Source organism: Oryzias latipes, chromosome 12 (genome assembly GCF_053564925.1).
Source record: "Oryzias latipes strain Hd-rR chromosome 12, Olatipes_Hd-rR_3.1".
Classification (NCBI taxonomy): domain Eukaryota; kingdom Metazoa; phylum Chordata; class Actinopteri; order Beloniformes; family Adrianichthyidae; genus Oryzias; species Oryzias latipes.
In genome coordinates, this window is record NC_136248.1 from 20,409,546 (window position 1) to 20,479,649 (window position 70,104).

Here is a 70,104-nt window from a genome sequence, read left to right on the forward strand (position 1 = left end):
TCAATATAAAAAATATTACATGTGCCAAAACAATACATTGAACTCCTAGTTTTGGGTAGGAGCTCATCACTTGCTTCCATCATTATGGATGGAACCACTCTATTTTTTGCAGCATTACTTCCCTTTTGAGTTATGAACAGTTAAAGTTCTGTGAGACTGAGAGATGCATTTTGATCAAAAATTTGAGATACCACCACTGTCAGTTTGTTATAAATTATTGCACTTGAGATTATTGTGTCATTGCATGAAATATTTTTTATCACAGTGTCAAACAAGCTGGAGCTCCCATTTGACCTATGTGATGCACTTTTGAGAAATCTTTTTTTATTTGTTTAAATCCAACTACTCCCATGAATTGTGCAAAAGATCACTTAAGTTTTGAAGACCACCAAATAACAAAACAGGTTCACAATTATTTGGAGAGCCTAGGTTATATAACTGCAAAATAAGTCCAAATTGGTAACCTCCCACCACCATGCTTGTCAGTATAAGTGTTTGATCTCAAATGCTGTGCTTTTGTGCTTTTACTACGTGTTCCTCAGTGAATAATAGCAATAACCTTGGTCTTTTCACAATGTAACAACAACATTAGAACATTTAAGGGAACCTCACCTATGACTAAAATGACAATTGTCTTTGATGTTTTCTGCTTTGCAAAAATTGTCAGCGTAGAATGATGGAGTCTTTATTATTATGAAATGGCTCCATAATTGCTCCTGGATTGATGGGCAGCAGTAATTGCTTCTCTAAGCTAATTCTTGATGTATTCCCTTCTTGGCACCACTTTCTCACACCTGGATTCCTCTGGTGGGCAAACTGCCAAAACTAGTGCTTTTATCGCAGTGCTCAAAGGCACAGATGATCAATAATTATCATGTGCATTTGATTAGCAGCACCTGGCTCCTACTTACTCACTTAATTCTAATGGAAAAGGTATGGGAGGGTTGTGTTGTTTCATACTGTTGGTTTTTTTTTTCACCCTGTGACTAAAGAACAAGAAACTGCTATTTTTTGTTCATCTAGGTTGATTTTATTTCTTTTCAAGACCTTCTAAGGTCAAGATTCAAAAATGCCTCTGTACAGATAAATAAAAGGATTGTGGCTATTACAAACAGGCTCACAGAGTCAACCTTAGATGCTGATTCTTGTTATAGCTGAGAAAAAGCATCAGATGGGAATGAATGGTATGGCAAGCGATGTGTGAAAGATATGAATCAGATGGATGAGCAATGGCTTAGCCTTGTGGTTATTGATCCCTTTGCTCCAGGAATGATCCAGAGCTCATTTGGAGACTTTTGTCCCCCTCCTTTTGTTCAATACATCCTTAGAGGCCTTTGAAAAGACTTGTGCACAGTTTGACACACTTGGTGTGGAGCTGAGATGCTATCAGTTTGAATAAATCTATTTCAATATACAGAGCGCTTCCACTCATCAGGCCCCCACTGACCTGATGTGGGGTGAGGAGAAAAGATGCATTACTGTTCTGAATAAAGATAACATATTTCTCCAGACAGTTTGCTCAGGCGTGTTCAGCTTGGAGTGGATAAGCATGTGTGTGTATTTCAATGAGCGTGCATTATTTATAGTTCCTTAATTTAGTCTCCTTTATCTTGAGACACGACAATTCATTTGTGTTCGTTGTAGGGGACACCAGTTTGAGACCTCATAATCAAATACCTTTTATGAAAGCTCTTTAAGCCTTACTGTAAATTGAAGGGGACATCCTGTGCGTCTAAAGAAAATCTCTGTTGTATGGGTGGGACATCTGCAGCTTTTCTCAGAATGACAGGCATCTTGTTGCATGCGTTATTTTTTTATATACTCATGTTATGATGTTAAATACATATATAATACAAATTACATCAATCACTTGATCTTAAGATGTAACAGCCTCCACTTCAGATTTACTTTTTTTTAAGATGACTTCCAATATTTACTTTATTATTAAAAACTGTTTATTGGAGGAATCTGTTTTCCCCTTTTTTTCATAACTGTTTGTTTAGCAATAAAAGAAAAATGTTGTAACAAAAAAATCTAAATGTAATGTTGCCAGTAAACAAAAAAAAAGATTGATGCATTTGATTCCACCTGAAAGCTAGGAATTTTCTCTGAAAGTCAATATTAATTTATTTATAGAAATGTAAGCATTCATTTGATTTGAAAAAGAACAAAAACAAATGGACACAACAGATTTAGCATTTTGCCTAAAGATTAAAAGGGCCGGCTACGGTGGCCGTTTTGGTTCAGTTGTTCTGCTCCGAGGAGAGATTGCATTCAGACTGAAGAAACTGAAGAAACAAGAGCACCTCCAAAGAAGCGTTCAAGAAGGATTCCTGTCCCGGACCAGGGTCTGCTTGAGTGGATTCAGACTAAAAGGTTGTTCCGGATTATCTGAGAAAACGAACTCTAGGTAATTTAAAGCAAACCAAATGTATCCAGTCTGAATGCACCCTTAATGTTTATCCAGCAGGTATTCTTGGCGTGGAGTGAATATTAGCTGGACTCTGTTTTTTTTTTTAACTAAATAAACTTTCTTAAAGTGGTTGACAAGGACAAAAATGTGTGTGTACACAGAAAGTTTAACAGCCTCAATCACACACAATCATCACTACACAACAGTTAAAAAGAAGCAAAATACCTAATTTTAAGGAAGAAAGACACAGGAATGCAGTTATTCTGACAAGGACACTGGAGTTTAAAATACGAAAAAAAATAGCATATTTTAAAAATTAGATAAGCACACAAATCAATCCATCCATTAATCAAGAAATTAAAAATCCATTTTAAAATGCATTTGAAGTACATATAGTTAAGAATTTAAGAAAATAGTTAAGGAAAGAAATTAAAAAGGATAAAAACGTGTGAATGTCAACAAACAGAAGCACAAACTTAAATGTTTAATTATCATATAAGAATATATTTTATTTATAATAACAATTTTTATGACTTGAAACCCCAATTTAACACATAAAACAATAATTCAATCTCTTCCACGTTTTTTTTTTACATTAAAACATATTTGAATAGAATCATTGTAAATCTGAAACTCGTGTTCTGAAATAGTTTGAAATGAAGCCTGGAGAATTTCTCTAAACTTCTTTTTAAAGTGACATGGGAAGGGCCCCTAATTACACCTGAGAAGTCAGGAAAATGTACACACCTTAAGACTTCTGCAATCTGTTGTCTGTATTGTGAGCGTACAGCACTAAAACCCGTCTTTGATTTGGATTATTCATCTGACTCCTAACTTTTAAGCAGACCTGCGCCTGAACATATGAGGGCTCTGGGAACATCATTATAAAGTAAATTCAATTCAATAAAAATAAGAAGCCCAGATTGTTATAACATTCAAGAACATCAACCAAAGCAAATTGATCTTAAAGTTCACTGGGAGCCAGTGCAGACCCAAAACAGGATGTAGTGTGCTCTGTCCTGGCTGCTGAATTTGTCATCAAATTGAAGTGGATTTCTACATTTTATAAAGCAGGGGTGTCAAACTCATTTTCACTGAGGGCCACATCAGCATAGTGGTTGTCCTCAAAGGGCCAGATATAACTTATACATATAATTAAATGTAATGAAAAATATATGTAACTACTCCTTAATGTTAAATAAACTCATTTATTTATTTATTATAACTTTTTAAAGTGACAATTACAGTTGCATAGAAAACACATGTTTTCTTGTTACTCTAGCATAAATCCTTTTAAATTTGATTCTGTCAGGTTAGGTTATATGGACAGTGTTTAGGAATAATTTATAGTTGCCCACTCTGATATTTCAAGTCCAATTCCCCCTAGTTCTGAATAAATACACACCAATTTTTAGCCAGGTTTTTTTTTTAACTTTTATGCTCTCGCGGGCCACATAAAATGTTATGGCGGGCCTTGAGTTTGATACATGTGTTATAAAGGATAGAAAAGGAGTGTTGCAATAATTTATTATTGATATTATAAAAATAATGAATCAATATATCTCCACTAGCTCATGAGAGATCATCTATTTATCTATTTTCCTTGTTAGCAGGATTGGCTTTCTGACTCGTCATCAGTTTGGAGCCGGTGTACATCCTGGACAACTCACCTACTGAAGTGTCACACAGATAGTAAACAACACGAACTCAGTCATGAGGGAATTGTGGAACCACTGCACCAACAATAGATTATTGTCAACTGTGGGAGGAAAACTTTTTACACTGACAAAATACACATAAATGGTTAAATACCACACAAAAAAGTTACAAAAACAGCAGAGTTCAGGTCTTCCTAGCATTGAGGTGAAGCTGCTGACCAACACAGCAAAATATAACCTTAAAACATGTTTATAAATATTATATGATAGAGGAAAAATCTATTTTAGGAGAGGAAAATGTTAATGGTGACTCTATGTTGACTTAGAACAGCTTCTTCCCCCTGAGCAGAACTTCACATCTTTCATATGTGTCAAATGATTTGATTTCTTGAAGAGGTTGGTTACAATTTTCTTAAAACGTAATTGTGACCCGGGTGGGATAAATACAAGTTAGTTTTTCTCTCGCGTCTGCTGCGTGATGACGTCCCTACACTGCGTGCGTTGGTGCGTCACACGGTCATGTGACTTGGCACGTACAATCAGAAACCATTAAAGACAGCTGTGGGAAGGTTGCCGGAAGTAGCGAGTGGGGAATTCTCGGGTGTTTTTTCTGGAGGTCCGTTAGTTATTTCTGTCGTCATTGCACAATAAATATTTCTGAAACTAACGCAACTAGTGTCGGAATATAAGAGCTGACTCCTGGTGCCGACTTGTCCGGAGACAAGCGTGAAGTAAAGATAAAGACCACAGAACTGGTCGAGTGAGCTAGCGCTTAGTTTTAGTTTAGGATTCATAGAACCCTAGATTAGTTTAGTTTAGCTGTCCCATTACTTTGCATGGAGCGATCAGCATTGTGTTTTAAGCGGACCGCTCCATGTTACTAACTTATTGAAAATGTAACTTGCAGTCATGACTGTCATGTTTTTACATTTTGATGCACTTTTATGGTCCTCATGATGTTTGGAACTATTGATAAATTGATAGATCATGTCAATGTGTATCAGCATTATGTACTTTAATGGATAGTTGAACTGATTAATGAATAACTTTATATTATTACTCATTTTGATCATGAACCAATTTTGCTTATTCATTATTGTACAATATGGAAGTTTACACTGTTAATTATAACGCGATTAGCTTTATTAGTGATATTAGGTATGGATTATCCTTATGTGCACATAGAACTTGGACCTATTATTTCTATTTAGGTCAGGTGTTTTGGATGGTGAGCCCAGGACCCAGAACCAAAGCCTGAACTCTGGACAACTAGTCTGCAGCCGTTCTATCTGTGAATTCCACCTGCTCTGGTCGGGCTGGAAGGGGGCTTCTTGCAGCAACCCACTTTTCTCTTCTCCAGTTCCCTCACTACTCAGTCACTCGCCCTTTCACACATCCACTCACACAATTCCCCTCCTACACTCCGGATTACCCTCTGTTGGACACCTTGGCCGTTACGATTGACTATGAAGTCTTGAGAGTGAACTGTTGTGTTGAGCCTTGATGAACTGAATTATCTTGAGCATAAAAAGATGTGAATCATCTTTTGTTGTAAATAATTATTGTATGGCCATTCTATGTGTGTAGATGTATTTTTTTCTTTGTTTTCCAATATATGGTACCATCAAATGCATTCCTGTTTCAGTCTCTTTCTTCATTTCTAGAGTCGAACCAGAGGTCTTCTGATCTAGCCCGGTGCCTGTGTGTCTACTAAAAACCCACTCTGTGTTTAAGTCATTGTTGCACGTATAGGTTACAGTTATGATCAGCACTACGCTGTACGGTGATCAGTGTGTTGGTGATCACCGTCCAAAGCGGTGATCACCAACACTTTCATTTTATACAAACAAATGCATAACATTTATCTTTGCAAAAGTTCAGATTTTGTTTTGCAAAATTCCAAGATGCAGCCACTGGCTCTAGGATGAATAATGAAATGGGCGGCACCCACATGGACCAGAAGCCGTTGCCTCAGAGATTGAGTCGTCTTACTTCCGGGTAGGGAAATGAGCTTGCAAATACAACTCATATGCGATATTAAAAAAAACGTTCTTTAGTGTACCAAAGGTAGTATAAATGATCATATTTACGGATATAGTTTACTCTTGTCAAATCTTAAGAAAAGCATGATATAGGCCCTTTAATCTCAACTATAAATGTGTAAGTAACAGACAGAAAAAGACTTCATGTGAATTAAAACTGAATGACAGCTTTTTATTTTTTGGGTTTGATCATAACTGTTTTGGGGTTTTTTTTCACGTTAATATTTTGATGTTCTATTCATATAGTGTCTGCATTTGTAATGTATCTCCCTAGAGACATGTAAATCATTTTGTACTGTCAATGTTAGCATGAGAAATGCTATATAAATAAAACATTTGATTGATGGATTGATTTACTGCAGAAGTTGGCAGTGTTTGAAACATTCAAGTTTTTCATTGTGTCATTGTTGCAGAATGAAAAGCAGCACAATTTTAAGCACCAGGTGTTTGTTAAAGAGGGATATATATATATATATACAATTTTGTTTTTTTTATACCTCTAATTTCCTTTTTTTATTTTGTTCTTACCATCCATCTTTTTTTTACATTCTTGTTTCTGGTACTTCCCATCATTGTACAATAAATGTTATCTATACTTTATATTTTCAAATAAACATTTTATTTTATTTTTTTATGAATTATATATTCTATAAAGGTTTAACAGATTTACACAAGTCATATAAGTTAGAATTTTTTAAGCTAGAACTTGTTCCTGTTTGTTGCTGTGTTAAAGTCTGAGAAATCATTTAATATGGCAAACTGCCTATGTAGGCACAAGGGGGCCCAAGTGTGGGTCTCCCCAGCCTGGATAAAATATAGTATTGTGTCAGGAAGGGCATCTGGCATAATTATAAATCTCTGCCAAACCAGTTGTGTGACTCAGTAGAAGCTCATTCGCTGTGGCGACCCCTGACGGGATATACAGAAAGGTGAAAGACAACAACCAAAGCATAATAGTAATACAAATTTCTGAATTTAAAGAATAGGTTTACTATGGGGAGGAATCCGTGCCAATACTGAGCAGTCATCACCATCAAGCAACAAGATTCTGTCATACAAATCCGTGGTTCTCCAAAGCAACATCAGAACACTTTCCAACAGAAGTAGCTTCCACCTCCATAGGAACAGAGACATATCAACAAAACCCAGCAGTGCTGTTGAGTGTCTGGGCTCATTTTTAGATGGACTGAGGCAAAGTGGAAAACTGCTCTGTGGTCTGACAAATCAATATTTACCATTCTTTCTGAAAATAGCTAATGCTCGGACACCTCCCCCCAAGCCTAAAGAGTAGAAGGATTATTCTACTGTTATCAGTGTACACTTGAAAGGATCTGCGATGTACAAGTGCACATAGCCTTACTACTTTGCTTTTGAAAGCCACATTAATGTTAAACACAAGTGGTGCTAGAGTAAATTCTGCCATCCGTCACATTTGTTGGGAAAGGTTTTTTCCATTTTAATAATACAATGTACAAAAATGTTTACATTTGCAGTAGCTTGTTTTTTTCACAGTCAATGGATGTGTCACTACATTATGAAATCAGGACATGTTAAAAGAGACATTTAGCTGTAGAGTAGAGTGCCTGAACGAGCAAAATTAAATGGAAAAAGCCCTTTACTGGGGTTGACAGTTTACAGTTTTCATGGAAAAATGTTGTATGTTGCAAATACTCCAAGTTATTGTGTGTTCTACATCTTAATGGTTTGGTTTATTTGTTAGTTAGACAACAACTTAACTGACTTTCCTGATTCTAAGGGTAAGTAACTTGCATAAGTAATACCAATAATGGTTGAACAAAATTAACACTTGTGTTTGGTACAATTTACTTAAGCTCTATCCAATAGGAGTTAGGCAACAAATGTGGTCAAGTAACCAGGTGTATATCATGCCTTTGATTTCTGGGTTGAAGCCTCTTTAAGACAAAAGTTACTGGAATCATGTGAGTTCACCAAATGACCACTAGATAATTTGTTAATCCTGCATTTCTTGTTTTTCCTTATATGAAAATATGTGATTTTATAACAAAAATGTACACATATCAAGCATAATTGTATTAGATTAGATTATGTGGTGAAATAAACCGATTTACATCGTTTTCATTTTTAAATAAGCTTCAATCTGGAAGTTGATGGGTTTTTGTTCGGTTCTGTCAGATGTTTCAAATAAAATTTCTAAATTACATTTTTTACCAGTTAAAATTTAATATTGAATTAGGTTTATTTTGAAAAGTTCTTTGGAAAAAAAATAATTTCTTTACATACATATCTGACACTTATATTAGGGAAATAGAAGCAAAAAAAAAACAAAAAAAACACTACTATCAATTCCAAATGAACATTTTGTGAAGGATGATGAGCATCTATGGGTGTAAACTGCTCACACCCAGATTTCTTCTCAGAACAATTGGTAGCCTCTCAGTATCTTCATTACTGATTGATGGATTACTGCGTGCTGACTTAACACACCCCTAGAAGCAAATTCTCTCCCTAAAATCATACGGGAGTCTCGCCTCTCTTTGTGGGTCCAATACTGCTCTGGCATTTCCTAGAGCGCAGAGAGTCTGGCTGAGAAGAATAGATGGTGTGCATTATAATGAACATGGGCTGACATTGCCTCATCCATCATTCCACCCAGGAAAATTATAGCAGTGCTAGGGGGGAGAGGGAAAAAGAGAGACTTTAAATCAGAGATTGTCTACAGGTCTAACTCCTCCTAGACTGTCACCTTGTTGTTCTTGTTTTAAGTGCTCAGTCTAGATCTGCTTTCCTTCTGTTTGTCTCACGGTCAAATTATTGCATAAAACACTCACTTCTCAAGAGCTTCACCTTGATTAATATGTAATCTACCACTCCAATGAAAATCATGTTTGTGATGTTTTTAACATCTATTTGTGGCATTTTGCTGATGATGGAGGACATATGTAAAGAAAATTAAGCACAAAATACCATTTTTGAGTATTTCTTTATTCAAATCTTTGAGAGTCAGGAGCAGACGAAAAAAGGCAGATGGAAACAGCTTGTAGGTGTGATGAAGAAGATGCTACGGCAAGTCACAAGCTCCCTGCTCTGCTCCATTCTGATTCATCCACTTGCAGACAAATACATCTATGTGCTTTGACGTATGCCATTGAATTGCATGATCCTTTTTCTTTTCCTATTTTTGCATAAATTGCAAAAAAAAGGTCAAATTTGTCCAGCAAAAAATGCCGTAATTAAAGGTGAACAATTTAAAAATAAAGTTTTAAAGACGGTTTTGGACATTTTTTACTCTTTATTAAAAAAAAAAGATCAGTTATTGCAGTAGAAAAACCAGTGACTTCTCCTGGTTCAAAGTTCAGCGAGGAGACTTAAGCAATCCACTGAGTTGGTGTGACAGGCAATCATATCAATAATTTATTTGTAAATACTACTTCAAAGGAATTGTTGAAAATTATCATAATTATCAATTTACTGGCTTATGCATCTCTAAATGCTAGTGTATGCATGTCGCTCATGCTTTACTGTAAATGACTTTCCTAATGAGCAAACAGTGTCTTCCCAAGATGACTCAAGAGATGGGAAATTAGATGCTATCTCACTACAACAGAGCATCGCAGTGGTACGGTCTGATTTCGGAATTATGTCATACTTGCTGATACACAGATTATACTTGCACAGCGAGGCTCCAGTGCCGCTGACAAAGACGGCGACCGTGCATAATGTGATTAGTAAGTGAAGTGCTAGATTGTAAACAGAATGTAGAGATTAAGTTACATTGCAAATATTGGTTTACAGTCGTTCAGCCAGGAGGCAGCCTGTAGGTATTAATCTGTTCCAGCAAGCATCCTCTGTGGTGACTGCAGAAACCAAGGGGTTTGTAGTGTTTTAACCTGTGCAGACAAAGCCATGTCGGGCCACTTTCAAGTGGAACGATCACCACAGAGAGTTGGCTTTCAAGTGACCACCCAGCATTTCCACTTGGCTGCTCCCTCTGATGCTACCTGAACAGGTTTCAGCAGAAGCCTTCAAGGTGCTCATACATAATGCATAGCAGAAGGTATGCTCAGTTTTCATGTCCTCCTCATCGGTTTCACGAGTAGGGATGGCTGCGCCAGCACACAACACTGTACATGCAATGAACAGTGTTTCATCAGCAATTTGTTTCTCTTTTTTTAATTACAATTTTTTTTTCACATGAACACCTACATTTAAGCCTAACTTGACCTCCATATTTGTTTTCCTAAAAGTGTGTTCAGCCATCATTTTGTAGTTTTATTGTTGTATAATAAATCACAAACAGGACAATATCAATAATTAATGTGTTAATGTCACAGAGTGCAGGCTTTGATCAGATCAACGTAACAGCTTATCCAGCAAGAATCCTCCGTGCTCTTTGTCTTCACATTTCTGTGATATCTATTAGTTTAACACTCAGTGACACTGCTCTGGCCTTGCCCTTCATTTTTTATCTTGTCTTCTCGCATTTCTTTTGTGGCGTGATTTGATGTGCCATGATTGTCTTTTGTTTCTCCTTTTCTTCTTCTATTTTTTATTTGCTCTCGGCATAAAATCATTCATGAAAATCAATCCAAACACACTCCCTCCTCTTTTTGTGGTACAAAACGTAGCCTTTTGCTGACCTCAATAAATTCACCAGTATGTTAAACATTTCAGTTAGTGCCCTTAAAGTGGCCTTTCCACAAACATTGTCCTTCGCCAAAGGGGGCACTTAGAGCTGCCTGTGTGCTGGTGTGTGTTTGTGTGTGTGCGTGCATGTCTGCGTTGAGAGGAAGCTGTGTGGTATCCACTACTGTGACGTAATAAAATTATGGCCCATTAGCGGTAACTAATGACTGTGTGTGTTCATTTCAGTCTATGGTATTTTAAAGACCCCATTCTGTCTCAGTCTTTCTGTTTATTTAGGGGTCAAATAGACTTTTTCTTGTATGCATAATCATCAAAAAACATCTCTATTATTTTGAGCAATTTCTGAAAACTTTTTTAGTCTAATTGTGTTAGTCTAGCTATCTTTTGAAAAAAATCTCAGCATTTGCTTTGTGAACCAGCATCAAAGTTTATTCAAATATTTCAGGCTCCCTGTGATTTTAGACTCTTGGGAGCAGGAGGATCAAGCTTCCTCGGATCAGACAGCATCTGAGCGATTGCAGCTGTGTTGTAAATGCAAACTTCCTAGAAAAATAACTAAATGTTTAACCTTGTCTTTCTTATGCAAAGACTGTGTCTTTGTGGAAATGTCTCTTGCAGATAAGTTCAAATATAGTTTAATAATGAATAGTTTTGAATGTTTTATAAGAAAACCAAACCCATTTGTGTAGCTCAATGAAAAGCAGATAGCAGGCCGGATAGGGAACGCATAGAGAAAATCCCACAAATGGGTAAACAAGTATTGTAATGAGCCTTTGTGTATAAGAAGAATGACAAGACTCTTATTTACTCTGCATTAGGAGTTATCAGCATCTGTGGTTAATTTGGTTGCCACGTCGCTGAAAAGACCAACATCTGTTGACGTACTTGTGAATTAATAGAATTTTTCTAACTTTTGTTAAAACCACTTAGCTTAATTATGTTTGTTTGGGCATATGGAGATAGAGCAGTCAACCTCTGATTAGAAAGTTGCAGGTTTAGTTCCCACCCGCTCGCACACCCATGTGCTGAAGTGTCCTTGGGAAGACACTAAACCTCACTCTCCTGGTGGTCTGGCTTGCACCTTGCATGGCAGCTCTGCTACCATCAGTGTGTAAATGTAGGAATTGTTCAACATTTTGGGTATTAATGAAGGTAAAAAAAAAAGTTCTATAGGGCTTTTTCTGTCAAGATGTGTTTCAAATGTTCTTGTACACCACGAAGGAAGAGCAGTTTAAAAGCTTAAAGATCCCAAAACATGTTAAGTGTGTGTTTTTGTCTGTCCGTCCACATCTGTCTATTTTCTGAACCCACTTTAATCATTCAAAGAGATGCTGGAGCCTATCCAGGCTGAACAGAGACAAACAATCACACACACTAACTTTAATACCTAAAGGACAATTTATAGTCACTAAATAATATATGAAGCATGTTTTTGGACATGGGAGAAAGCAGGAGAAGACCCACGCAAGCTTGGGAAGAACTCCACACAGAAAAGACCCAGCCGGGATTTGAACCTTTCATATTCTCCAAGATGTTGTCATCCATGAACAACATGGTTCTTGTTGGAGGTGGTGGCTTTCCTATTGTGCTAGTGATACATGTAATACAGTTTTATACTTCTTTTTCATTTTGCCTGCAGGATTTGTGGGTTTAATAATACTTAAGAGATTATTTCTGTCTCGTTGAATCCATTCAACAGGTGTACCGGTAGTACCGATAGTTTTTGTACTGAGAATTTAAAAGAAAAAAAACATCAGTTTCTTTTTCGTAAAACTTATAATTTCATAGCTGTACCTATCCATCTATTTTTAACTATAGGGTCCGTGTCCCAAAATGTATCACCTGGAGCATTGTCTTTTTTTTTGGGGGGGGGGGGGGGGGGGGGGGGGCAAAGTAAGATCCCTTTAGGCAGGGTTGTGCATTTCTTCTACTAAAATTTATTCAAAGTTTAATGTTTATTTGCCAGGAAAAGAAGTGTTCATATTTATGTACCATAAAATGGGAAACTCAAAAAGTGCAGATAATATTATCAATGCTATTTTTGAAGAGCAAACATGCTGGCTTTGTAAATCTGGAAAAAAAGAAACGACTTGTTTCATCTAAACATTTAACAATTGGGGAAAAAAATATTCTTCCCCTCACTTTTTGGCTCAGTATCTTGTAGGTTCAGCATGGGGGGCTAAAACCTAATGTGTGTGAGTGCACAAATGCTTCAGTCTTGAATTCAGTCTCAACATCCTTTTTACTGCTTTACCTCCAGTTTACCTGCAGTTTTTTTAAGCACCCTGCATTGCTGTTAGCTCCCTGGCAACAGCTGTTATCTGAGGCTGATTAGTTCCTCATTTGTATTCTCTAAAAATCACTCACTTTTATCCAGTGAAGCACCTGTAAGCTTATGTTTGCTCAGTTGATGCCTTTTAACAGCACAAGAGCTTTTAGTTTCAGCAAGATTCGCGTCTCAAAAGTAAAGTTGTCGCTCAGTTCTGCAGTCATTACTGACTGTTCACAAAGAAAATTAAGCAGATGGCAACTCTATAAATATGAAACCACATGGTTACATAAAACACACTATCAGCTTTTTAAATCAACAAGCGCTCTTGTTAAAAGCTAAGATCGTCTGCTGCTCGCTGAAATGATCTAAAGAAAAAGAATAGGACAAGACATGATGGCTTTCTCTGTGTCTGCTGCATATTTTAATAGAATGGAATAATGCACTAGAGCTCAAACAGGCCTCGAGTATGAAAGAGCAAATATAACCTTGGAACCAAACACATTAAAGCACAAAGACAGATGAATACCAATGCTGTTTGCAGCTGTCTGAAATAATGCGTTAGATGTATTCACATTTATTTTTGGTGCTGACAATATTCAATAATTTAAAAGAAATAACCTTTTTTTTCTTCTTCTAAAGGCTTTATCTGCATTTAACATGTAAAATTATTTATCAGGTCTTGCAATTTGGTCAATGAAGTCTCAGATGCCTGTACATGCTGGTAAATTTAGGGTCACTTGTGTTCTACAAAAATCTGCTTAGATTATGCAGATCAAAGGTTTGGTGATTTATATTAAAGTCATCATGCTAATGCTGTACGTTTAATGACACTATGTGTTTCCTCTCAAAAGAACTTTTGTAGTTTAAGTAGTTTGTTCAGGAAATACTTTTTCCTCCCAATACATCCTTCTTTTTCTAAATGCACACATACGGAGTTAACGCACTGGACCAAAAGAAATAGAAAGTGCAGCATTTAGATTTAATTTTTTTAAGTTTCCTAAGATTGCATGATTCAAACTTTAGAGTAGTCGGTTCCTTTGAAGAATGGCACCTCTTAAATGAAGGACTTGTCTGCAGAGTTTGGCATTAGAAGAATCCGGCTGTGAAGCAGTAGAATTAAAACCTTGTCATGCAGTCTCACAGTCTAGATCCTGGTATTAATCATCACATAATCTGCAATAAACACTAAAAAACTATAATTCGTCAAGACAATCCTGGATGTTTTGTCATGATTGAAAGCTGGTTATCCTATTTAACTGTTTGAATACAAGTGGGGGTGCACATACGTAATTGAAAGGCAGTGTGTTTCCAAGGCAAAAAAAAAAAAGGGGGACAGGCAGACAATTGAGAAAAGGGGGGCGTGGGGGGTCTTTGACCACTTGTGGCCTTCACAACACAGGCACAAATCATAGAGGGACACGGCAATTGGAGTGACAGATGAACAATGCTCCCATTTTCCAACCCCCTGTGAACAGGCCCATCCATCACAACAGGGGAGATTAATTCAATTCATCAGCTTTTTGTCTCCCTGGGCCCCCTAATACCACCTGATATTGCTCACACAGGACTTATAAATGTTTTTGAATTTGATCTGGGCTTGCTCGCTTGACACCGCCTAAAACATTGCACCTATTACCAACAGGACAGCTGCTGCCGCTTTGAGTGTAACATGGAATTTAGTCAAATGATTTTCAAATTAAGCCAGAACATTTAAAAAAAAAAGTTAACTGTAGAATTTCAAAGTTATTTAGACCAGGGATGTCAAGACTTTTTGCGAAGAAAAAAAATATAGCATCTCACATCTGGTAGTCCCTCTTCATATTGAACTTACTGAAAACCACCCATCTCTTGGGATATTAGGCAGATAGTTTTTTCATATTTTCTTGGAGAAAAGAAAAAGCCAATTTTCACTTATCCTGGCAGCGATGCCCCTCTGCCAACGCTCATTTACAATTGACCTTTTAGTAATCTAGAAAGCCTCACTGGGTTCCATGACAGCATTGTCACACGCTTGAGGCTTAAAACGCAATTAAGCTGAGCACAATTAAGAAATCATACACTTTAGAAGATGCAGTGTGCTGCATATTGATTTTGCTGGAGGGTCATTGAAAACTTAGCGCAGGCTGCATTTGGCCCACGGGCCGTACTTTGGACATGCCCGATTTAGACAATGCATTTAGAGGGAGAAGTATGGGGACCAAGTCAAGTCAATACCTTCTGAGATCAATAGAGACCCATGCAACTTTTTTTGGAACCAACTGCCTTAGGTTAGAATCCTAAGGTGTATGCATAAAGCAGCAGCATTTCCATGTGAAGGAAATCAAATAGGATAGGTTCAAGTCACTCAAACCAGACTTTCCTCACTTCGTTTTGTGAACCAAAATGTCAAATTTTCTGAAGTTTTAGGTCTACAACCAATTTCCTTCATTTCCCCCTGTCCTGTATTTAAAGTGAACTGCCAACCAGGAAAATATGAACACAAGTGATGACATCTAGTGACCATATTCTAAACTACAAGAGCCTCAAATCTTTAAGTTCTTGTAAAATAGGGGTATATAACCTTTAGACTCGGGGGGGGGGGGGGGGGGGGGGGGGGGGGGGGGGGTTAGATTACAGTGCAGGAATTTCACTGACAAAAGTCAATCCACTCCATAAATCAGGTGGCCTTAGACTCTTGCTCCGCTTTCTGTAAGTAACACAAGTGTTCTTTTTTATTGGACGAGTTTAAAAAAGGAAAAGATAATAATTCACTAGAATATAAAAAGATTGCCATTTTATAGATTTATTGATATTCATGTGTACGTCTTCTGGGGCTGGTAGTGAATCCTGCCCCCTCTCCAGACACACAGGTAGTAGGCTGTAGCCAGAGATCCCACCACGGACATCAACAGGATGACAGTCACCAGGACAATTTTCCACACTTTTGAGTCATGAACTTCTGTAGAATCTAGCCGAAAAGAAACAAATCAAGTGCCAATAAATTGTCTTGGGGTGCTTATGTTGCAGACATGTCAAAAGTCACTCACCTTGTCCCATCAGAAGAGGAGACTCTTCAGTGGTGAGCAAATTCTGGCCCTCAACTGTTGGGAAAGGAACCTCTTCTAAAGAGTTGTCATTGGACACATTTTGTTCCAGAGGAAAGCCTTCATCTGTATCGTAATACTGTGTGTTTTCATCCATGACCCAGTGGCCTTTCCCATACCGAGGAATGCCTATGAAGCCAAAAACAATTAACAGATCAAACTTCACCTAGCAGTCCAAACACATAAAAGCATTAATGTTATCTTCATCTCACCAGTTTGACCCACTGACATGGCAACATATACCAAAAACACCAAATAAAACACAAACATGATTGCATAGAACAGAGGTAGCTTAGTCTTTGCTTTTTATGTGGGGTCTTGATGAGTACAAGTAGGATCAGCTGAGCTTTACCTCAATCAGGACTGATTAGAGCAGTAAGATCTTTAGGTTTATTGGCTAAGATTGAAATTTTGAATTTGTCTAACAAGATGTCTCTGTAAATTTTGTACATTAACTTCATATTTTAGAATAGTGATTTTTTTTCTTGTGAATATTTGTATTGCAATTTAAACTCACTGAATTATATTGGTTGAAGTTAGAAGGAATTCGTTGTGTATTTAATTGTGTTTAAAGTAAAACGTCCTAAATTACATTAGTTGGAGGTGTAGTTAGATTTGCAGAAATACATGAAGTTAAAGAAGTTTTTTAATGGCAGTGCATAAAGTCAGAAGTTTGAGAAAATCTGGTTTGAGTGAATTGAGCTTTTCTTAACATGTGAGTCTTCTCATGTAAACAGTAATGGAGCTGAGTTAGTAAATTTTCTAAAAGGAAGCTAAAAACATTTTAGCTTAGCCATTAAACCAATAACTGTTTTTATTTATTTTTAATAATTATCTATGAGATTATATTTAAAATGCTGCTACATTTGTTGTTTAAAAAGGAAAAAAGGGCATTTATTTTAACTAAACATTTTTAGATTCCGTGCCACAAAAACAAACTCAACAGAGCATTCAGTTTTAAAAAGGCTTTTATTCAGCACCTTTTCAATGACAGAAAAAGTTAAAACAAAAAAAATATAACAGAAAGTCTTTGTTGAAATAATCTATAAACTGGCACAAAACATGAAAAATGACCTTCAAAGTGTTTCACAGTGGCGTCAGTTACTGCACATGAATTTGTCTTTTTCTTTTAGCAATACTGCAAACCTTTTGCTACAAACAGAATTTTTCATAGGGGTCAGACCTACAATGTTGAGCTCATTTAGCATTTTTCAGAAGCCGACTGGACTTTTTACATGAACACAATATCTGATGTCCTTGTTAAATTAAATGTGTGCATAGATATTGAATTGACCTTTTCAAAAAAAAGTTCACCACTAAAGTCAGTGTGCATTAACAAAAAGATGTAAATTCAATGTCAACCTAAAAGACACCTTTGTTATGACTATAAGCCACAACATATATGTAATATATATTTGTTCTTTTGTCACTTAATTTTCTTTTATATTTCCAATTGTTTACATTGCATTAATGTGAACAATACATTGCAGTAAAGCATTCACTGATCCCATAAAGTCAATAAAATCGTCTAAACTCTTGTAAACTAAAGCACCCTTATGTATGATGCAAAAAGTGCATAAAATGTTGTTTCCCAAAATAAAGAAGTTATTTCCCTGTTCAAACCAATACAAAATGGTATTTAAAAATGAAAAATTAAAGCTTTTAAAGGCAAGTGACTAAATAGAGAACTGTTTTTTTTTTTTTGCATGCAGTTACAGTAACATTAGTGAACATGGCTAATAAAAACACAGAGTTCTGCTCCAGGTAACAACCGTGACCGCTAGACATGAAGCGGTGCTCCCAACTCCAGACATCCAGCTGTGGCCTGAAAGGATCCCAGCAGCAGCAGCAGCTCTTCCTTTCACCGTACAGTACGGTACAGTGAAGTGCAGTTTGGTGCAACTGTGACAAAACAAATTCAATTTTTGCCTCAAAAAATCATTCTTATTCTTTTTGGGGAAAAAATTAAATAAAGATTTTTTTTAAATAAAAGTTGTCATCAAAATAAAGAAATAGCAACTGCTGGTATCTTTTTTTCCTGTTAAAAAGTGTGACACTCTCTGAGACATGTCTATGTTTGTGTTGTCACGACTGGTTAGACTCAGAAAAGCTCGATTAAAGCTCAGTGTGAGGCACTGCAGGAAAACCTGTCATTATCAGCTGTGCTGCTTACAGTGGAAGACAAAAACAACTGCATCATACTGTACTATAAATGTAAGAGCAGAACATCACCAAACCAAAACATACATCAGGATAGTTAAACCAGGACGAAGGGGCGGAGCTTCTCTGGGTCAACCATGACATCGTCATTTTAATCTCTTTTTGATGAGGAAACTCATTTCAGTAAACGAGAAAATACAGCGCCCCCGGGTGGATCTTCTGTACAGAAGAATTCCCCTTTAAATACTTATGCGTTGAGAAAAAATATTTCTAATTTGGAATATAAAATATAGTTGTAGACATTATTAAGTATGCGCAGAATCTCGCTCTATGGTGTTGCAGGTTTACAGACTGCGCTGGTTTCACTCCAAATGGGGACAGTCTGCACTGCATGACTGTTAGTCATGCTTCTTCCCCTCATTGTAGACCTTCCTTAGGCTGGAGTCCAGCAGGAAATCCACTGACCTAAAAAAACACAGAGGATGCAAATGTTAGACAAATATAGAGCTAAATAAAGTTGTATTTGAAAAAATAATTTTTTTTAAACCTGGCATCAGACTCAGATTTTCCTGGAGACATAGTAAACTGCTTCAAATTACGTTTGTTTGATAATTTCTCCAAATATTTGAGGTCTATGTTTTATAAACCATAAACATGCTTTTTTGAGATAATATCAATTACTGGCCTTTTCTTTGATCCAATAACAAATTTCTCTTCTTGTGGTTTACAAAGCTTTGCTAAAGAAGAAAAAAAGGTATGTAGCCACAAATGTTTTCAGAAAAGCAGATATTGGCATGCAAATTTAAAGCAATCAGTTTTCATATAGTTCTATTTTTGTGTTTGATAGAACTGTGTCCCAGTCTTCTCTTTCAAACAAAAAAGACCCCAGACATCCAGGTCATTTTTTTTTTACTCTAACATGTTCATTTCACCTGAAGCATCTCTAATAGCAGGTTTTGGTTTTGTATAAACTAATAAAGCAGCTTTTGAAACAGTCCCCTAAAACATGTAATTAACAGATCAATAAAACTTAAAAAAGGAGTAAACTGAACTCTATAAAAGTGGATTTCCTAATCCTGAAATAGTGGTAGGAAGACTGGCTTTTATGCTCCAAGAAAGAAAAGCATTTAAGACACCATCCCTCATTGTACAGGTTAGGACATTATTAGACTAATAAAAAGTCGGAGTGGTTTCAGGTCCTTGTAAAACTTTTTGTCCTTTGCTGGGGTGTCTCTGTATTGTTCTTTTTTCCCACTACCTCAATTGAACCACCTTGAATGAATGAGAGTCTACACTGAAACAATTCACAGATGTGATTTCTAAATTCTTCTACCCTGTTTGGTTATGAATATTAATAATTTGCAACTTTAAGACATAATGTTGACTGTATTCATTTATTTTAAACTGAAAAATCATCTCATTTAAATTCTGCATAATTACACTTTAACAATAACCAGAAGTCCAGCTGAACAGACGCATCACCTGGTTGATTTTTCAGGATAAACATCTATGGTCAAACTGGTGGCCTTGTACTCAATAGTGTTGATGGTTCAAGTCCAGGGACTAACAGGATTAAACCTGGGTGGGATAACTCTTGTTACCCCCACTGTGGCCTTTGAGGAAGGCCCTTGACCCAATATGCTCTAATGAAGCTACTCATCTGTGGTAGTACTGGGCAGATCCAGGTATGAATGACAAACTGGATGAAGGTGAGTGTGTCCATGAAGAGAGTTATACCAACCTGTCGATTGGGGTAATAATGAAAGGGATTGTGGAGAGTCCTATGGCCGTTGTGGTCCACTTCCGAGCTGGTAAGGGCCATCTTGTGCTTTTTCCCAACAGGTACAGAGAAGCCGCACAGACGCGGTTAATGGTGAAGCCGGGGATGATCACAGAGGCCAGCGCCTGCCACACAAAAGTGTCCACAACTGCAACAGCTACTCGGGTCGTCTTCCCTGGGTTGTCCCCATGTGCCTGGAGGAACAAAAAAATAAAACATTTTTACATTTATGGCACTAATAATACCAAACAAAACATGTTCATAATTTGGAAATACGCTGTAAGTGAAATTTAAAAAAAAGTTTCAGTTAAGTTTACAAACAAAGAGATCTACTGGCTTTTAGTTATTTTATCAAATCATTATTATGAATACTAGATAATGCAATGATCTTACAATAGCTGCTTTCTTCCCTTTATCCACAGCATCAGCAGTGACGTACGCAGTGGCCACAGCATAGCTGCCCCATACAAAACTCACTGGCACCAGAGCACGGAAGGCTTCCCCAACTTCATTGGCATATCCTGGAGAAAGGCAAACACAGTCTCCAACTTTGACTCCTTTAAACGCAATGATTCAAATGATAACTCAAGGATTTTCCATTCTGTTTCAGTGCATTAAAGAATCAGAAGCTATTTTTCAGCTTCATCCCTTACGATGTCTTCATAGAAAACAAAGCAACATTTGGAAAATTGTCCACTATTAGCTCCAAGAGAGCGAGATGACTTTAATGTCCTTGATCCCTTAATAAGAATTCCCCTGTGCTGTTTCTCCACTGAGCACGTGCAGCCCGGGTAAAATTAACTCCAGTCACACAGGGAGCACTGTTTTTGCTTCAATGACAACAGAAGCATCAGAGCGTGCCGGAATCAAATTCTGCTGCCAGTGCATGAATCTATCACGGCTTCTGCTGCTGGCAAAACAGAAGCCTCCGCTCAGACTCTGCAGAAAGAATTATTACACATACTTTGAGATCATCCTGATGAGTCTTTTTAGCTTTTCCTAAAAGCAACCCTTCTCCGCGTAAACAGTGCAATCACACAGAAAAATAGAATGCTGTTACATTTATCTTTTAGCACTTAAATACTTGGTGGCTGACAATTTTACTTGAAAATACACAGTTAACTATTGAATAGGATTTTATGCCTTACTGTCATAAGCTACAAGGTTATTTCAACGTTTTTTTGAAAAACAGTCAGCAGATTAGCTGCACTTCTAGCATGTTATTTACACACAGAAAATGAAAGCTCCAAGGATGTTGTGAATTTATTTTATTTTTTTTAGCTTGCTTTGCATTTTTCTGAGCGCACAAACAACACAAGATGTATTTGTGTTGGCAAAATCTGTATGTTTTTTGCATTGAAATTGCCCACTTTTATATAAGTTCATAACAAGGACATGGAAAAACATGGACTTTCCATCCTCTTTCAACTTTTTTTTCAATTCAAATCTAAATATTTCCTTAAAAAATTAAAGGCGTAATCTCAGTTGGTTCACCAATCTATACAAAAATGAAACTTTAAAACATTGCTTATTATTTGAAAAAAAGATCACATTTCTTTTTGTTCATCGGATGGATTTGTGATGAGCTCCATGTTTCGGCTTCTTGAACACCAGGGACTATTTCAGAAGTGTACTATGCCAAGAATGATGTCCAGACTCTCTGCAGCTGGTGTTCGCATTTCACATGAACTTTACATGCAGTAAAAACCTTCTCCCAAAGTGCATTCCTATCACAGGCAAAAGACAAGACAATGTTCTCACACAACTAAAAAGAACGATTACCAACAAGAATGTCCAATTTTGCCTTTCACTTTAACACTTAAAAGTCTGTTCAAACAGGTTCTTAGCTCACACCATCTTGTATCGTTTTAAAAATGGCTCTCTATTTGCATGTTGGAGCTTTAGCTAGAGCAACCTAAGGATCTAGAGCTCTTTTATTCCTCAATTGTGACCCTCTGGCTTTGGAAAAAAAAATGCTAACTATGTTAAATCGATAATGGGTTTGTGACTTTGGTTCATTTGTTTCAGTTAATTAAGCTTTGTCATTTATGTCTAATTACTGATTTATGTCGGATTGATGAGCAAAAATGATGGTAAAAGGTTTAATTAACTCTCTGAGTGATTCATTATTAAAATATTTTTAAAACACATTATGATCGATCCTCTGCTGCACAACACTGTTGCCGTTCAGAGACAAAGCTCTTAAACTATACATTTACATTTATATCAAGTTTGTTTGTTTTTAATCGAACTTTACACCAATATTGTTATGTTTATAGTTGACAGTCAAAGGAGAAAAGGGATACCAGTCATAATGATAGAAAATTAAACATTTTTGACACTCTTGCATTTTTTATTTAAAGTAAATATGCTGCAGACGAAGGATCTTATTTGATACAGGATGTGTTTTATTTTGAAAGGAACGTGTATTTGCTGCTGTCAAAAAGAAAGTTAAAACTGTTACACATAGGAAAATACACAACACTGTTATAATTCAGTTATTGTTAAAATTGAAAACAAAAAGTTATAAACAAATGGTTCAATAGTAACAACATAAATAAAGTGTATTTTTTAATGATATGAGGGGGTCTTTGCGGCTCACACTTGGTTCTGGTCAGTAAGAAACTGGAACAAAAGGTTGCAGACCCCTGAGCTGGAATCTGCAGATCACACAACAACCTGTGTTTATCATTGGTATATTTTAAGGAAATATCCCAAGACCCATTTATGAATGATAATGGGACAATTATTACCATAAGTTATGAAGTTTTGTCTGAGAGTTCCAACCCATATAATCTGAAACTTATCAAAATAAAGCTAAGTGGCTAGAGTTGTTAAAATTTCACATTTTATGTTTTTGTTGTTGTATGTCAGTTTGTTTTGTGCCATTAGATCTTAGTTTAAAAAGGCAGAACACATGAGAACTTTACAATGTATTTGTGCAAAGTTGATACAACCAGCAGGAGGTCCAACTGCAGGCAAATGTCTTGTATTTCTATGTGAACAACCCCAAATAATAGCAGATAATCGTCCACATAAGGGATCAGAAATGGGAGATAAAACAAAAGATTATGAGTTGGTGATTGGGATAAACAGATTTAGATGACAGAACATAGTTACTGTTCCCACGTGCCAGTAATAAAGGGCAGGAGGCACGAGCCCTCAGAGGCAGCTTCACTAATGCCCTTCAGATCAGACACTCACTGCGCATGCTCACAGCCCCTCTCGTGTCATAAACTCTCAAATATTTGTGGATCTGGTAAATAAAATGAGTTTAAATTAATTCCAAATGGTGTGAAGAAATAAGGCCCCGCTAATGTTTAATTCTGAGAACGAGTCTGCCGATAAATAATTCTTTACGGCTGTGTGTGTATGAGTCACTGCCTCAACTTGTTCAACAACTAGGAACTTGCAAGGACAAACTTACGTCAGAACACTTATGTGGCCTGAAGCTGTGGATGCAATATATTTTATTCTATTTCTGGATGGAATTTTCCTTTAAATGTCAAGTTAGCTTCCATGTGTAATTTACACAGCGGTTTACAGAGCATTATGAAACTCATGCTAACGTCTTTTAGCTAGCTACCAGTATCATGGCAGTTTAGGGGAACTCCGCTTTGTACCTCAACACACGACAACTTCAAGGTAAACTTACCAAGGAAACGAACCCACGTGTCACGGTAAATATCGACAGCTTTAGCTGTGTCTCCACTGGAATCCATAGTTCTCTTTACTGCATCCTCCGATGTTCCGGACAGAGAGGTTGTTTTGGGGCGTGGTCTTCATCCCATGATTTAAGTGGTTCGTGAAAGACTACATTTTGATCTTGCTATAAAGTATATAATTTCCTTTTTGATGTTCTTGTTAAAATATATACTATTTCAGAATTATATATTTTCTCTGGATTTTCAAGGGATACTCAAGAAAGATGTGCAGGACTAAATCACTGCACTTGATTCTACCGTGTACTGTAGCATAAACAATAATAATATGATGTACAAGACGTATTTGCATATTAAATGTTGTCATGCATTCAGCATAGCAGTAATTCATTCAAATATACACAGAGTGTGTCAAAAGATAATAACCCCTGTTGTAAAAGTAAAATATGTCCAACACAAGAGGCTTTCAGATCTTATCTGTTTGCTCAGATGTTGGACAGGACAAGTGTAAAAAAAAGAAGGGAAAAAAGTGGAACAGTAATACCACCACTATTTATACTGTGTTATTACGTTCTCTCAAAATAAAAATCCCACGTTGAATATTTTCGGACATTATTCTTATTATTATTGTCAAATCGTTAATTTGAAGATCGCGTTATGTCCAATGAAAAAAAATACGTTACCATGATTGACACCTGAACTGACCAATCGGACAGAGCCAAACAAAAACGGCTACACCAAACAGGAACACTCGTTTCCATTTGTGAATCGCGGGAGGATTTTTGTACTACGATGGCCACCGTTGACAGCAGCAATCGTTCCTGCGACTCCAGCTTTCTCCACAGAGGGAATAGAATGTCTTTTAAATTGTTTGTTATGTTCATATTGCTTTTGTTTACAGTAGAAAAGGGTTTTTCTGACGATGACCACGAAATGGAGGAGTTTCTTAAGCGGGAGTATTCCCTCTCCAAGCCCTATCAAGGTACACCGTCCGTACAGGAACAGTCAGTGCTGCATGCTGGGGCAGAAAGATGCTTCCAGAAGGGTGGTGGTCTTAGCACATCTGTACTGGATTTTTAACCTTAATGAATTATCCCGTCGTTGGTATTTTTCTTAAAGCTTACTGTTTTGGTTTTTTTCGTAGAGTCGGCATACATGAAGCCTGTATATGACAGATGTCTTTTAATCCTCTGATGTTCATCTATGTATTTATTTTTCACTTGTCCACGGTGTCTTTATTCGCTAACTTAGCAGAACTGAAGTGACGTCAGGTCTAAAGTGCTGAGAGATTGCTGAGAGATCTTTTCTCAAAGCAAAGGTATCATTTGTCCTTTTTTGCAGGTGTGGGATCTTCAAGCTCCTCCCACTGGGAACTGATGGGGGATGCCATGGTAACAACAGACTATATTCGACTCACACCCGACAGTCAGAGCCGGCAGGGGGCAGTGTGGAGCCGAATAGTGAGTAGACAGTGGCAGCAGACTAAATCACAGCTGTCAGAGCTCAGTGTTTACATGGGCAAATACAGATTTTTTTGTTATTTAAGATTATATGTTTGTTATCATTTTAAATGTATATTTAAATGTGACCCAGTATATACCTAATTCTAATATTTCTGTTAGCTGTAAGTAAAGCAGTGAAAACATTGAACAGACAGAAACCAGCTAACAACAAAAACACCTGCTAGGATTTAAATCATGACCCTCCTGCTATGAAGTGACAGTTCACCAAACCACCATGCATCTTCTAAAGTTCTTCCAAAAAAAAGGTACGGTACTTCAATTATATTTGCATCAAAGATAAAAATCATTTTGATGTATACAAAATACCCAAGTCCTCCAGAAAAACGTTTAACTTTTGAATCAAATTAGAAAGTCATGGAGTGCTGCTTCCATGATTTGTAGAACACTCCTTGCTTAGGATGAAAAAATACAATGAAAACCAACAATAACAACTCTAAGATACTAATGGATATATAAAAGTTTCCTTTAGTTTCTTTCTGAATGGTGCTTCCTATGTACATATTATTATTGGTAACTCAATGGAGAGCCATTGTAAAGAGTGATGCAGTCAATCTCTTATTGTGAACTGTGTTCCATGTCAGGGGGAATAACGTTTAGCTGAAAAATCAGTTTGGAGGAGGTTTTGACGGCAAACTTTTTCTTTTAAACTGTGATATTTTATATATAATATTAGATAGCTTTGTTGTTTACCACCACTGAGATTTTTGTTTAATAAAAAAAAATCAGTCTAAACAATTAGACCAATAATGTCAAACTTCACATTTACTTAGACTTGTCTTTTCTTTTTTTTTGCCAAAGCAAGCAGCAGCTTGTTAAAATGTATGGAACCCACTGGCTTTAGTTTCAAGAATAATTTATGTCAAGCTCCTTGCTTAGACTTATCACTTATTACAAATTTAACAGCGACTGATAAAGAAAAATGCCATTCTAAGTGCTGTTCCATTAAAAAAGGAAAATAATCAGTTTTCAATTGATTCTGAAAATAGTTTTTTTTCATATTTCCATGACTTTTCTTTTGTGCTGAAACACAAATTGTCATCATTATCCTATTCTTCTATCTTGATAATCGATTTTTGAGATTATGCATGTATTTCAGGAGGAATCTTAAAAAAATGTGTTTCAAACATTGTTACAGCAAAAAAAACGTATTTAAAAACATATATAACTTTGTTGTTAATATAATAACGTAAATCAGCAACAAACATACTTTAAGTGTATATTTTAGGAGGAAAAAATGAAGCAAAATCTAAAGTTATGCTATCTGAGGTTTCCTTTTGTTTATTTACTTTGGAAAATTCTGGTTCAAAATCTGCAATCATATACTAACAACAAGCCACTAAATCTAGTTTACGCCTTTTAACTGTTTTAATTGGATGTCAGTCAATACAATCTTAAATTTAAATCTGCCAGCATGTACAAAAGAAATAAATGTCATCAAATGGAAGTAAATTCAAAGTGCAAAGTTTTACAAAACAGACAGAGATAAACAGTAAATGTACATAATGATTAAAAAATGCATTTGTTTTGATATGTCGTATGATTAAATATTGTTTATACGGTGTACCTAAAATTTATACCCCTTAGGGACAGCCTTTGTCACTTTAACCCTTGTGCTATTTAGATGACCCCACCCTTACTTTGACGTCTTATTCCTACCATGACAAAGGTGGATAAAGGTGGAAAGATTTCATGTAATCCATGGACACCAGTGAAGATCACAAATCATTGAAGAAAAAAGGTTCAGAGCACTGTCTAGTGGGTCTAGATGACCCAACTCCCAATGCTAAAGTGCCTAGGATAGCACAAGGGTTACAAAATAAAAGAAGAATCCTAATAAAAGCACACATTGTGATTATTTAGAAAAGAACCAGGTTAAGAAAGTGTGACGTTTATACAACAGTTCCTGCCAAATCTTACCTTTCTGTGTCTGTAGCCATGCAACCTGAAGGACTGGGAGATGCAGGTGCACTTTAAGATTCACGGGCAAGGAAAGAAGAACCTGAATGGTGACGGGCTGGCCATATGGTTCACAAAGGAACGCATGCAGAAAGGTTCATAAAAAAAAGAAGGAAAAAAAAGAACACATGGTCTTAAAAAGCTTAATATTTCATTTATGTTATCAACTCTATCTTTACCCAAATTTCCAGGGCCTGTATTTGGAAATATGGACAACTTCACCGGTTTGGGGGTCTTTGTGGACACGTATCCCAATGAGGAGAAACACATTGAGGTATGTGACAGTAGACCACAGACAGTGTGTGAGGGCAAAGCCGTGGAAAAGGGCAGCAAACTGAAAGGGTTTTTTGCAGAATTGTGTAAAGAAGATGCAATTGTGTTCTTTTGTGCAACCATTTGGAGACAGGCGCAGAAGAAGAGATACACGCCACGCACTCAGGTAACCAGGCTGTCTGCTTAAACCCATAATATCATAAAAAAGCATGACTGTCGTGGCTGCATGATGTGCTGTGTGTTTTGTAGTAAAATACAGAAAAAAAAAAATTAAAAAGTCATTTTCATATTTTTTAACCCCTTGATGCCTATTGATGCATTCTTTGCATGGCTGGAAATAAATTTAAACATCAAGGAGTTTAATCTCTTTTATTTTTGAAATATATGTCCATATATAAGTCTTGAAACTTCATAAAAGCTATTGCATTGAGTTGAGTTGTTTAAATGTGGAAGCATGGAAATGTGTATGATATAGTTATAAAACTAGAATGCATTGATTGATGTAAATATCATTTCTCATCCCAGATGTTAAAACTAAGAAAAGTTAAACGTTTTTATCAATATTTACAAAATTCATTGAAATTGGCACCGTTGGGATGGAGGTAAGCCTCCACTGACATCCCATCATCCCTTTGTTTGCACTCTCTCCTGCTAGCTTATAACCCCTCACAGCCCCAAGCTAACAATAACGGTGCAACAACAATGACGAGCAATATCGGAGCTATCCAGCCGCACAGTTTTGAGACAGATTTTTTTCGTCTGCTGCTCATTCACAATGATTTAAATCCAGAAATACTCAGAAATGCAGTTTTAATCTCAATTTACTTGATATATTTCTTCCATCATCAGAAAAATGCCTCTAGAACATGTTAAAAACACCAAATAATCAATTATCATTTGAGTAGGTCGTTAAAGCACTTTAGAAACTTGGTCTCTCAAATGCAACTAGACACTGTTTTGCAGCAGATGATAAGTGTTTAAAAAATTCTGAATTGTGTAATTTTAGCCTGTGAACCAATGCACTCATTGATTTGCCACGTATATGTATTCTACAGATATTGGTCAAAAAGGTCATTGCCAAGCTGGCTTTCATCTGTTTTTAGACCCTTTAAATTTTGTGGAGGTTAACAAAGCAGTTTTCCTAAGTAACCTCCTCAGTTTGCTTGACTGGAAATCACAAGGTCATGTTACTCACAAAAAATGTGAGAGTAACCTACATATCAAGCTTTTTGTTTAGTTTTTGATCTCCACTTTCCCTCCTCTTTCCATAAGAGGATCTTCCCCTTCGTCCTGGCCATGGTAGGGAACGGCAGCATCAGCTACAACCATGAGCGGGACGGTCGGCCCACAGAGCTCGGCGGCTGCAACGCCATGGTGCGCAACCTCAAGCACGACAGCTTCCTCTTCATCAGATACATCCGCCGCAGGCTGACGGTGAGACTTGGGATTTTGCACATCTGGCTGTGAAAACCGCAGACGTCCTGAATGTCTGTTTGGTCAAATGTGTCTGCTGATCAGGTCATGATCGACATCGACGGCCAGCACGAGTGGAGGGACTGCCTGGACATTCCCGGGGTGCGTCTGCCTCAGGGTTATTATTTTGGAGCGACAGCAATCACCGGAGATCTCTCAGGTAAAACAACAAGCACAACGATTTGACAGCATTTCTGAAGTTCTGCCCCTATTTCCATCCCTCTGTAAAAAAAAAAAGAAACCAACGGTATATTTGATTATTAAATAGGAAAATTGATTTATTTAAATATCTGTTCATATTTAGCTATTATTTTTATTTACACATATGAAAAGGACCTTTTATTAGACCAGCAAGAATACGCAACATTTAATGCAGTGCATTAAAAAGAAACCAAGAGTGGAGTTTTTTTGTCACTTAGCCTGTTTGACAAAACAGGCAGTGCTTGTCAACACAAGCAGGAGACATGGAAATTCTGGGTTATGTAAAGCCTTAACTATTTTGTTATGCAAGTGTTTTTTTTTTCTTTGTTTATGAAAAATGCTTTGGAATAATGTAACCTGTATGCAGTGAGTTGAGCATGATTAAATCTTTAGATAGATCCACATGCAGCAATGCTGCGTTTATTTCTTTTTTATTATTTTTGACACTGATTATACTTTTGAATCATTTTTTTATTGGTCAAAATTCTGTTACGTACAGCCTCCATGCCTAAAATGTAAACTTGCTTTTTTTAAATTATAAATAAGTGTGAGGTATATCTCCCTAGGGAATCATGATGTAACTGTCTGCAGTCGCCCTCTAAAGAAAGAAAAAACAAGTGTTAGGGTTACAAAAGGTCATTTACATGAACAAATCTTTGAATTTTTGAGGTTTCATTGTATGATATCATGACAATCAAACTAAGGATTCTCATTATTTAAAAAAAACAGATACATATAGTAGATGGTCAAGAACAATAATCTCTTTTAAGTCATTTCTTGTAGACTTCTTGAGGCAAAAATGGGTTTTCTATCGGTTTTTACATAAAAGTTCATTGGTTTATTTATGAAGGTTTCACCTTTCTTCAGTTTAAATTGCACAGTTTGGGAAGACTGCATTTTATAACCAATAAGTTGCTTGAAACTAAATCGATTGGGTGTATTTTTCAGAAAAATGCTGCTGCAATCACTAGTCTAAACCATTGACTGTTTGTGAGAACTGGAGTGAGTGTGATGTCACCCATCGAAAAATGGGTGACATCACACTCATTTCTGGTTCCAACAAAATGAGGTCAATTCGGTCGGCTTTTGTTCTTCTTCTTTTTTTTCAAAATACGGACGCCACCCACGCTGGAGCCGGACGCTCAGGAAAATCTGTCAATCAAACGTTTTGATTGTTCGTGAGTTTATAACTCAAATAACTTGCGCTACAAAAAAAGATAGGGTAAACAAGAATATGTTAGAAAAAAAGGTAGCAGAGCAAGAAAGGATATTCTGACAAATATTCTGACTGAGTAATAGCTGTTCATTTCTCAATAAAAGTCTGTGGGATTTTGGCTTTTTGAGACCAGGGAGTACTTCCTGTTTGGAATGGGGGTCACTCAGTCCAGTTCTCACGTACAGTCAATGGTCTACTGTAGATTAAGCATCACTGTTAAGCTTCCTACGGGTGTATTCGTTCATCTACAGGAACCAAGTCTTTATTCTGTCGTTCTCAAATGTTCTGAATCACCGTTTAGGTTGTTTACAGCCTAATTTGATCTCCAATCATGTGATTAAAAAACAAATTCAATAAATTCCAGATATTATGGAATGACCTGGGTAATATTAAGACTTTCAAAAAGCTTCAAATTGATTTTACTAGTGTTGGAGAAAAGCTTTGTTTTTGAGAAAATGTCCATAAACCTTGAAATCATTGACACTTTGATCTTCTTAGGTTCTTGTTTTGTTCACACGCACGATTGCTTCTTATTGGCTAGAATATCCTAAAAGTTTAGGTTCCTGCTCCTATGTTCTCCTAATCCTACATTCTGATCCCATTGATAGATAACCATGACATCATTTCCTTGAAACTCTACCAACTGACTGTAATACGGAGTCGAAAGGAAGAGGAGGAAGAGGAGGAGGAGGAAATAACCATACCCAGCGTAGATAACCTGGACCTGCTGAGATGTAAGGCCCATCAGAGGGTTTTCCTTTCTCCTTTTAGCATTTTTACTGTAACTCCGGTTGAGAAACCTCCTCCTTTTCTTGATCTCCTTTTCCAGTGGGCCAGAATGAAGAAGGGATGAGCGGAATAGCCATCTTTTTCGCCGTGTTGTTCTCCTTGCTGGGCTGCATCTTCCTCGTGGTCATCGGCCTGGTGGTCTACAGCCACTGGAACGAGAGCCGACGCAAGCGTTTCTACTGACGGACGAAAGAAAAGCGGCGGCGATCACGGTGACTGCTTTGGACACCGCAGCAGACGGGGAGCGTTACTCGACAGGAAAGAGGTGCACGCGTCCGTACAGCTGCTCCTGGTTCCACATCTGGTTCTCAGACTCTGCCTATCTCACCAGCTCAGCCTTACCATCTCCACTTCTGGACCCGTCACACTGCACAGATGCAGCATCCTGCTCCACTTCTAATCTTTGTCTTGAGGTTCACTGCATTTGATTTGTGTGGAGGTTCCCCTTTGTTTTCTGGACTGTAGATTCATTTTAATGACTTTGTTGAATGTGTGTTGTGATTTATTTATTGTCCTTTATTTTATTGCCCCTCTGCCCAGCCTGCTGTGGGAAGTGCTAAACAAACAAAACTGCCATTTCTAAAATGCGGAGAATGTTGAATGGAAGAGTGGATCCACACACTGTCAGTTCAACAAGTGGCTCCTGCATGGGGGGACTTTTTTCTAATCAACTCAGTTAGGTGGACGTGTTTATTTTGTCATTTTCATTTAAAATATGTATTTTTTATTTTATTTGTCATTAGGGCTGCACGATATGAGGAAAACTTGCGATATGCGATATTAGTGATCAATATTGCGATAACGATAAATTTGCGGTAAATAAACAAATAGAAAAATAAACAAAAACATCATTCCCATTTCATTGCAACAGTTTAAAAATTATACTCCAAATGACCCTCATCGACATGGGGGACAAACGTCAGGGTGGCTAACCCTGGTCCTCAAGAGCCTCAACCCTGTCTGTTTTCCAATTCTCCCTAGACTGCTCGATAATGATAACCAAAATCAGGTGTGTTCAGTCAATCAGGATGTGAAATCACTTGAGTCAGCCAATCAACAGCAGGCTGGTTAAGGAGAGCTGGAAAACAGGCAGGGTTGAGGCTCTTCAGGACCAGGGTTAACATAATAGGCCTCCATCTGATTGGTCAACAATGGGAAGGCGTCCATCTGATTGGTCAAAGCATAAAGGGATTTATTTGATTCGTTAAATGCTTCAAGCTGCTAGAAGATTGTTTTAACACATTTTGGGTTTGCGATTTGTTGCGATATTCGCAGTCTTTTGCGATATGCGTATTGCAGAGCTGGATATTGCGATAACGATAAATTTGCGGTATATTGTGCAGGCCTATTTGTCATGTAGGATAAAAGAAACATAACATCTGTGATCAAATCCTAATGTCTCCCTGGGGTTTAGGGGCACTAAGACAAACTTGATGAGCTTGTAACTTCTCCTGCATTATAGTTGGCGTTCTCAACAATTTGCCTTCTAGTCTGTATATGGAAGGGATTTTCTTAAGATTGACCCAATAGAAACAAATATGCATGGCTAATGCTACCGAAGTAAAAATAAAAAAAATTCATTTGATGACACATACGTTTGGGAAAACATTTGGCTTTGGGGATTTTTGCTACTGTGCTGCTGTTACTTCTTGTTTTTGTTATAAATTTGATCCATAGTAATTTTTTTTTAAATTCTTAAGTGTCATGTTACCCTCAGTTCTCAGTAAACCACTTGTCTGGATTGCTGGCACATCACTCTGGTACCTTTACTGTAGAGCCATTGAAAGTCCAGAATGGACCATGTCCTCCACTAAAATCTTTTTCTCCTGATTGCAGTGTTTTTTTTTTAAAATGCTCCTTCAATGGCCTCCTACCTTCACACACTAAGGGGGGCATGGCTTTGCTGCTTGACCTAAGGACTCTTTAAGACGAGAATAAGATAGACAGGAATTGAAACGCCAACTCTTATAGGAGACAATCGCTTCACCCATGAGTCCCAAGCACCAGTAGAGCTAGATGCCATTTCAAACGTTTATTGCTATAGCACCAAAATAACAAAATATATGTCGGATTTGCAAATTATTCAAAGATTTTTGTTGGTGTTGAATGGTTAAAGGTTGTGTTTAAGTCAAAGCAGAAGAGCAAGAGAGAAGCCGAAACGGATCAAAACTCTCCCATTCTTCATATATTGTCATTGCAAACAATATTAAATGTGTTGTCATTTAGACAACACTAAATGAAGAAGAGGGGTTGGACAGTGGAACAGTGGTTAGCGCTCTTGCCTCACAGCAAGAAGGCCCCTGGTTCAAGTCCCAACTGGGGGACCTAAAAACAGAACAATAGGGGACCTTTCTGTGTGGAGTTTGCATGTTCTCCCCGTGCATGCATGGGTTTTCTCCGGGGGCTCCGGCTTCCTCCCACCGCCCAAAAACATGCTTCATAGGTTAATTGGTCACTCCAAATCATCCATAGGTGTGAAAGTGAGTGTGAATGGGTGTGTGACAGACTGGCGACCTGTTCAAGGTGTCCCCTGCCCTCGCCCATAAGTGGCCGGGATAGGCTCCAGCAGCCCCATGACCCCAAAAGGGACAAAAATTGGTTTAAAGGAGGATTTAAAAAATAAATGAAGAAGAAGGTGCAGCTCTGCAAAGCAGATCCAGATTTTTCCGAAAAATGAAAAGTTTCAGTTTAATTTTACAGCTTCACTCTAAAATAGGAACATCTATTTTGTTTGCAATATTACCTCAGTAAAGGAAGTCATTAATCGAAATTAAAAAATCTAAATTTTAAGACTGCGCTTAACCCTTGTGCTATCCTAGGCACTTTAACGTTGGGAGTTGGGTCATCTAGACCCACTAGACAGTGCGCTGAACCTTTTTTCTTCAATGATTTGTGATCTTCACTGGTGTCCATGGATTACATGAAATCTTTCCACCTTTATCCACCTTTGTCATGGTAGGGAGAACACGTCAATGTAAGGGTGGGGTCATCTAAGATAGCACAAGGGTTAAAGGAAAATGCAGAACAGAGAAGTGAAACTGGGAATCACAAATAGATGCTTCTTTTTTCTTCAAAAAAAAAATTCAACATCCCAGCTCTTGCTTGAATTTTTTTTTGTCAACTCCTTTTTAATGATAAGTTAGTTCCACTGGCTTTTTTTATTTTTATTTAATAACAGCATTACAGTTTTAGTGTTTTTTGTATTGGGGCAGTGGGATTTAATTTCGGATTCTTTTGTGGTGGGTGTTTTGGGTGGGTGGTCATACATGTTTTGTGCCTGAACTTCTATCCTTCCATAAAAGTGGTCTATGTATGTGAGACCAAGTTTGTTTCTGTGCATCCATTAGCGGGCATTGTGGGGGTTTGGGATTTTGCTTACCGACTCTGTCAAAACCTAGGATTTGAACCACAAGAAAGTGGAAAGCAGCCGCTGAGGAACAGCCACCCCTTCAAAAATGTGCAACAAACTAACCATATTTACTTTCCAGTCTTCTGTATTTTAGATTTTTTTTGCACTATTTGAAAAAGTTATCAATTAAAAAAATAACTTACAAATATATTTTTTTGTTTGTAAAACTGCGTCTTATATTTCAAAGCAGAGCCTTACAAACCATTTCTCAACCTGTGGATGTCAGACTGAATGGATCAGCTCAGACTTCTCTTTGTGTTTGAACACTACCATGACTTTTGTTTGGCTGTATTTGTTTTTAATACAAATATTACCTCTGCTTCTATGCTGAATACGCCATATATCCTGTGTAGTGAACAAGTTTGTCCAGTTCTGATGCAAAGTTTGCAAAGACGTCCATATTTGCTCCTGCCAGCTCACTTTATACATTGACCCCATTACACTGTATATTGTTCTGTATGGTATCTGTCTGTCTGATGCTGGTTTTAATGTAGGAAACATGGGTTTATTTTCCAGCAATCAATTTCTTTTTCTAATTTATTAAAGTTTTTGGACCTTTTAGGTGTAAAATCTGACTCATTTTTTAATTAAAGGCTCAATCTTTTTTTTTTTTTTTCTCTGTTATTTATTTTTCACAAAACGTAAAGAAAACAAAGGTTGATTTTAAATAATAAGTACAGGAATGCCTGGAAAACTTTTGTAAGTAAACAAAACCAAAAAAACATTTGTAGGGTTTTATGTTTGTTTTGTATTTATCACCAAAACTTGACCTCTGGCACTTTTTTATATCCCAGTTTTTTTCCAGTTTCTAGCATTGTTTACTTTTGACATTTTAGTGCTCAGGCACCATGTGAGTCTTTGTGACAAGTTTTATGAAGAGAGTGTTTGCAAAAAAAAAAAAAAAAAAAAGGACTAGACAAACACTAAACAAAGTGAAAAACATTCCCAACATCCTTATGCGTGGAGTCCATTTAATGTAAACCTCAGTTTATTATTTGTGAATTACAGAGCCTTTATTCTGAAAGGATAGAGGAATATTCTCCAAAGTGAATATAATAAAAAAGTTAGACAGTTATGTTAAAAAAACAAAAAGCAGAAGAGGCAGCATCAGTTTGTGCATAAAAATGCGTGCAAATGTGGAACCTTCATATGATAAATTAAGAGGAAAAATTCTTGATTTTCTTTCAGTATAAATAGTGACAGATGGAGGAGCGTGTTTGCCTGTCTTAAAACTTTTTTAAATATTCATTTTTGAAATGAGGTTATGTTGTTAGATGAAACCTTCTTTATTCCTGCTTTGCTTGAGAGCATTGACGTTTGCAGGCCTCTTGTTTACCAGCAGCTCTCCTGACGTCTTTTCACAGCATTTCAATCAAAAGCTGGACTTTGACTGAATCTCGTTCCGTTTTTTTGCGTCAGACATTCTGATGGACGGCTGTGCTTTACGTCGTCGTCCTGTGTCACTGATGGACTACTATTTGACAGACGGAAGCTGCGTGTGGCTGCAGAAGGCTGAAACATCAGAGTTTAGTACCAAAACTCTGTGACTGATTTTAGAAAAATGGTTCCACCTCTACTTATTTGTCTCGTCTATCCAAATAGAAATATTTTTGTTTGAACTTGGCTGGTGCAAATATCCAGCGAGGTTGTTTTTGCTGGCCGTCTTTGGTCAATAACTTTCTGTTTGACCTTGAGTTTTTCAAAGAATCCCAGCTGCCGTGAGTGTTTTCCAGCCTACGTGTAAATCTCGCTTCTTCTATCAAACTGAAATTGACCTTCAAACCCTTCTAGTAAAAAAATAAATAAATAAAATCACATTCTTGCCATGTTGTCAGTTTTTTCAACATATTGAAATTACTCCCTTGAAGCAGTTTTACCTCATTTCAAATATATATTTTACTTTGAGGTACATTTCTTGTATTTCTTTACGCAATAACCTACTTTTATAGTAAGAATTACCTATTTTATGAATGAAAGTTCCACCTTTGATCCATTTAAATCGATCATTTTGAAGTTGATTGTCTCAACCAAATAAAATTTGTTTTGTTTGTTTAAAAAAGGAATTCTTCAGTCAAATCATGCTGAGTCATTAATTCAATTCAATTTGTATTCTTGAGAATCAAACGGGTTCAGTATTTTGTACCAGTCACAGCTGAAAACACCCCAAAAACTTGAGTGAACTTTAAAAAAAAAAAAAAAAGGACACAAGAACCGACAGTCATGTCATTGTGGTAGCATTTTAAGTATATATATATTTTTTACAAACTCTCTTAAACAAATATGTATTACACAGACCGACCAAAGTAAATTACAGTACAGTGCAGTGCCATGAGTACTGAGAGTTCTATTGCTTGCGCTGGGGCCCACAGACAGGACAGAGAAAGGGGTCGCAGCAGGTTTTCTGTGTTGTTTTTTTTGCATAGCCTGGTAGAGAACAGTTTACAGAGATGTGTGATGCAGACAGAACGGTGACACAAACTGCTTTGGCGCTCTGGAGACACGTGGCGGTAACGGTAACCCTGAGAATGTAAAACCAAACGGACCGTAGTGACAACAAACCGCACGCGTGGAGTGGTACAGTCGCAGCCAAGCGTGAGAACGCCACACGTTAGGCGATTCAGTCGACGGTCGGGCCTGCATGAGGTGGAAGCCACCGCGTTTTCGTTACCAAGGATTCCCGGTGCAGCTGAGCAAAACAAACAAGCCTCTGGTTTGTGTTGCTAAGCCACGCGCGGGTGGAGGAGGCGGATTTGTGGTCAACAAAGAGGCGTCACATCCACACATGCAGCGGGTGAAGCTCTGATTGCATCACGCACCTCTGTGGAGGTTCACAAACAAGTAGGCAAAGTTAAAGCCTAGAAAACACACACACACACACACACACACAGAGTCATGTACAATCAGCTGACAGAGAAATGTGAACTGCACCACAACATTCAGAGATCCGACTCCCATCCCGCTGCACACATTCGTGTTAGGAAGTGGATTTCTACAAATGTGGTTTAAGGATGAATTGACATCTGCCAAACAATTCAAGATAGCCCTTACTCTCAGTAAACATGTGAAAAACCAGGAGGCATAGCTTAGTTTGGTTATCATGATTTTATGGACCCCCCCAGTTCAAAATGCACAAAATCCCCCTGATCTTTCCCTCCCCACAAAGTTTTTCCTCCAACTTTGCAAATAGGCAAAGGTGCACCTTAGCATTAAAGGTCAATTCTGTTTGTGTTCTTGTCCTCAAAAGCCCCCAAAACTGAATATAATTCACAATAAATCCATTAAAACAAGTTTTTTTTTCAAATTGTTTTTTCTCATGCTTTTAACTCTACAATCTAACTGCAGCCAGATATGTAGAAACAAAATCCGTAATGAGCACAACGCAAAAATCTGGCAAAAAATAAAAAAATAATAACCCATCAGTGCCACAGCTAACTAGACGCACAGTATTTTCAACTTCTCAGTAACAAAACCAACCCAAGGTGAAAGCTGTGAGGAAACATCCGACAGCGTCGGTCCACAGGCTTTTCTTTTTTTTAAGTTTACATACCACATCCTTTATTCACAAAAAAGCTAATTCCCAAGATCAGATGCTATCTAAAGACGCAAAGCCTCTCCTACTCTGGCTTTAAGAACCATGCTCACGACTACACAAACTTTACAATTCCAAGGAGAAGACAAGCACCCAACTACTCTAATAAGGCAGGATCACCACAGACAGAGGCTCAGATTTACTCCGCGCCTCAACGATCGAGACATCCGCTCTACAGAAATGCAACAAGGCTGCTTGACAAACGCAGTCAGGAGGGGGGAAAAAAAATGATGTTACTTCTGCTAACACGTGTGCAGCCATGCTCACAGTGGAACCGCTCCTCTGGAAAGGTCATTGTTGAGTTAGCATGGCTTCACGTTCAAGCACCTGCCAGCGCCCACACAGGCGGGCTTGCTTTTCCGCCTCCAGCTGTTGCCCGTTTTCTGCCGTTTCTTTTCATGGTCGTCTCTGCTACATGCGAGCCACATCAGACGGCACTGTTCATGTTCCCGAAAGCAAAACGTTTGCATCGAACAAAAACTAGAAAAGCATCGAATCCATGGGAGTCTTTTAACAGATTTCAGTGCAGATCAGTACAAAAAGTTTCAGAATAACCTGAATGTAGTCTGGGATAAAGCAATAAAATAAAATGTACAATTGTTTTCAGCCCAGTGTGGCCACAAACTGCTTATTCAGGCTGTGGCGTTTTGAAAAAGTTTGCTGACAAGATCGTATCGAGATGGTGAGAACAGCTAATGAGAAGCAGATGTGACCTGAGTCTTTACACTGTGCTCGTTTTGGCAAACACAGAGCAGACAAAAAAAATCAAGAGAATGAGGAGAATTGCTCAAAACTCGACCTAAAAAGTACATCAACCGACCGCTCAGTCTGTGTCAGCTTATTAACAAAGATTTCTTTTGTGAGTTACCATTCTGAAGCAAAGATTATCTATTGATTTGAGTGCCTTCTGGGAGCTAAAGTGGCCTGAATGTGATCAGAGTCAATCACTGATCTGACGGAAAGAAGCTGCAGAGCAGAGTTTGCAATCATCTCGACTTGCTAACGCACCTCTGCTGTCAGTGGAAAATACCACCGCACCCCCCCCCCCTCTCTCTCTTTTAAACGCATACTGCCAAGTACTAGACAGAACAACAGACCCAAGACTACACTGGCAACCTAGCTACCAGCACTGCATACCAAAATATCCTGGCTTACACGCTCCTAAAAACAAATCCCAGCTATATCCAGACACAAAAAAAAGGGGTCGACCTCTGTCCGTTTCCTGACCTCAAACGGAGCCCCGCGCTGAGCAGCCGATGGGGTGAAAGCAGGTGGTGAAACAGTCCCCCCCCCCAAAAAAAATGCTACTCTATATAAACAAAATTATGGAGGGGGAAAAAACAGAGCATCTACCGTAATTGTTCGTTTCCCTTTATTCTTTCAGCACAAAAACAAACTGTCCACAACGCACACACAGTCCTGCACAAACGTTTGCTGCAAATAATGGTGACCCGTGTGGCATTCACTGACGAACATCTGGTTAAAAGAGGAAAACCCAAAGAGCACGTACATCCTTCAATATTAGCACGCAAACTACATTGTGAGCGATCAGATTCCTGTTAACGTTTGTTCACGGACAAACCAAAAAGAGCCACCTTAGGGCGCTTCTATTCAAGAGGAAATCCTAGGTTGCTCTGTTCCTCTACTGTTTCCTGCAGTCAGGGACTGGAGAGGGTGGTTGCATGCATGCCATTAATAAATCACTGAAGTGCTGAGCACCTCTTAGATCATGCTAATTAACGGACACTCAGCTGTTGTGATGTCAACGTGGATGTCGGGTTGGAGTGACATTTAAACATCAAACAACAGTCTGATCTCTGCTCTGCTTGAGTGTCCCCACCCAAATCCTACAATCTTCAAAATAATAATAATAATAAATGATAAATGCTGGTTGCTGTGACCTCAGAGCTGACGTCAGTGCAGCTGCGCCCTCGACTCCTCGGAAAGGAAAAGGAGCGTTATTACTTTTAGCTTTGTCCCATACCACGCTGCTTTAACTGCCTCGTTTTAGGGAGGTCGCTCGTGGCAGGGGCGCGGGGAGATGTGCTGCTGACTGTGTTGGCATGTCTATGCGTGACCCCCTCCCCTCCTGCAGGAGGTTAGATGCCAACTGGCAGGGATGAGCAGAAATGTTTTGAACCTATGAAGGTGGCAGGGCAGAAAAGGAAAGGTGGCAGCAGTGCTGAAGGAGACAGCAAGGAGAACGGTGAGTTTTGGTTTAAGTCACAATCAACTGCTGTCTTCTCACACCCATAGCTGTGTTTAAAAAAAAAGAGAATAACAGCAGGTGTTTGTTGTTTCTCCCATTGAGAAGAGAAAGAAGGAGGAGAAGCCTCAACAGCGCTGTAACAGACCGGTTATCATCGTCATCCTTTAAATGGCAAATGTCTGTGTTTGTTCAAAGAACAGACAGAGCCTGTGGCGACAATAATGGCAACGGTTACCATCCTGTGGGATGCAGGAGGCTGCACTTGTTGGCGAGTTAGTTGGGCTGAGGATCACACCATGTGGTCTCCAGAGCCGGTTTGGCTGGGCATGTCCGAGTTGCCCTCCTTCGGTCCCAAAGGTTCCTGCTGAGAGGCGGAGCAGCAGTCTCTGTTGGACATGTTGCATGTCCGGTGCTCAGCGCCGCTCTCCTCTTCCAGCCCCGAGCCCTCGCAGACATCCAGCTGGCAAACACACACCTCAATCCCCGAGTCGCCGGTGACATGCCTGCGGCGAGTGACAAGCTCCTCGTCCTCCTCTGCATTCCCTTCTGCCTGACGCTGAGCTTGTGGTGGGAGCACAGACACCTCCTGGCTCGATGATGAGCTGGAGGCCACCCCGGACTGTGCCTGAGGCGGGGGCTGTTGCACGAAGGAGGCGTCTGTCTGGCGTAGCTGTGGGGGTAAGGCTGGGGCCGACTCCGGAGGGTTTTCGGAGTATGGAGGAGGTGGAGTCGGGGGGTGGCCGACCACCTCCTCGTAGTCGGGAAGCTTGCAGTCATTCCAGAACCCTGAAGGTCGACAGAAACAAAAGCATTCGCCTGAGCAAACACACGTCTTCCATTCATCTGTTGACATTTGTCATTTTCAAAGTCATCAGCCTAACAAAGAATGATTACAGTAGGTACTTCATTAGGTTACCACAGAGGTGAATAAACACGAGGAAGGACAGGAGATGTTGAGATTTCTGCCTGAGTCACTGTCTATGTATGTGCAGAGTCAAGAGTCGTGTTCTCATTCTTGACTTGAAGTCAAACATGTTCACCACAGGTTTGGGACTCAGTCAGGCACACATCTGACCCAACTCCCAATTTGTTACATTAGTAGACCTGATATCCTGTTTCTGCCAATGACCAGAGTAACCTTCCACATTAGAGGAGCTGAAGCTTTAGTGAGAAACACAAAATTCAATACAGAATTAGTCAATTTGGAGCCCAGTAAGGCCAAATCAAGTGAACTAGAAGTTATGACTGAGAGAAGCAGACTGTTTCTTTGAGATATGTTGACGGCATACCTCAAAGAAACTCAAGAACACGTCAAAAAAAAGAGGCAGACTAAAAACCTTCTAAAAGGTAATAAAAACTCACTTAAATTCAAAGGAGGAGGCGAAATGAAGGAGCTGGAGGCTCCTTGATAGGCCATGAGGCTGATCTCACGCTGTCGCTGCTCCTGCTGCAGGCGCATTTTAACCCTGCGGTGTCTGTAGGCGCAGCAGCAGCTGAGCATTATGATGAGCGTCCACACCAACCAAAACCCTGCAAGACAAATACAGCCTAGAAGTAAAAACCAACACCAGAACTACAGATGCATTGATAAACAAAACCGAGACCACTTCATGAGCTAAAAAAACAAACAGGAAAAGCCACTGAAAGCCACAGAAGTTAATAGACTTTATGTGAAAGTGAAACTAATTTGAAAGCAATCTAAGGTTTAAAAAAAAATGTACTAGTAGCACAAGCTTAAATGATCAAAAGCCATAGTTATTAGGTCAAGAATCTTAAAAAATTAACAAAAGAATATTAGACAAACCCTTAAAATGCAGTTATACTTACACCAGAGTTCATAATAGTATGTGCAGCACTGCGAGTCGGCACAGCAGTACCCCATTTCACAGCGATACTCCTTATCTGTTACCCCAAAACAAAACTCTTTGCCCTGAAATCACACAAAGCAAACACACAAGAAAGCCCCGAGTCAACACACAAACCCACAACTGAAAAATAAACAACAAAATAACTCGACCTGTCTTGCTGTTAAAGGGATTTCATGTATTTATTTTTCCATTTTTGTCATTTTTAAACTGGTTAGAGAGTATAAATGTACTGATATTTAGTGGTGCAACATGACAAAGTAAGAATAAAATTAAAAAAATTATAATTCAGAAACAGTGAAACAAATGGGGTCAAGTTAGCGTCAAATTGAACTAAGTCGTTTGCCTGTTTCATTATTAAAAAGCCGTATTATAAACAAGAAATTCTAATTGCTCAGAAAGAAACCACCTTAATTAGTTTGAAATGCCACTGAAAAATACCAGATAAAGATTTCAAATAATTATTTTTACCATAAATTTATTTGAAAACAAAGAATTAATATGGACGACATAAACTCGATGCTTTGAACGGTTTGCTAATTGTTCTGTGGCTAAAGTGAAGCTGCAGAAGAATAACATGTCGATTTACCGGACTCCTGTGTTAGCACGGCCTAATGTTAATCTACACAAAATATTGTGTCACGGAATTGATAAGACACATGCCCGGGTTGGAAAATAACATTTTCCATCTTGTTAGCCGAAAAAAAGTATTAACAAACTTTTGAAAACTGACGTCATCTGCACAACACAGGAGTGTGCCCTGTTCCCTTTGTGGGAAAGACAAAAAGAATCGTACTGGAGGCCTTCGCGCAGCCCAGAAGCCGGGGTCTCTGCTACAAGATTGCGCCGAGCCCGTGAGCTCCAGCGCAGCTTACCTCTACTAGACAGGTCCCGGTGCAAAGAAGACCTACAATGGATCCCACTGCTTTCTGTGGCATTTTTCTGGGTTTTCGGCCGAAATTACAACCCTAATCATAAAGCAGTCAGTTAAGAGACGAGGCAGATAGCTGAAACTAGTAGCGGATCAGCCACCCTCGGACATGTTTTTGTTGTTTGACCGAGAAGACGGGTCGGGCTAATATGTATCCCCAGACATCGACTCAGCGATAGAGGGCGCTGTTTCCACCTGTGAACTGTGAACCTATGACATTCTCAATTTTTTAAAATGTATTTAAGAACCATCACATTTTTTCTATTCATACATTATATCCATTATCATACTTCATAAACTGCACTTCTAAATACAAATATTGTACATTTCTATTTAATTAAAGCAAGCCTTAATCTAAACCAGGGGACTCAAAACTTTTTGATATTATATATATATATATATATATATCTTCTTCCTCTTTCGGCTTCTCCCATCAGGGGTTGCCACAGCGAACAAGTCGCATGGTAAACTTGGCAATGTTTTACGCCGGATGCCCTTCCTGACGCAACCTTCTCAAACCGGGCTTGGAACCGGCACAGGGGTAGAGAAGGGAACAGGGAGCAGCCCGGAGTCGAACCCTGGTTTCACGGATGGAAGGCGCCGCAAACCAGCACGAGCTAAACCGGCTATATATATATATATATATATATATATATATGTATATATATATATGTATATTTATATATATATATATATATTACTGTGGATTTTAATTTTGAAGACCAAAAATCAAATTAAGAAACATTTTATGTCAACGTTAAATCTTGCTTCATACCATGTGAAATGTTGCATACTCTTAAATGCTCTCTGTGAAGTTCTACATTTAAATCACGTGAACAGGAAAACAACACAGATATGACACAAATAGATCTGTTCTTGTCATGTAGCCATAGATTGTTGCCACAGGTTTACAACACCTTAAAAAAAAATCCAGGTCCAAAGACAATCAAAGTCGACAATGCGTACATGCTGTATTTAGACAGTGCTGGGAACACATAGCCTGTGGATCGGTGGAAAATTGAACGCGGGCAGCATTTGCTCCATGCGCTGGATTTTGGACATGCCCGAAGACCCAAATAAATGCACGTATATGTCTTTTTTTGTGCAAATGGTCTTTATAAATAAAAAAAAATTGTAAGGAATAAAGCTGCGACAGACTTGCGACCTGTCCAGGGTGTCCCCTGCCTTCGCCCACAAGTGGCCGGGATAGGCTCCGGCAGCCCCGTGACCCCGAAAGGGAATAAAATTTTTAAATTTACCCCCTTTCCTAATCTGGTTGTTTGAACTGACGTCACTGTTTCCCTGGCAACAATCCTTGACAGCTGTTTACTCAAGTGGCATGATAGGAAGGATGTTAATCCACTCAGCATGAGCATCAGCAACTAGAGCACCTAAGGAGAAGAAGACATGGTGAGTTTGTTTAAACCTGTCGTTGATATTTAATGATGACTGAGTGTCTGGCCCGTATTTACACAAAGAATGGTTGTGCTTTTACGAGATATTACTGCTTTAATCCAGAGTAGTTAAGCTATTGAGCTCCAGTTTACGCGGTTGGGTTTTTTTTTTCTTATGGGTTACTTTCTAAATTTATTTTGAAGGGAATCTAATAGTTACTCTACAGTAAGCTTTTAAAGTGAAAAGAAACAAAATGGAAAATTATTTTTAAAACTTTTTAAAATTAAAGATTCCTCTGACTTGTAAGACGTTTATGTTTTGGGTTTAGATTTAGCCTGTACACAAAAAAACGGGTAAAATACCAATCAGATCTGTTGATTCTGTTGAATTGGCTTCAAATAATAGGCTGATTAACTCTCCCTCAGCAAAATAAACATAAACAGCCTAAGCCAAAGCCGCCTCTGCGACTCTGTGGTAACAAGCCACTTACTGTGCAGATCCCTTTTCTTGGCCGACCGAAGAGCACTTCTGACCTGCTATATTTATAGATTTATTAGTGGCTGTAGAGGTCAACAGATGAATTCTTGCACAGTAGATGGTGCTAGCTCTTAGGAAGAGCCTCTCTGATTCATGTTTGCAGTGAGGAAATTCTCACAGGTGTTCTTCCATTTTTCTTTGTTTTTTGCAGGGCTTGTTGTCCATCCTTCGGAGACTGAAGCAGTCTCCGGACCATGAGGTGCGCCTACTGCTGCTCGGATTGGACAACGCTGGCAAAACCACCCTGCTGAAGCAGCTGGCTGCTGAAGACATCAGCCACATCACTCCAACGCAAGTGCGTCCACGTTCTCATTTCGTTTCCTCTCAAAAGCAAATCCGAAAGTGTAAGCCAGTTTAGAATGAAATCATGATCCTTGATGTAATCTTTTAACAGGGATTTAACATAAAGAGCGTGCAAGCTTCTGGCTTCAAGCTGAACGTTTGGGACATTGGAGGGCAGCGCAAGATCCGTCCTTACTGGAGAAGTTACTTTGACAACACAGATGTGCTGGTAGATTTAATTTGAAAGGAGAAGGACCCTTTTTGCTAACAGTCCTGTCAACCCCTGTTCTGCTGGATTGTTCACAGATCTATGTCATTGACAGCTCAGACAGGAAAAGGTTGGACGAGACAAGTTTGGTAAGATTTTCACATGTTTTTGTGTCTTTGTTTAGTGGTCGCAGCATGGCATTCTAAAAGGACAGCATTTAACAGCAACACACTGGTACTTAAAAACATGAGCTCAGAGTTTTCGTTTTCCGTCACTGATTGAGAATCATCTGTCCGTCCAGGAGCTCGCCGACTTGCTGGAGGAGGAGAAGCTCGCTGGCGTGCCGCTGCTAATCTTTGCCAACAAACAGGACTTAATGACGGCCTCTCCTGCATCCGTGCTGGCGGAGAGTCTCAACCTGCACACCATCAGAGATCGCATGTGGCAGGTGCAGGCTTGCTCAGCACTCACCGCAGAGGGAGTGCAGGTAGATGCAACAAACACTGCCTGCAAACTCACCAAGCTGGAGACAGAATGGCTGTCAGTGTGGCAACAAATCTCTTGACAGATTTTAAACTTGATGGAATGCATTACATAATGTGTTTCAATGGGGTAAAAAAAAGACTAGTCTGTGAGCCCATTTCTTTCAATTCTGCTTTTTGTGCCTCTTTAAACCAGAGTTCCAGCTTTGTGCTTTCTGCTTGTGAGGATTGATTGTACAATATCCAAACGGGATATCCAAGTACAATGATAGATCATTGGATACTCAAGTAAAAGGAGGAATAGGAATCATACTATATCATATTGATATGCTACTTATTCCTGTCTTCTTACTGTAAACGGCTGGCCCGGGACCAGAGGCACACATTTTGTTTTATCCCTGTGGTAAAATGACAATAAAGTTTCCTGATTCCTAAAAGTAACCTAGTGTGAAAAGTATGCGTCCAATACTTACAAGAGTGAAAGTATAAAAGTAACTGATGACAAAAGTCTTAAGGAACAGTTTGACCTTCTGTGGTTTATATTTAAAACTTGTTTGCAGAAGCTGAAACACATTTTTTCTGTCATGAGAAGGAACTTGTTCTGGTTTACAGTCTTTTAATATGTTAAAAACCCATGTTGGCTTATATTTTGATTTGGAGAAAAAAAGAATGTGTTTTGTCTTATTGGAGAAAAAACGCAGCACACATCCCTACTGCTTTACAAACGTAATAAACAAGATTCTTTATCTTTAACTGAGATTTCAGCATTTCTCCACATCCCAGCATGTTTACTCTATACTGGCCCATGCTGCTGTTTAACTTTTAATGCATTTTTCCTGCTACTGCTGACATAAGCACAGATTTCATTTTGTGTGTAAAGAAACAAAGACAGGAAAAAGTAACTTGTCAGTTACAGTGTAACTGAGTAGGAGTACAGGTCTATAACTTGATCAAAATAAATACTATTGTGCAGAAGAGGTTTTTGAAGAACTTTTTTACCAAAAGTTACTTAAGTAAATGCAATTGAGTAAGTGTGCTTTATTACTACCCAGCTCTTGAATGTACTACATCTATTCAATGCTGTTAGAAGCTTTATTGGTTTCTTTGAGTATACTTTCATTTCTGCGCCGGTTTTGACTATAACTTATGGTCTTTAAAGTCACAAAAATATTAAAGTTTTACCAGTGAATGTTAAAAGGTTTGAGCAATTGGGGGAAAAAGCTGAAATGTTTGTCAGTTATTTTGAGTCATGCTGCTGCTTGTTTTTAAAGGACAGACATGTCAGTTTTCTTGTCCACATGCATTTGTGAGGATCAAATACAGTATCTGAACAAAGGCACTAAAAGTATGAAGATAGAAGTGTTGTTGATGCAAGTTGAAATCCAATAAAATTCATCAAAATTTTAGTGGAGAGTTTAAAACCATAAAATGTAGAAAAAGTCCTCCTATAGCCAACTTTTTAGGAAATCTAAGATCATCTATATTGATAGGTTTTTTAAAATTATTTTATAATGTTTTAAATTACTGTATCATTTTTCATTAAACCATCTTAAAACTATGTTTCATAATCTTTTCTTGTCTTTCATAGGATGGCATGACATGGGTGTGCAGAAACATAAAATTTCGGAAGAAATAATTCCGCCACCAAAGACATTTTTCAGCGGTAACACATTTTTATTTCTTTTATTTTAGTTTTTCCTACAGTCAGAGAAGTGATTGACTTGATATATCCTTTTATAGTTTTTTTTAAATTACTGCCCTCTTTTGATCTCTGCAAAATCTGTATTAGTCTGTAAATAATCAGTTTTTATTTATTTGTTTGTTTATTGTTTTTTCAAATATTCTCTTTATGGAGTTGAAAAAAAATTGTTCAGGAGTTCTGCAGATATATCTTATGAACGCTAGAGGGCGACCTTATGCCAATTTCTTTTCGTCACATCTTAACAATCAATTCTCATCCTCTAACCAGCATAGTGGTTGTTTCCTTTCACTTGTTCTGTTCATAATCGTCCTCCAAAAGAGACCATTAAAACAAAAACACACCTTCCCTATTACTGTTAGATGGATTTTAAGTCACAGACTCACAGAGGAGGCCCAATCAGCAGTAATCAACAGGACCTTATGTGTTTTGCTCATTCCTATTCTGAAATTCTGCCTTACAGAAAATTCAAAAGTCACCAAAAACCAAGAACCACACTAAAAAGAAGCAGTCATTCTCTCTTGTATTTTGTAATGAACCTCAAACACCTTGTTCATCCAGCTGGTTTGATTTCCACCATGTTCATCACGATTTTACCAGAAAATCGTTTTGTTTTGTAGTTTTTTGTGCTACATTTGCTAAAAATGCTCCTAATCTGAACTGGATGGATGCACCACTGTGATCAAAGAGGGCATTTACATACAGACCTTTTCCAGGACTAATAGTTCTCCAATACAATTTGCATTTATATAGTCCCCTTCATACCAACATGATTTGGCACCTTTGCCCATGATAAAAATAAACCTCCTTCTTTGGCCTTGACTGACTGCCCTGCTGCTGCTGCTGTTGCTGCTGTGTGTGCATTTGTGTGTTCCTCCTACTCTGCATGTGTAAGGTTGGCTGATTTTAATATATCAGAGCTGCCCGGTCCTCTGATGGAGCCTGGAATGAGTGCAGAACCACTCAGAACTGGCATCATGGTGGTTTAAGGCGCCACAGGGAGTTTGCGGTTTTAGTTTCTGCATACGCGTTCCTGCTTTAGCATTTTTGTTTGTGTTGTGTTTGGGAAAACTCAAACGTGAGACTCAAATTTCAAAAGAGATAGATAAATAGTTGAATACTTTTGTAGTTTTTCTTTTTTCTTTTTTAATTAAACGAGCTGTTTTATGCCATAACGTTTTTTTTTCTCAAGAAAATAATGTTAAAAAATGAAATTTTAATTCAAGTAAGATATTATTAGATTCCAATGCTAAATGATCATATCAAATAAAACACTGTATCTTCACTTGTTTCAATTTCTGCATGACGCAGGCTGATTAATCTGTTCCCATTTCTTTAAAATGGAATAGAAATCAGAAGGCAAATGCTGTGAAACGCTCTTAAACTCAAATGAATAAAAGTGCAATTGCCAAACAGAGGAGTGAATTGGAGCAACCAGTCCTAGTTACCTCTAGCTCTATCATCAAAGAGGCAGTCAGGCCTGCATAAGGCCATAAATCACAGGATTTTCCCAGCCTCTCAGGCCAACCAGTCCCACTTCCACGCAGGAGAAGCCAAGAGCACTGAGTCTGATTGACTCACGCGGACAACATGACCGAGGGACAGAGATTATGTGCGTAATTAAAGGTCTTTTTTTATTTCAGAATGAGGTCGGTGACTTTTAAAGAACCAGCAAACCACAAAGCGAGTGTCAAAAAAAAGTTAAATGCAGTAAAAGTGTAAGAGATTAAAAATGTCACTATTGTCTATTGGTATGATAACTAAATGCTGTATGTTAATAAATAATATTGTTTTCCAAAATCACATTGTTTGTTTTTTGTAAAGAAATACATTTAAGCAGTCAGAAAAAGCCTTATTAAACAGATATATCACACTGTGTGCACCTAAAAAGAACACAATTTCAAACTTCTGCATGACATTTTCAATATATATCAAATGTTTTGTGTTGTTGTTTTAGTCCAATGCATTGACTACCAACTTTTTTTTTTTAATTCTTGTAAATTTTAATGTATAAATTGCAAGGAATTTGTTTTTTGCACTCATTAAACATTATTTCTTGATTGAACCCTGCAGACATTTTGAACTGATTTGAAAAGTTTTTTTTGTCCGAATGATTAAACAATGTGACAGTAGCAACAAAGATGTTAAAATATTGAATCTTTTTTTGTCCCATGATGGCTCTATTATGCTGGTAAATATTTTTCTGCTATTTACTGTCAAAACAGACAAATATGTATCTGTTTAAATCAGCGTATTAAAGCGGATAATGCAGCTAGCCAAATAAAGCTAATGAAGAATGAAGCCCTGTTATGGTTGATTGATAAGAGATCAACAGTGTTTACAACAAAACAAGAACATTGGACCAGGCAAGCTTTTAGGAATCAAACATACCGTAGATTTAAAAAAAATGGAAACATATTTTATGTGTGTCTATAAAAAATGCAGTATAATTCATTTTAAATTGTTCACGAGACAGACCACTACTTTTATTAATCATCGCAGTTTCATTTTATACATGGGATGAGGAACTGCATTATATGCATTTACCTTGACTAAGCAAAGAAAAAGGTTCCAGTGACAAAACTATCGAATTGTTCTCATTACTAACTAATAAAATAACTTTTTTTTTAACATTCCTGGTGTCCACACTTCACATACATAAAATCAGCTATTTTTCTTTCCTTCAGTGAAATGTGATGCATTTTCTTTATCTAATAATGATTTTGTTTATTGATTTAATAATGAAAAACCGTTGTGTGAATCTTCAAAATTAGTTTTTTGACCGGTGGCGCTTGTTCCCATGTGTGTCATAGTGTCACGGCGACAAATCAATGTTTGAAAAAAAAAAGTAATATTCATATTGGCTCCTTCACATTTCATTTTGGGAAATAAATCCTGTACAGCTCCCTCGTGCTCTTATACGCCCACGTCTTTTTCTTTGGTTTAACACATACTTAAATAAAGTTTAAAAAAGCTGGTATATACAGACAGCATTTGTCCTGGTTCACCTCAGTCCTTTATGATGAAGAAGATAAGTGCTGATACCAGATGATAGAACAAACACCAAATGACCACATTCCAGTGACCGCCTCTTTGATGCGTTGTGTTTGCCTCTGCAGGACTCTTGCCTCCATGTGTCCCTCTTTGCTATAATCAAGCTGCAGAGTCATAAACAGCGAGGGACAGGATTATAAAAATGATCGGGAGGCTCAGGAGACAGCAGTTCGCACCTTGGAGCAGGTCACTTTTAGAGCGTGGAAGGGGTCGGTTGTGGGGTCAGCCTAGGAGGGGGTCCACGGCTCTTGTTTTCATGCCTGTGAGACAGAAAGCAGAGGAGATTGTCCCAGATCATATCAGAGTGTAGCTTTGTGTGCATTTCTTAACATTTTATTAGAAGTTTCCTGACATTATTTGGGAACCTATAATTGTTTCTGACAGTTTAGGGTAAAACCATCACTTTAAATCATTTTAAACTGTTTATTTCTTAGAAAACCCAACTAAAGTGACCAAAAGTGTAAGGTCTAGTTCTGCAGTGTTTCTTGTGTTCTCACGCTTTCACTCACACTGCAAGTGGAGATCGACTGGAGAGTAAGTAAAATTACGAATCGATAACTGCCTGAGTGGTGTTTCACTCTCTTCGTGCGTAAGGTGAGAGGTCATACTCTTGACCCCTCTGTGACCCTTCCTCAGGGAGGAAACAACACTTTCCGCCGTCCCAAGCCTCAGCGTACTAACTGATTGGCCTTATCAGTTGACTGATCTGGTTCAATCGACTCCCTTTACACCCCCACTTCTGCTCCGTTGTCCCTCCCCGGCACCATGATTTTATTCTTATATTGCAGAAGCACAGGCCCGGCCTCATCCGTCATTACAGCGCGCCCTGACAGGTCCTCACACATGCTTGGATTTTTACATTTGACTCAATCCGGGGCTTACTTTACTGTAACCGATTCAGTATTTCTCAAATGAGCCGACCGATCTGCATGCACGCCACAGCGGATGGGATGATCTATGGCATCGCCTTAATAGATTTCCCAGGCCTCAGAGCCCAGCTAGTGTAGGGGAAGAGGGCATAATCTGTGCAATAAAAACACGATTATTCATTCAAATTGCCTGATAATTTATATTCCCCACATGTTCTCAAGCCCACGCTTGTGTGTTGCGGTGTCTGAATGTGTGTGTGCACCCACAATTTTTTGTGTGCTAACAGGACATCCAAGAATCTATCATTACATTAGCTTCTGCTGCAGTCCGTCAATGCTAACCACAAATTGTTTGGGAGGGGCTCGGCCAAGAATACCTCTACAACAACAACAACAACAAACTGCTAATGAGTTTCTTTAATTAGAACCAATAAATATAGGAAAAGAAGGTAGGGGTGGAGCTACAGAGTGGAAAAGGGGGACCCCCCCCAGCAAAGAGCCCCCCCCTCACTTGACCCCTCAATTTTTGAGTCAATATAAGTATCAATATTGACAAAGATTAGGAAATCATCAAAACAAGATTCTTTAAGCATTGCAAAAACATGCATTGCGGCCAAATTATTTGCTTCAAAAATAATACTGTTTAAATGACGTAATTTTTATCCTTTGATTAGTAACGGCCGTCCATTCCGCTGTTCTCAATTGCCAGCCTTCCAAAGTCTTCTGCGCCCTTTTCGCCCCCCATTTAAAACCGCCCATGGCTGCGGTTTATGTTTTCCTTAGTAGCCCTTTTTTTCTGAATCAATTGAAACCAAAAACCCTCCAAATTCCAACAAGCTTTGAAAGAAAGACATTTAGAATCGTTTTGATAGCTTCTGTTGAAATAACTTCTTTGATAGCAACACAAAGTTGTGCATTGTTCAGCGCTCTGGGGGTTAAGTTTATTGAATAGAAGAAAATGGCAAAAAAAAAAATTTTACCTCCACTAAATTTGGCCTGCTTCAACAATGCAAAGGATGGACCAAACCACTTGAAAACATCACACAGTTACAGCAGTGCCCCGTTTGAGCACATCATCAGAAAGGAAAATTAAAAGAAGAAAACAAGTCACACAAAAACTGTATTGTAACCATTTGACCTTTACCAAATAGACATTCGCAACTTTTTTGAGGGTCACACTGTTTTGATTGAAGGCAGTTGATTGTTTTCATTTTGTTTTCAATCAATGTGTTATTTTCTTGTTGAAAGCGGCATCTTCATTTATGCTTAACCCTTCAACACCAGAGATGTTGCCAGCAATACCTAAATATCACGCTCTATGGCATGCTTCGACAATTCGACTGTTTAGACGATCAACGTCAACCTGCTGACTCTGACCTGCAGAAAAGTGGCTTTTTATTTTGGATTTGCTCCGCTGTGTAACACATTACATAAACTACACAAAGCTGCTTTTCTTAGCAAAACAGAGTCATCTAAATCACATGGGGTGTGTCCAAATTCGAGGGCTGCGTTCTTCCTGGGCTGCATTTGTAGGCTGCTTACGTCACAGCGCAGTGGTAAATGCTGTCCAAATTCAACAACTCCTTCAAATGCGGCCAACAAACACGGCCTTCTTTTTCCCGATTTCAAGGATTGGTCTGGTGTATCCTACTATGCTGTCCATATCCCAAGATGCATTGCGGCCGAACCTTGAGATTTTCTGACAACAATGGCGGACTGTGAAGCAGGACTCGGAGTTGGAGATGATTACACCTTTTTATAATTACACCTCCAAGATTAAAAGTTGGATCAAATAAGCCAGGAACACTTTTCTAGCTCCATGCCTGGTTCACTACTCCTCTCTGTTTTGGACTCATGGTTGCTAGCCAACAAGACGTTCGCAGATGAAATGGCTGGAATTATCTAAAGGCTAGACTCGTCCAAATTCACAGCCGTCAACATCCGGCCTACCCGCTCGCCAACGTTGCCCGGGAAGATCGAGGCCACTGGAAAGTGCAGCCCTCGAATTTGAACACACCCCTTGATTGTGTAAACACTTCACTACTGTAAAGTGTTGCAAATAAGCGCAAGGGTGCTTTTCTCCAGATCAGAATCCGCTAGAATCGCTTTAATAGCGTAAACAGCTGAAGAGTTAATGTAGTTGAAAGAATGTCAACACTCGAGTGTTAAAGGGTCACATTTTATCAGTAGTTCACGGGAGCTTTTTTACAACCAGACTCAGATTTCCTTCTTTGGTCCAGTTTTACATCTGCCCAAAAAAAGCTTTTTGAAGATGCTAATTCTGGTGCAATCCAGACAGCATAGTGTAAGCAGTTCACCCAAACCTAGAGATTTTTATGTAGAGATTTTTAATATTAAGCGATATGATTCCCAGCTGTTGGTTTGCTGTGGTTACCACTGTCCTCAGGTGATTTTTTTTTACCTTCTGTACAATTTCCAAACCAAGAAATGGAGCAGAGTGTTAAAAATCCTCACAATGAAAGCTGAAGAAAACATAAACAATTTGAGACATAAATGTACTTGTGTCTTTGTTGGAGGACACATAGCATGACATACTAGGCTTATGGAGTGAACAAGAATTAAAAATGATGGGAACCTCCTCGGCAACCCTCAAATCAGTGGTTACCATGGTAGCACCTGGATGTGAAGAGGATTTTCCCAAACTTTCCCAAGTGCAAAGTTTTGTAGAAATGTAGAAAATTCTACAAAACAAATAACCTCTAACAAACTGAGGCAAAGTTGTGTGATGCTGCCATTCTCAGGATTAAATAAGATGCAAACAAATTGCACTCAATCTTTATGCAGCTTTTCAAAGTTAGCTCATTTTTAAATAAAAATGTTGTGCTTTTTGCAGCTGTGCAGCAAATGAAATGTTCATGTTAAGTTGTTGGTTGCACATTATAAACACATTTGAGGGGGGGAGACATTGGTGCACACATGAGTCCTGCAAGTGTGCGCCGGAAAGGAAAATATTGTGTTTTTTATTTTGCTTTTATCTCCCTGCGCTTTACATCTCCGAAGCTTTGCAGAGACGGTACAACTGGGAGAGAAGGAGAGTATTCTCAATTTCCTTTCTAAAAAGAAAATTCATTTGCAGTTGCTAATGTAATGTCATCGTTGTGTTTACCGAGCGTGGATGATGTATAGGGGATGTTGCATTGAGTGAGACTGCTTAATGATGCATAGAATTAAGTCTGTGGCTTTCAGCTGAGCTCCCTTCTCTCTCATACACTCCTCTTCCTCCCTCCTCTCCTTTCACACACACACATACTCTGACTCCCTTCCGCTTTGGTTCCCTCTCTTCCTCACCTCTCTCTGCATTTAATCCCCACCCTCTTTCCTCCTCCTCCCCAGCCCCTCTCCTTCCCTCTGATGCCGGCTGTCTTGGACTGTTGGCCACACGTTGCTCTGTGTTCTGTTGCCTAACTCCATCAATCACTGCGAGCAGAGAGGAAAGGATGCATGTGTGGAGGGGATGAGGAAAGGTGCGATAAAAACTGGAAGAAATGAGGGAGATGAAAACAGATAACAGCCACTGTAGAAAGATGCTTAGGAATTTAAAATAAAAAAACAAGCTGGAGGGAAGTGAACAAATGAGAAGAATGTCTTTTAGTTTTAACAATCCGCTGTGAGTTGGCCTGAATGAGTTCCTGAAAGCTGCTTACATGGATACAATCGTGTTATTCTTGCCTTTAGGACTGCACAAAAACAAGGACAAATGATTAGTGTGATGATAGTGAAGATATGATCTCAGTTATTGTCTCAGCAAATTATTGCATTGAGTGGGAAGACAGCAAAAGATTTGTTTTTGGGTTTCATATTATTTAATGTCAGTGCAGAAAATGGCCAAAAATTAAGGTTTAAACAGTGCTATAACTTTCCTTCTTGTCAGACGTGACCATCAACAAAACATCCTGTTTACATCCATAAGTGTGATGGTTATATATTAGATGAAATGTTGAAAATGGGACATTTTCTATGAACTTTGGCAAAATTGTGATTTTTATTTTATTTTAGTTTTAGTGCTTTGTTATGTTCTTTATGTTTCTTATTAAGATTTACTCTTAATTATCCACAGCTGTTTCTGTTTTAGATAATGAGACTTCAGTGAGTTTAAATGAGTTTATGATTATATTTATTTTTTGTCTTTTATGTCATTTTTTGGTTATTTTGCCACATTTTAGTACATTTGAATCATTTTTTTGTTTGGGTTAAAATATTAAACTTTTTATTTCTCCCAACAACACATTTCTCAGAAACCTTTTCATTTATTTTTTTAACCTTGCGTTTGTCAAAAAGAAACAATGACTTTCTAAAAACGTCTTAAGTAACGATTGCAAATTTTGGAACCACAAATTTAGATTTGGAATCAATCCTGTATTTCTACACAGAAGAAGTCTGACTTTTATGTCTTTTATCAATGTGAAACAAAAACAAGTGTGTGCCTAAATAAATGAATCAATACATCAGTTTGTTCCATGTTAACATAGCATACTTCACAGATTGACGCTTTGTGTTAGCAGTTTGTGTTGACACAAAGCCAGTACATTTCAGGACCTATTTCAGTCTAGAAAGAGTTAAACCACTGTTTTCCACATTTAAAAATTTAAATTTTGAAATTCTGTAATGAAAAAAAAGAATTTAAAAGGAGAAAAATTAAAGTATCAAGCCAATCCTCTTAAGAGTGAATGCACAAATGCAAAATCCACATTTCCTTTAAAATAGTAGTCAGTATCACTCTTTATACATAAATGCACTACAAATATTTCTTTATCTCAAAAACACATAATAGTCAATAGGATAGATTATCTGAAATATTCTCCTCCCATATGGATTTAAAAAATGTGTAAAAGTTTGAGTTTTCTACATTAAAGATTAGTGAGGTCCAGGTTAAAGTAAAAATGTTTAAGCACCTCTTTTAGACTTTGGAAAATATTTTCCTGACTCGGTGAGTTTTTTTTTTTTTTTGCTAAATATTTGCATCGATTAAACTTTCACACACAACTGCAAAAATATCATTAAAATGACTAATTTGTTTTTGAATTTTACTTGAAAAATCTTCAAGGAGTTTTATAATTTTGGTGTCAAGATGAGTTTTGTTTAACACACAGCTGATGAAACATATTAATGCGTATTTCCAAAGCAATAGGAATCAGTAAATGCAAAAAGCTAAAAGCTTAGACTTGTTATAAAGTTTTTGTGTGCAGTGTAATGCCAGTTTGGGAAATATTTTACAGAAAAAGATGTTAAATTTGATCATGGGAACTGCTGTAAAACACGGCTAACAGTTTTCAACGGTGTTTGATTTTACTTTTTTCTCCTTCCTTTTCCTTCTGCATATCTCACTCAGTCACTCAGTCCATTGCGTGCCGCTGTGATCCAGCTGTCCACCCCATTCATCATCCCGCCACTCTCCCCCTCACAGAATTATTATTTCTTTGATGTGTTACTAGTTGAAAAACAAATCCATTTTTCTGGCTATCAATTCATCATTTGGAATGGGGGAGTCACACTCCAGTTGTAGGGGCAGCCAATTTTTACCCCAACTTGAATTGTGTAATGTTGTGTGTCTGTGCATGTATGTGTATCAGGACGTGTTCTAAATGATTATGTCCGTTTGGGTCGGAAGCTGGACGAAGGATGAGGAGAATCGGAGGTAAATAGAAATAAATGTGAAAGAACAGATTCGGACGAGATGTTGGAGATTGTAAGGATGAGATGGGGAAAAGGGTGTTTGTGTGTGTGTGTGTACGTGTGGGAAAGAGGGCTTCCCTCTTCTTCAAGTCGTCCTCCTTCACCTAACGTCTGTGATAATTTATCACTTCTCCTAGCTTGGCTGACAAACTATTTGCAGGAAAATGAGTTTTTCCGCCACGGATTTGTCCTCTGGGAATAGAAAGGGGAGCTGCTGTGTTTTTATTCCACCACACACACACACACATCCAGATGTGTGTGCTCTTGTGCACACACGAGCACACTTGTGAGATCTCCAGTATTTACTAGGGGGGAAGGGGAGGTGGTTAAGATAAATGAGGTAAATTAATAGAGTCACTGAGGGAAAAGATCTGCTTCCACACCAGCAGATCTGCAACTGACACACAAAAGCTGCTCTCTCACACACACACACACATACACACCCTGTTCTTCCTTTTTCCACCTGCCTCCCACCCTCACACACTTTCCTCCTGATCCCTCATTTGCCCTCCCACAGATGACAAATGCAACGCTCAGACAAACAGCGATCAGGGCCATGCAGCATAATGTCAGCTTAGATCAACACTGGGACAAAAGCAAATATCACAACATTCATACTGCATGTTGGTGTGTGTGTAGGTGTGTGTGTGTGTGTTTGCCGCTGGCCCGGGTCACTGGATTCCAATCTCACTTTCAACCTCATCAACCAGGATATCGACAGAGTGCTTGACGGAAAATTACGCGACAGTAAAGGCCTAATTACATTGCTATTACCCTGGGCGATTCATAATCTTCAGAGATGGAGCAACAGTGGGACATCTCAGCTGTAAATCTGCAGGAGCTCTCTCCGTCTCTGTTAATGCCTGCTGTCATTACAGAGTTAACATGTCTTTTTTATGTTACTGTCTGTGGGAATCAGCCACTTTTACGAGAGTCAGCCGTGGAAGGGACTGAACAAAAGTGAAGCAGAACTTCATACCGGACACATGTGCTCATAGAAATACAAGGAAGCATCAACAGTAAATGTAGAAGTATGAAGAAAATACAAAATACAAGAAAATAGCATTACTTTCGAGTTACTTAAAGTTCCCCTCCAGTCATCTTTTAAACTATTGCATCATTCCCAATGGTGTTTTAATTATGATTGTGCTGTTTTTAGGCAAAAACAAAAAAGCTGTGTTCTATTTTTAGGACATAATATCTGTAGAGCAGCAGGAGCTCATTAGAAATTTGCTTCTGAGTTGTGGCCAGGACTTACCACGATTTGAATAAAGAAATAAACAGAAATTAATCTCAATTTTCTTTATACGCGTCCTCATTATAAGAAAAGTGCCACAAGAACATGTTAAAAACACAATTTTCATTGGAATGGGTCTTTAACACACTGAAGGGCAGGTTCAGATTTCACAGTTAGGATCAACCAGTTTGACAGCAGAGAACCTTTCCGCAGACAGAATACTTTGTTTAACAAGAGTGAAAGCTCACCTGAAGTCTACCACAAACCAAAAAAGAGAATTCTGCTTAGCCTTAAAAAAGTACGTGTGAAAAATGAATTTCCCTTTAACCTAATGGCTGGCTGGGTCCATCCAAAAAGTCAAAGCCCGTTTCTGTAGAACTGTAACGTTTTTCCCTTTTGACAAACGAAGCTACTACGCATTTTGGGATGAGACTCGGTTGGTGTCACACACAACAGCAGAAACTGCAAACTGGTCATAAATGACGAGTCTCTAACATAACCATATTTCGATTGACTGTTCTTTGTTGTATTCGTGTATTGGAAATTGGTATGTGTGCATTGGAACGATTTTTTCTAAATAAACTATTAAAAAAAAACACTACAGCATCTTTTTTTGATTAAACTTTGAATAAATGCCCACATAAAAACCTTTACTTGTTGGCATGTTTGTAATCATTATCCTGCAGCAAAACCTAACTAATCCTGAACAGATGCCTTTGACAGTCTATTTCATAATACCATCAGCCACAACAACCTCTTCAGGTTTCCCAAACCATTATACTACCACCACCATGTTCAACTATTCTTTTAATTGCCGTTTTAGTTTTAATTCTGGTTATCGAAAGCCTTTTGCCTTTAGAATATTTATATTAGTTTTTTGTCCAGATTGCTTTTTAATGCTGAATCATGAACAAGCAACTAAGGTTTGCTGTTTCTCAACACGTAGTGCATTGTAAGACCGGACTGATGTTAATGTTTCACTGTGCTTCTCGTGTTTTGACAGAAAACTGTTTTCTACTGCCAGAAAAAATCCATAAATATTTTAACAAAGGGCTCCAATGCAGATGACACTGATGGGAATGTGGTTAATTTTGCGAGGGTCGTTTGGTGGAAAAATTTGGAATTGAACAGATAATGTCTGTGTTTGGTTCATTATTGGAAAATGGTCATGTCTGCACCATGGGAAATGAAAAACTGAGACTTTTGATTGGAAACGTGTTTTTCTGAGTTATTTCTTTTTTATTAGTCTGGGAAAGCAACTCACTAAATGAAATGTCTTTAAAAATTCATGAGTAGTTGAGTCTGAAATTCCATGCAAAAAAAGATTAAAAGAATACAATTTTATCTGTGAAAATGTTAGTACCATAACAATATAATGATTTTCCTCTTTTTTTTCCAGTGGCACGTTTTTACTTTCAGAAAAAAAAGGTAACAGTGGCAACAGTCTACTTACAAATAACAAAAACCGGTTATGCAAAATGATTAAGTTAAAACTCTAAATGCAATAAAATGTAGTTTTCAAATAGAAATCCTGAATAATTTTTGGAAAGTGCACCAAAGAAGCATAGAGAGAAAACTGTTTTAATGTCATTTTCTGCATCTTCACTCTGATAAAGAGGCTCACTTACTTTCCATTTGACACAAATGAACACCTGAGTTCCCATGAGGACATTCGACTCTACGCCGCTCCAAACACAGTAGCCAATAGCCATCTTTGTTATGGCTGTTTCTATGGCGATCTCCTCTGACTGACAGGCATGACGACAAGGTCCACCAGGCTCCCTGATCAAAGTGTCCTGCAATTACCAGTTTGTGAGGATCAAGGAGGATGTGTGTGTGTGTGTTTGTGGTCAGCATCTCCCACATTGAGCTCATTCATGTCAGCCATGAAGGTAAAGACCACCTAGTTTGAAAGATTCCTGCACCTTTATGCCGCTTGCGCTTGAAATGTGGAAAGATTTTGCGCAGAATGGGTGACAGACGGTGCAGAGTCGAGAGGCAGGTCACCTGTGACCACCGGTCCAGGTTGCATGTGGACTAAACACAACTAAACATCATGTTCAGTTAAAGGCTATTATTGCCTGTATGCCATTGTGGTCCTCACAATAGAAGTCATGCTGGGATTTTGTGTGGTTCTTGCTGGCAACAGTTATTAGCCCCCCAAAAGAAATCTAAAAGGGAAGCAGTCAAGAGAAGAACAAGAAGATTTGGGGTAAGAATTGAATGTTGGGGGTGGGTAAGGAGGGATGGTGAGCAAAATGGAAAGGGAAAAGATGTGTGTGTGTGTGTGTGTGTGTGTGGGTGTGGGTGGGGTGGGGGGTGGGGGGTTGGAGTGAGGTCAGAGGGTAACACCGAAAAGGAAATGGGGGACACAGGGGGAACAAAAGACAGGGCCGCTCTAAGATAGACAAAGCTGGAGGGAAGGTGGACAGTTCACAAAACACAGGAAGATGAGGGGAAAAAAGATGAGGGGATAGAATGGAGGGGCACGCAGCAGATGGCAAAGGCTGGTCGGACAGAAGTGCACTGAGAAGAAGAGGGGGGCAAAGCTGAGGAGAGCTGTTGGCAGAAGTTTCTCCTCTAAAAGGATGTCTCTGCAGTGTCAAAAATAACTCTGCTCTCCCCCAATAACCACCCAGTCTGTTTACATGAACACAAAAATCTGATAAGAGCAACCAGATAAACAAATTTGAAGGTTTTTTTGGGGGCTTCAGACATCTGATAACCCAAAATGCCCGGAGGTGTCTATTACTAAATTACTTAAAGTACACAACAAGAAAAATTTCTGTTCTCCCTTTTCAATCTGCTCTCATATTTTTGAAATTTGCCCTATTTTTGATTTGAGTGCAGTACACATAATTCTGCAGAAAATGATGGTTGGCTCTCGTGTCAAAAAGTTATTCCCTTTTGATGCTTGGTTTTTTATTTATAAACATTTTCTTGCTTTTTTTGACAGATGTGAAACAATTAAATAAACTGTTATGCAAACATGATATTCTGAAATGCAGTTCCTAATGTGTTATTTTCATTCATCAAAATTACATAAATTACATTATATCTAACGGTGAAATTCAGAAAATCCAGTTTGATCGTTGGATTAACCAGATAAACAGATAATTGTCTGTTGTTATTTATTTATTTATTTATTTATTTGTATATTACACTGATTAATGACCTCATCAATCCTGTTCTTTTTACCAAATGATTTGACCCAACAGTCCTGATCACAAATGGGTTCTTCAAACTTCTTTCTTCACGGGAGCGTGCACCGAAACAAGATCACCGCGGGAGCGCGCTTCAAACCAATTTACGCGCCCCTTTTCCAGTGAAACCTGGAAAGACTGCAGGAACTGTATTACATTACTTCTAAATAAAAATGTTTTTATCTATGTCTAGAAATACTCATTTCACAAACAGGTTTTTGGACACGCACACTCCCTCCCCCAACAGCGGGGATTTGTTCAAGGTTTCCACGCGTGACTTTAAATTATAGCCTTCTTAAAGAGAGACGCATCCGTTTCCACTTCCAGGCTGACCCCAAACACTACGCTCTACAGTAGAAACCGGAAAAATGTTTGGGTTTGCATGTTGTCTTATCTCTGGAGTCGGAAATGTTTGCGGCTCTGACTCCCACCCCCAGCCTCACCCCCCCCCAGCTCCGGTTGCCACCTGTCGCCGCAGGTGACCCACCTTTGCTGCATTCGGACACACAAGAAAGAACAACAAAACATCACCGTAAAAAGGAAGAACACTTGTCGAAACGCGCTGGAAAGAGAAGAAATGTAACATAAAAGAGCTTTTTTCGATTGGCTGACAGTCTTGGGTAAAAATGATATTTTAGGGATACTTAATTGCAGAACAAAATAAAGTTAAAACATGTTTAATTGTAATAGAAAATGCATTTTTGTTCATACGGAAGACGTATGCAGTCACAAACAGTTGTTCAACATTGCAATTTGTGAAATTCTTTAAGTTTGTTTGTTCGTCTTTAGTTTTCAAATAAATGTGGGCTCTGAGGGGACATTCATTTCAAATATGTTAAAGTTCATTTTCTTTAAAATGAAATACAATTTTTGATTTACCCTTTTTCTTTGATCCTTTAGATTTTTCTCAATCATGTTACAGCTATCACAATAAAACGTTTCCGCTCAAACTGACTTTCAATCTCAAACAATTTCAAACTTCATTAAATAATGTCCGTGCTCCCACGTGGCCCTGGATTTGGTTTCGTTTAAACTCCCGTTCGTTCTCGAGTTGAAAGATTCCAATCGGACTTTTAATCCCGCCATCAACTCTGTGTAACCTCTGCACCTCTCTGTGCCACCTCGCCCTGCAGGCACACGTCATTTTCTCTGCGCTGCGGCCGTTCCACCGTTTCCACTTTACTGTTGTGCTTCCCCTTTACTCTCCTGATAGTTTTATTAATTTTATAACAAGTTGCCTTTTGTCCCGCAGACACCGATCTTGCTGCAAAACCTTTCAAAGATCAATTTAAATCTCAAAGAGACAAGATAAGGACTTAAAAAAAGCCCCCTCTCCTTTTTTGCTAAATCACATTTGTCAAGTTAGTTTATTTATTTTTTCAACATTTTCTTACAAGACGTGGACAAAGCTGACTTTATGGGCGCCGTAGACGCCGCGGTGTCGTGGATGAGGTGTTGTGTTTGTTTTTGGCAGGCTTGTGATAACAACTTTGACAATGTTTGAAACCTGCAGGGATCGTGACACCCGGGTTGAGGCATGACGCGCGCTCGGGTCGCCTGCGTGACGCACGGCGCATATGGACTCCGACACCTGCGTAAAATAAACTTTTTTCCAATTTAAGCGTTTATTTTTATTTTAGATTTACCAGTTAAATAAAGTAAATAAAGAAGCACATCAACAACCCCTGAGGCTGCGAGGGCCCAATATACCTAATAAGATGGGCCTAATATTTAACCTTGTGCGTCATCTGAAAATAGATGTTTTATGAATGTACAAATTATTTGGAGTAATAAAGTGTTTTTAGAAGAAATGATGCGTAAAATTATGCGTTTTCTCACTTTCTCACGTTCTATTTGCTAATTTAAAGTAGCTTTCTGTCTCATTGACCTTTGGTGTCAAAAAGTCGCTGTTTAGTCAGATCTATGAATGACAGCGAGCGGCTCCCTGACAAGTGTTTCTGAAAGTCTGTATGTCAGTCGGTGTAACACCACCAAAACACAGGGACAGTCGTCCTTTTTTACTGCTTCTCTTTTTTTTATCTGAAAGTGTTCTTTTCGCAATAAACCGCGCCCCCTTTCTAATTGCCATCCAATGGCCGCGGCGCCCAGTCCTCCGCGCAGCCCCGGTTGGATAAATCCTCCCTGAGCTTTTCTGCACACACACACCGCAGGACACCGCAGCAGCAGCAGTTCAGCCCTGCCTCCTCAAACACAGCCTGGAAGCGGAGCAGACCAGCGTTCCCATCATTTTGGATGTTATTGTAACTGTTTTTCCGTGGAGCTGAGCGCTAAAAAAAAAGGTAAGCTTTACGAAACCGGTTGTCTTTGGAGAAGAAACAAAACATGGAGTTGACGAAGAAATTAGGCAGGGATTTCATCCAGAAAAACCACCGCAAACCGTCTGAAGCGTGGCACTTCTCCACTGTAGCTGTTAAATGAAGTCATACTTGTAGAGTAAAAATATAAACCAGAAAATATAAACAGCAAAAAAACTTATTATTTCAATTTACGTGTTCTATAATAACAATTAGAAAGACATTATTTTAATGGATTGGTCTCATGCGTAAAAGTACCAAGACGCAAATAAAATACACAGTCATATATATCTATATATATCTATATATCTATATAACTATATCTTTATATATATATATATATATATATATATATATATATATATATATATATATATATATATATATATATATATATATATATATATATATATATATATATATATATATATATACATATATATAAGGCCAGTACTTAAAAAGTAGATCCTGAATTATAATTATTATTTTAGACATGCTTTTTTTATATCATATACGTATGACTGCTAAATCCTACCTTTTTTTTACTGTGTAGAAATTAAAATGCTTGTGGAAAATTAAAATGTTTTCAGTAACTGAAAATTACCTATTAAGCTCAATTCCAAGACCTATTAAAAGAAACTGTGACATGTACAACATTAGCCAGAGGCTAGAATCAGTACGACAATGCTATTTTGTCACATTTGGTAAATGTTGTGACAGCCTGCTAATTATTTAGGCTGCCACCCAAAACAACATGGCTTTATAAGAGGCTTCTGAAAATATTCTATGCTTGACACCTGCTCTAAGGCACAGTCAATTTTACAGTTTTATAATTTTTTACAACTTATAAATCATCCTTATTTCCTTTCCTTGCTTTAATTTCTCTGTAGAAATTCCAAAGTACAAATAAGTAATGAATTTATTCATGTACAGCAACAATTTCTGAAAAAATGACTCAAACTTTTCTTTAATAAGCCAACATAATTTCTGGACTTACTAAAAATAAATAAATCGATAATAATGTTTGTACCCGTGTCACATGATTTAAGAAGTTTGGGTAGCTTCTAAAAAGGAGATGAAACATGAGTTCAGAAGAGATGCCAGTCACTTTAAAAAGATCAGAATAATGCCTGTTAAATTAAAAACAGAGAGCTTGAACTCCTTATTTGACATTTATGTATTATTGTGTTTTTAATGAATAGTTTAATTCATGAAAACTGAAGTAAAAATTCTCCTAATCTTTAAAAAAAATGTTCTAAATACTGACATAATCGTTTCTAAAGACTGTTAGTCCAATCCAACTAAATTTATTCCTTACACTTCTACCCCAAAATGATTACTTTTTTACCCACACAAAGCTTTTTTTTTAAACAAAATTACATCACTCATTGATTTTGAACTTTATGTATTGAAATAACCTTGATTTCTTCTAAAATGAGAAGGATGTTTCTACAGTTTATGATCAGGACTGATGCATAAAGGGAATCTTGGTGATTTTACATTATAAGTTGTATTCCTATAAAAGTGCTCAGGTAGCTTTTTTCTACAGTTTGATGGTGTGACATAAAAGAGCACAGACAGGTACAAGTGTTTACTTTTAGATATCAACCGGCATTAAAAAAATCATGCATGATGTGTTAAGAGCCAGTATAAAATTGTTGAGTTTATAATCCTGTTACTAACAAAATTCCATATTTCCTGATGTCCTGAAGGTGGTGATCGGCGGAACCCCTGGGAGCCTACACATGCCAGCCAAGGCAGGCCCCACGGCAAAAACACTTTAGTTTTCAAAGTGGAGCAAAGCGTCCAGTTTGGCTGGTGGATCAAGAATCGAAGACTCAGGGATATGTCCACTGGAAGAGGTAAATATGCAACAAAAGATCTTCTCGGACTCCCGCCTGTCCTTACAACCCTGACCGGCTCAGTCAAACATGCTCAATACTTTCCAACACAAGCAGAAATGTGCAAACAATAAGAACACAATTTGTATGTATATTTGTCTTTTTTGGATAATTTAAACAGGAAGCCTGTGCAGAAGGTGTTTAGTTCATGGACAAGCAATGAAAAACCTCCCAGCACTTTATAATGTAAAAACATTTGTCTATTTAAGTGGTGACACAGCTGCATGCATGATGTATTTTCTCATAAATGAATAAGAAACTGAAGGCACAGATGCACAACAAAAACATCATATCTATCAATCAATCTATCTATCTATCTATCTATCTATCTATCTATCTATCTATCTATCTATCTATCTATCTATCTATCTATCTATCTATCTATCTATCTATCTATCTATCTATCTATCTATCTATCTATCTATCCATCTATCCTTCTTTTTAAAATAAGGTTTTGATGAGTTGGAGCTTTGTTTTGCAAAGCGCGCGCCTCCTCAGTGCGCCGTGCACACTTGGGGTGCGCGCTCGACCCCCCCGGGGCTGCTCCGCTTTAATATCCTGCAGGTTGATGAAGCTTGGCGGGGAGATTTTTTTTGCCACACTTCGCTGGTGGCGTTAATAGAGGCGGCCCTCCTTCGTCCGGCTGCCGTTTGATGTGGAAATGAAAGCTGGGGGAAAGAAGCCGACAGAAATCCGCGAGTCGCTGTAGAATGAAAAGCAGGAGTGTTCTCTGACAACGATGGTTGTGGTTTGTCAAAAATCTATATATATATATATATATATATATATATATATATATATATTATATGTATATATTTTTTAGTTAATGTCTGTAGCTTTGAAGTTACATTTTTACAGATCTTTTGGTTGTGTCCCTGAAGTACCCTTCTGAATCCTAAAGGTTTACATTTTATTAAGGCGTTTGTGTCAATCACGAAAATGAAGAATTATAGTAATAGGGGAAAAATGTTTATTCTTTAATTTATTTAAATGATTGATAAATGTAACTTTTATAAGCCCAACAATGCAGCTTACCTTCATGAAAACCAAAACACATACCTCTTGGCTAGAAAATTAAATAGAAGAAAAAAATCCGGTTTTGAGAAAATATTTAGAATTAAAAAAAAAAATTTAAAAAGTGATAAAAGGTGTATTTTTCTTTTTACTTTAAAAAATGTAACAGCAAAATCTTGTCAGCCCCTAAAGCCAGCTATAAGTCACCCCGTCAACAAATTGGAAGCATAAAAATGAGTGGTTCAACCCAGCCGAGTTTGAACTAAACTGATTAGCCTCTAACATCAACCAAATAATCCTTACTCTCCCTTAATTGTCTTAGTTACTGGTAGGGTCACCTTAAAGCTAGTACATTCACTGATATTTACTTATTTGTTCCCATAAATTTAAAGTTTAGCTTCACTGATGGAGTTCAGACAATTTTTTTTTCCCATTAAAATCAGGAAATACATTTTGTGTATAAGAAGTCGTGATAAGGCATTTTCTCCCGCTGCCACCTTCTTCAGTAATAAAAACTTGGCTTTTGTATGCTATTTTTGGAAAAACGTCTTTTGCTGTGTATGTCAAATACTTTAGGACAAAAGTAGCATTTTGCGTGATCTCCTTATTTTCTTTGTCTATATTGAATGATGCATTGTTAGCTTTCACAATATTGTGACCCAGGGTAAAAATTGGGAGTCAATATGTGATGTGAATGGAGGACCCCCTTGAACATGAGGTGTTTCACTTCATGGGGCCAATACTCCTTTAAACTTAACAGTAATAATTTGTAATTTCCACAAAAAGTGGTGGGGTTACATTTACATTGGGTTCAAATGTGCATTAAGGATGGGTTGTGTTTGGTTCCTTGACATTTATGAGTGTTCATCCCCCCCTTTCCCCCAGGTCATGGGGGTCTTAACCAACTAGGTGGAATGTTTGTTAATGGTCGACCACTTCCGGAAGTGATCCGGCAACGCATCGTGGATATGGCCCACCAGGGTGTTCGGCCCTGCGACATCTCACGGCAGCTCCGGGTTAGTCATGGCTGTGTCAGCAAGATCCTGGGACGGTGAGTGTAATGGGCTTCCTGTTTAATGTCCATCTTCTGTTAATCAGCCTCTACTTGTTTTCTGACTTGTTTACTTACTTGGAGAACTTCAGTGATGTCTGACATCCTCAACTATCTTCTTCATCAGCTACTATGAGACAGGCAGCATCAAGCCCGGCGTGATTGGAGGCTCCAAGCCAAAAGTGGCCACGCCAAAAGTTGTGGAGAAAATTGCAGAGTACAAGAGGCAAAATCCCACTATGTTCGCCTGGGAAATCAGAGACCGGCTGCTGGCAGAGGGAGTGTGCGACAGCGACACGGTGCCCAGCGTAAGCTCCATTAATAGGTGAGGAACAGCATTTTAGGTAGATTTATATATTCCCACTTATTCCAGAGGGATTTAATAATGTATTCGTTTTAGAATCATCCGAACAAAGGTCCAGCAGCCGTTTAACCTCCCGCTGGATGGGAAGGGCCTGAGTCCTGGTCAAACCTTAAGTGAGTGTTTTCAAACATACGAACAGCTGAGGTTGTCGTACAGCATTATCCTAAGGATTAAGATTAGGATTCTTCTGATACCTTTAAAGGATTAGGTTAATGTCATTGAGGGGGCAAAACCACAGATTGAAAAAAGTTGTAGTTTCAAATGTTCCTGTTTTATTTTTTTCTTTTCAGTACCCAGCTCAGCTGTCACCCCTCCAGAGTCTCCGCAGTCAGACTCAGTGGGCTCCACCTACTCCATCAACGGCTTGTTGGGTATCGCTCAACCCAACTCTGACGGCAAGAGGAGCCATGACGACAGTAAGAATTAGATCAGAAAGCCATTCAATAAACTGAAAAATATGAATGAAGAATAGGAGAGAAGATGGTGGTTGAAAACTTAGATTTTTTTTTAGATTGACATCTGATTAGCAAGAATTGACTCAGAATGGTGCTTTTGTCATAGTAAGGAGTCACAAAAGGAGTTATCTTCCACATTTATTTAGCACTCATGGAAAACAGTACCTTACATATTTGTTGCAACACAAGTTTAGTAGTTACATATTTTATTGTAAGATCAAACCATTTAGAATATATGTCAAGTCCATCGGGGCAAAATAAACACTTGTTTTTAAAGAAGCATGAGAGAAAAGTGTTAAAAGAGGTTAAGGAGTGCTAAAAATTGTCTGCCAGAGACAAAATGCATATGTTGTTTTTTTTTTAATTAAGATTTACTGATCCTATTTGAATTACTTTTAACTTTCAGCTTTTACTGCCATTTTTCCTGCTTAAATTCTTGACTTGTACCAAATGTAGACATGTTTATCAGTCACATTCTGTCAGATGCATTTTAATATAGTCTTCAGTTAGGACAATATTTTTAAGACGTGTTCAAAGACACAAAAAATGTCCCAAGATAGAGCCCTGAGGGACACCACAAGTCAGGTACAAAACTTCAACTGTCAATCGGTGGTATGCAACACGTCAAAAGAGTTCTAGTAAACCTACCTTTGACTTTAGGTCTACAACTTTGTTTTTGTGGTTCGTATAAAAACCAAAATGGACAAACTCAAAGGTAATCTTTAAAAATTTCCATGGCTGAATTTGCATTTTCACATTTCCCTTTGTGCATTGTCCTTGGTATGTTTCCTAGGTGATCAGGAAAGCTGCCGGCACAGTGTGGACTCTCAAGGGAGTGGAAGTGTACCGAGAAAACAGATGAGACTGGACCAATTCTCAACACAACATCTGGACTGTGGCTTTGATCGCCACCACTACCCTCCAGAATCGTTCAGCTCATCCTCCAGCAATAAGACAGAGCAGGTAGTCATGAACTATCAAATCAGTCATGTCTTTTTGTATTTTTGGTGTTCTGTTCTGTATTTAGACCAATAATTAACCCTGGTTTGTAATTCTCAGACTTTGTACCCACTGTCCCTCGTTAATGGCAGCCTCGACGAGGCCAAAACAACCCTCTCATCCACCTCTGTCATTGGACGGAATCTGTCGGCACATCAGAGCTACACCATGGTGACTGGTGAGACTCCTAAAATAATCCTTCACACTATTTAGGT

At 38.2% G+C, this 70,104-nt stretch overlaps 6 protein-coding genes and 1 long non-coding RNA gene across 13 annotated transcripts in view; 4 read left to right on the forward strand and 3 right to left on the reverse strand.

Moving 5' to 3' along the window:
• Window positions 1-4,611: 4,611 nt before the first annotated feature.
• On the forward strand, window positions 4,612-5,704 carry LOC110016008 (uncharacterized). Its single transcript, XR_002291263.2, has 2 exons — window positions 4,612-4,687; window positions 5,283-5,704. It is a non-coding gene; the product is annotated as an uncharacterized LOC110016008 (long non-coding RNA).
• Window positions 5,705-15,777: 10,073 nt separating this feature from the next.
• On the reverse strand, window positions 15,778-16,441 carry LOC101161254 (uncharacterized). Its single transcript, XM_004074763.5, has 3 exons — window positions 16,307-16,441; window positions 16,038-16,223; window positions 15,778-15,958 (listed from the first exon to the last, which is right to left on the reverse strand). Exons 1-3 carry the CDS (start codon window positions 16,362-16,364, stop codon window positions 15,804-15,806), a joined length of 399 nt encoding a protein of 132 aa, XP_004074811.1. The 5' UTR covers window positions 16,365-16,441; the 3' UTR covers window positions 15,778-15,803.
• A 603-nt stretch (window positions 16,442-17,044) lies between these two features.
• mtfp1 (mitochondrial fission process 1) lies at window positions 17,045-23,845 on the reverse strand. The gene is made up of 4 exons (XM_004074762.5): window positions 23,690-23,845; window positions 20,428-20,555; window positions 19,996-20,228; window positions 17,045-18,719 (listed from the first exon to the last, which is right to left on the reverse strand). Exons 1-4 carry the CDS (start codon window positions 23,754-23,756, stop codon window positions 18,653-18,655), a joined length of 495 nt encoding a protein of 164 aa, XP_004074810.1. The 5' UTR covers window positions 23,757-23,845; the 3' UTR covers window positions 17,045-18,652.
• Window positions 23,846-24,447: 602 nt separating this feature from the next.
• lman2la (lectin, mannose-binding 2-like a) lies at window positions 24,448-32,957 on the forward strand. Of its 2 annotated transcripts, XM_023960796.2 has the most exons (9): window positions 24,449-24,678; window positions 25,038-25,156; window positions 27,153-27,270; window positions 27,367-27,449; window positions 27,582-27,614; window positions 28,721-28,882; window positions 28,967-29,081; window positions 30,947-31,072; window positions 31,168-32,957. In XM_023960796.2, the coding sequence occupies exons 1-9, from the start codon at window positions 24,489-24,491 to the stop codon at window positions 31,308-31,310; spliced, it is 1,089 nt and encodes a 362-aa protein (XP_023816564.1). In that variant the 5' UTR covers window positions 24,449-24,488; the 3' UTR covers window positions 31,311-32,957. The 2 variants fall into 2 exon arrangements, with proteins under 2 accessions (XP_011480078.1, XP_023816564.1); XM_011481776.4 differs by lacking the exon at window positions 27,582-27,614 and having other exon boundaries at window positions 24,448-24,678.
• Window positions 32,958-36,759: 3,802 nt separating this feature from the next.
• Window positions 36,760-43,344, reverse strand: wbp1 (WW domain binding protein 1). The gene is made up of 4 exons (XM_004074896.5): window positions 43,075-43,344; window positions 42,162-42,264; window positions 41,697-41,864; window positions 36,760-41,120 (listed from the first exon to the last, which is right to left on the reverse strand). Exons 1-4 carry the CDS (start codon window positions 43,135-43,137, stop codon window positions 40,624-40,626), a joined length of 831 nt encoding a protein of 276 aa, XP_004074944.1. The 5' UTR covers window positions 43,138-43,344; the 3' UTR covers window positions 36,760-40,623.
• A 1,065-nt stretch (window positions 43,345-44,409) lies between these two features.
• Window positions 44,410-48,081, forward strand: LOC101160749 (ADP-ribosylation factor-like protein 3). Of its 3 annotated transcripts, none has more exons than XM_004074761.5 (6): window positions 44,410-44,540; window positions 45,214-45,357; window positions 45,457-45,573; window positions 45,651-45,701; window positions 45,854-46,039; window positions 47,623-48,081. In XM_004074761.5, exons 1-6 carry the CDS (start codon window positions 44,538-44,540, stop codon window positions 47,668-47,670), a joined length of 549 nt encoding a protein of 182 aa, XP_004074809.1. In that variant the 5' UTR covers window positions 44,410-44,537; the 3' UTR covers window positions 47,671-48,081. The 3 variants fall into 3 exon arrangements, with proteins under 3 accessions (XP_004074809.1, XP_078811856.1, XP_078811855.1); XM_078955730.1 differs by having other exon boundaries at window positions 45,854-46,000; window positions 47,623-47,818; XM_078955729.1 differs by lacking the exon at window positions 47,623-48,081 and having other exon boundaries at window positions 45,854-46,248.
• Window positions 48,082-63,952: 15,871 nt separating this feature from the next.
• The window catches only part of pax8 (paired box 8), a 9,728-nt gene continuing 3,576 nt past the window's right edge, over window positions 63,953-70,104 (forward strand). For 2 of the 4 annotated variants that reach the window (XM_023961085.2, XM_078955506.1), the window contains exons 1-8: window positions 63,953-64,090; window positions 65,818-65,967; window positions 67,930-68,071; window positions 68,199-68,396; window positions 68,472-68,548; window positions 68,726-68,851; window positions 69,684-69,853; window positions 69,950-70,067. In XM_023961085.2, the coding sequence (XP_023816853.1) occupies window positions 65,952-65,967; window positions 67,930-68,071; window positions 68,199-68,396; window positions 68,472-68,548; window positions 68,726-68,851; window positions 69,684-69,853; window positions 69,950-70,067 (847 nt within the window). In that variant the 5' untranslated portion in view covers window positions 63,953-64,090; window positions 65,818-65,951. Of the gene's footprint in view, window positions 64,091-65,817; window positions 65,968-67,905; window positions 68,072-68,198; window positions 68,397-68,471; window positions 68,549-68,725; window positions 68,852-69,683; window positions 69,854-69,949; window positions 70,068-70,104 lie in introns of all 4 variants that reach the window. The other 2 variants (XM_023961084.2, XM_023961086.2) reach the window with 2 other exon arrangements.

Bases quoted from the DNA above. Each gene is read 5' to 3' on its own strand.
- LOC101161254 (XM_004074763.5), bottom strand. From the start codon at position 16,364: ATGTTTGTGTTTTATTTGGTGTTTTTGGTATATGTTGCCATGTCAGTG. The intron at 16,224-16,306 runs GTGAGATGAAGA...TTGGCTTCATAG, and splicing joins CATGTCAGTGGGTCAAACTG to GCATTCCTCGGTATGGGAAA. The intron at 15,959-16,037 runs GTGAGTGACTTT...CTTTTCGGCTAG, and splicing joins TCCTCTTCTGATGGGACAAG to ATTCTACAGAAGTTCATGAC.
- mtfp1 (XM_004074762.5), bottom strand. From the start codon at position 23,756: ATGGATTCCAGTGGAGACACAGCTAAAGCTGTCGATATTTACCGTGAC. The intron at 20,556-23,689 runs GTAAGTTTACCT...GCCTTTCTCCAG, and splicing joins CACGTGGGTTCGTTTCCTTG to GATATGCCAATGAAGTTGGG. The intron at 20,229-20,427 runs GTAAGATCATTG...TTGTTCCTCCAG, and splicing joins AAGGGAAGAAAGCAGCTATT to GCACATGGGGACAACCCAGG.
- lman2la (XM_023960796.2), top strand. From the start codon at position 24,489: ATGGCCACCGTTGACAGCAGCAATCGTTCCTGCGACTCCAGCTTTCTC. The intron at 25,157-27,152 runs GTGAGTAGACAG...CTGTGTCTGTAG, and splicing joins GGGCAGTGTGGAGCCGAATA to CCATGCAACCTGAAGGACTG. The intron at 27,271-27,366 runs GTTCATAAAAAA...CCAAATTTCCAG, and splicing joins AAAGGAACGCATGCAGAAAG to GGCCTGTATTTGGAAATATG.
- wbp1 (XM_004074896.5), bottom strand. From the start codon at position 43,137: ATGCCACAGAAAGCAGTGGGATCCATTGTAGGTCTTCTTTGCACCGGG. The intron at 41,865-42,161 runs GTAAGTATAACT...TTTGTCTTGCAG, and splicing joins ATACTATTATGAACTCTGGT to GGTTTTGGTTGGTGTGGACG. The intron at 41,121-41,696 runs GTGAGTTTTTAT...GTCGACCTTCAG, and splicing joins GCCTCCTCCTTTGAATTTAA to GGTTCTGGAATGACTGCAAG.
- LOC101160749 (XM_078955729.1), top strand. The intron at 45,358-45,456 runs GTGCGTCCACGT...ATCTTTTAACAG, and splicing joins GCCACATCACTCCAACGCAA to GGATTTAACATAAAGAGCGT. The intron at 45,702-45,853 runs GTAAGATTTTCA...CTGTCCGTCCAG, and splicing joins GGTTGGACGAGACAAGTTTG to GAGCTCGCCGACTTGCTGGA.